Source organism: Liolophura sinensis, chromosome 5, assembly GCF_032854445.1.
Source record: "Liolophura sinensis isolate JHLJ2023 chromosome 5, CUHK_Ljap_v2, whole genome shotgun sequence".
Lineage (NCBI taxonomy): Eukaryota > Metazoa > Mollusca > Polyplacophora > Chitonida > Chitonidae > Liolophura > Liolophura sinensis.
The window spans coordinates 2,841,110-2,913,198 of NC_088299.1; the positions used below are offsets into that span (position 1 = coordinate 2,841,110).

Here is a 72,089-nt window from a genome sequence, read left to right on the forward strand (position 1 = left end):
ATCAAATTGGTCTGAGCATAATATTTTCCTACCTTTTTTATGTTACAATTTTAAAACACATAATACATAAATGTATATGGGTATGTAACAAAGTGTCAGTTTGTTTATCGTTTGTCGTTCTAGATGCTACAGCCAACATGGAAAATGACCCAGTGTTCATTGTAGTGATTTTGGTGCAGTATTGGACCCTTTCAAGTTGTGTCCCAGAAAACAATCCGCACAGGATTTGTATCTCAATACTTCTAACCCTCCAAATCTTTTGAGAGGCACAACTTCCTTCATGACAAAAACAATAAATTTATCTTTTGCTGTAGGAAAACTCTTTGACACACTGATGCTGAAGAAACAAATGCTACTCTGAACCATGTTGCAGCCGTGGTGTTAGCGAGTTTTGTTTGGACACAGAGGTCGTGGGTTCGAGTCAGGAACATTCACTGTGTTGTCGTCATTTATTATAGTGTTAACAAAGAACTTTTTTTTATCTCCACGAAGATTCAGTAAACATAGAGAAGACTAAATCCTAAATGTTTTGATCTTGTGTATATAACCTTCTGAAGTGTTTATACTGTCTTATTGGAATCCGCTATTTGTAATTATTATTACATGATATCGCTGTGAATCATTCCCATGGGGTTTTTGTTGTACCACTTTAATACACACATGGTTTCTGACTGTATCAAATTTATGTCATTCCTCATCATGGAATAAACTCGAATGTTGCGTCAAGTGCAACATTCCAACAAAGCTGGTAGATGCCATCAAACGGGCGTTCCAAACCGATACTCTGTCCAGTTCTTTACGTTTCTTTATATTCACATTAATTACTTTGATGCAGTTATATGGGTATGCCTGGTTGTTGTGATCAAAATTAAGTGCATAAACTGTATGGTATATTTTGTACGAAAATCACGAATAATAAGGTTTGCAAGCATGTAAAGCAAAATTCTTCCGTGCCAGATTATTAACTGGCCGAGCCTATTTCTACCACTTGACCAATACTGCAAAAACGCGCACAATTAGGCAGCGTTTAACAGAGAGCTTGTTTGTTACAAACAAGATTCCAGTTCTAGAAGCGTTGTTAACAGCTTATTGCTGTCTTTTCCCTTTTTCATTCATGAACAATGCGAATTAATCACTCTGTACGGATTAATGCATTCTCCAGATTTGTTCAAACCCGCTCAACAATCTGACGAAAATGTTCACCCATACTGCCATGGAATAATATGTTAAACAAAAGATCCTGGCCAATCACCATGGGACAGTTGTTAGAAAGTGTATAAGCTAATACTGATAATAAATGATATTTAATATTTAAAAGTTTTAAAATTAAAACTCACTGACTCAGTTAATAGAGACGTTCTCCAAAGTTGAACAGCAGCAGTTTTAGTTCATATTTAATTTTATGTTACACAATATTTTTAGGCTAAGTACAAAATTGAAGACTGAGATTAAATCTGGCGTTAAATCTCAAATCAAGCTTAAACAACTGGACCCAGATTAGTGAGATTAGTCGTACAAAAGTGTATCACAACTTAGAAAACAGTGTATTTAGTCCAGACTAAAATGTCATTTGGTTTACATTAAGATGGGACTGGTATTAAGACTTCAGCCTGGTGTTTGACTTTGAAAGTGTTGTTGAACAATTGGCTCTGTAAATCATCACTGAGATTCTTAATTCAGTTGGTGTAAAGATGCGAAAGTGATTTCTAATAGGAGACAATAATGATAGAGCCATGCTTACACAGATTGATACCAGACTGAGCAATCATAATCTTACTGCCATGCCATGTACATTGACAAGCTTTTGATTCAACTAAGATTTCAATTTAAACTCCTCTACAGTGGAATATCTTCTTTCATGTAGTTGCAATCATCGTTATAAAGTAAATCGAACAAAGTCTAACAGCGTATTAACTTCTTAAGGTGCAAGCTCTCTCAAGCTGGTATTTTAGCAGGTTTCAAAAACTGTATACCATGCGCACTAAGTGACAGGTCATTTCAAACAAAATCACACATTGGCGGCAATGAACGACAGATTAACGTGTGAGAAATAACAAAACGGCAGATACAACAATCTGACCTCAACACGTTCTTCATCAAAATAATCCTTTCATTCGTTTAATTAAACGCTATATAACAATACGGGTGTAGCTTCCTTCACAAGACGCCATTTGTGTGTGCAATCTTTCACGTGCGATTTTGTTTCCGCTCTGAATGTCGGTGTATCACGTGCGATTTTGTTTCCGCTCTGAATGTCGGTGTATCACGTGCTATTTTGTTTCTCCACTGAATGTCAACGAGTTAGTCACGCGAGTTTTTTCTGTCCTATGAATAAGGACGGTGTATGACGTATGAGATTTTGTCTCTTTTCCAAGACATCGTAAATTCAACCCATCCAGTAAATTATTTAGCCAGTGTTTCGATAAATTACTTGTAGGTCTATATGTACATACCATCCATATTAACGGTTCTAAGTATTTCGCAGTTATTTAACAAACTTGAGACCCTCTTGCTGACAAACGATATTAATTTTCAGGACACAAGTCCTTATGTTAGTACTAAACGATTTTAAAATGAAGGCCTACTTCAGTGAGATCCCGGGATACAAATACTGGCTGATTTTATCTTTTATGCTTGGAATACTAGATCGATCAAGAAATGTATCTCTGCAGATAAATAAGTTTTCCTCTAGTAATGATGGCTATTAACTGAATCTGGGCAAGTACACATATTATCTTGGATAATGACACAATACCCGGCAAGCAGTAAAAAAAAAAACAAACACGGCAGAAACCTACCGTTCTCTCTAAAGGCCTCCAAAAAAGAGCATGCGCAGAGCAAAAACGATTCTTGAATGATCTACCAGATGCGGTCATGGTGCTATATCTACCAACGAATTGCTGATGGAGTCATAACCTGAGCGAAAAACTACCGACCAATAGCGAAACATGCCAGTCATGCCTTGTATTCATTACACTACGTCAAGAGAAGCGAGTTTTTGTCTCATGTAGCATTTAATGGTTTAAATTCCAAGAAAAAGTTTGCATCTCATTTCTCTGGGGAGGTGGTGGGGAGTTTGGAGAAGGGATGGGGTTTATGATCGAAGAGCAAGCGAAGTGAACTAGCGCTAGGCTAAGATTAGTAGTAACGGTTACAATAAAGGCTGTTGAGTCACTCACAGCACTTATGTTCATCGGATCCGTCGTGACAGTCCGTGACGTCATCACACTTTTTGTCGGCGGGAAAGCAGCCCGAACCGTCTTTACATCGGAAGCCGTTACAAAGGGCGGACACTGACAGCGTGGTAGCTGCAGAGTAGATAGTACAATCGGTCAAAACATTACCATTACAGATCTCCATATCACTATACAGGCACTCCGTAAATTCATGCTATGTCCTGTTCACTATATCAGTTAACACGGACGGTTGACGCCAAAGTCATGTCGGGTTCCTGATAACAGTAATTTGCGAGGACAGTTTAAACAGATGTCTCAATTTGCGTTCTGCTATACATTATCACACGATGTAGATTTCAAAGTTCCTGTTTCTGAAGCCGTGTTTCAAGTTAGACGGGAAGAACTGTCACGTGACATTCAGCAGTGTCTTCGACGTGCCTGTGTCTTCAGGAGTCGGGGAAAACTCGAAGGATAGTCAACATTTCCAGGAAACGAATACCATGGATATAACAAGTATTGAAAGGGAGTAGCTTTGGGTAAACGCAAAACATATCGCCAGTGTTGACTTGTGGGTGTATGTGTTCAATTGTTATATTTCCTACGAGGCGGGGGTTCAATCCCGGCCCCTGGATAAGGAATTTGTAAGTTCCCCAGCCCAGGCAGTTTGTGCAGTCTACGGTTCGTTCTTCTTGACATCATGTCACCAATGTGCTGTGTACATCTCTATCTCAAATGTGTGAAAATGCTCTAGTAACTTGCCACTGATCGGTGGTTTACTCCGGGGACTCCGGTTTTTGTCCCAAATGTTTCAACGATGTTGTTTGTGTTTGGCATGGGTGGTGGGGTGGTGGGAAAGGGTTTACCTATAACGTTTTAATTTTATGCTGAATAAAATATAATATATTAACAAACTTCCTTTCTTCATATATCCCACCATAATGCTGACCACTGTCGTATAAGTGCAATACTCATGAGTCAGGAGTGAATCAACAAATCAAATAAATAAATGATTTTTTTCATATACAATATTAAAGTGACACTGTCATCTGCAAATCCTGTTCATGTCAGACAGAGTTGTGCCCCTTTACAGCTTTTAGATTGCGCATATGTATCAGTGCGATCGTTAGTTGGTAACAAAATCAACAAATACACAAGTAATCTTGTGGATTCATAACGAATAAACATTTCACAAATTTTCCACTATAGAGCTACACATCTCAAACTCTTTAGTCATATATGTTACGTCATATACACTAAGCAAATCACCAACACCTTGATCTTGATCGGCATGTCTAACACAATTTTCTTGAAATTAGAAGTTTTTAATAACTGCCATATCGGCGAATGTCACAATAAAAACGGTCAACGTTCGCGACTGGCTTTGAAGTTACTTCCCTTGATCGCACGCTCAGCTGCGAGGTATAAGTAAAATGACGTATACTGTCAAACCACCAGGTGTAGTAACCAAACATAAATTACCAGAGCAGTTTTTAAAACGTCAAGCGCAAACAAAACTGTCGATCATTCAGAATTCCCCGCTCTACATTTAACCCCAATTCACAACATGCAAGTCTGACAATTGAGAAGGTAAGATAACGTTGGATACAAGTTATACACACTCAATCTGAGCAGTGAACCCACACATATTGCTGAGCTAATACACTGTACAGCACAACAGCAACAGTTTAAGAAGCGATCTCAGTTTGGTAACATTGTGCCTACCACAAGTTGGTACGCAGCTGAGGTCTACAATGCTGGAGTATCGCCTCTACTTGTTGCAAGGTGTTGGGGTACTAGCGGTAGGCTTTGGTGGTAGAGAAAGGGATGTGATACCTGGGCAAGCCATCAAGAACCTGGACCGCTTCTGATACCCACTGTACTAGACCTACTTTTGGATTTGTTTTATTATTCTAATTAAGTAGAATTTTCTAACCGATTCCGTCACTTTGCACACACGTTAATCTTGGAGGTTTTGTTTTTCTACATGGTATTAGAAGTAAATCTGAGTAAATCTTTTGCGGTTTTCAAATCTGAGGGTGTCGAAAACTGTTCTTTTTACGCTCTGTGGTACGAGGTACGAAGAGCTAAAACGGGAAGAAAAAAATCCATCTGAATTTTTTTCATATCGTTTCACAGCTTCGTGATTCCATTCCTCTGAATATAAGGGAGGAAACCCTAAAGGAGCAAAGACTGCCCCAATGAAATCCAGCCGGACGCTGAGATACTGTCAATCAAGTGCAAAGACACTCACGTGCACACTGTTGGGCGGGGCTCTCATCGGAGTGATCTCCGCAATGGTCGATGTCGTCCACACACCAGCTCCTCATCGATGCACAGATCATTGTGACACAGAAAGTAGTGCGGTGGGCATTGACCTGAAGAAAAGTATACATTTGCATGAGGTACATTGTGCATGAGGAATAGTATGTAGGAATACTTGATTTTCATGTTTTGTATTGATGCGAAGGGGTTGTGTTTAAAGAACAAAAACTTGTGGTCGGGCTTGTGGTCGCCCGACATGGAACATATCTACCTTGATGTGGTTCACTGTGCATTACATTATATAGTATTCCCAAAAGAGGAGGGGCTATTATTCAAGTTCGTGTTGATTTTTTTGCCAAAAGTTCAAATTTATGTGAATAAAGCCATGGTACAATCTAGAGATACATCAATATTTACCACGAAAGTGTTTTGCATAGCACGCACGTGAATCAGGTCTGGTGCATTTCGAAAGTTTGCTTTCAATTTCTCTTTTTCCACACAGCAGACTGATTAAATTACGACTAAATATTACGTGTAAAGTGAAAAATTGAGATCACTGTTTTCAAACATGCAACGTTTAGGTGCCATTCGCTGTGTTAGAGGTTGACAGGAAGTTCAAGCGAATCAGCAATGTACACATTGTGGGCACGACGCCACAAGACCTATGATGTCAACCAAGGGAGATAATTGTCCCACATTTCAATACTACATAGGCTGTTTGCAATCACCATCCGAAATACATCTAACTGCCAAAATCAGGAACATAACCCACCTAAAACAGGTCGGTTCAAGTGGTACACTTTTTTGTTGTTTTCGTCACCGTTTCTGTATAGTTGTGTTTCTAAAGCGAAGGGTACAATTCACAAGCCAAAATTTCCAGAGGCTTGTTAAAGATTCACCTGATGTCAATTTTCGTCTTAGTACACGCTTCCTTGCTTGATTGATTGAGGTTTAAGGCTTCATTGCTATGGAACATTATTTCTGTTAAGTTACATTTTGCTGTCCTAATAGATGAGATCCTTTGGAGGCCAATTGTTATTTATTACTTAAATAATTAATTCTATTCAAAGTAACTCTCGGATGACATACCAGTTCCTAGAGCAGAGTATTTATTGGATTGGTGTTTTACGCCATACTCAAGGAAGATTTCACTTATACGACAGCGGCCACCATTATGATGGGAGGAAACCGGGCAGAGCCCGGGGGAAACCCACGACCATCCACAGGTTGCTGGAAGACCTACCCACCTACGGTAGGGGAGTAAGCCAACATGAGCTTGAACTCACAGCGACAGCATTGGTGAGAGGCTCCTGGGTCATTACGATGTGTTAGCGCGCTAACCAACTGAACCACGGAGGACCCCGAGGAGAGTATTAGTGTATCTAAGTACACGGTTCAGGTCTTCCTGCAGTCGCCTCTCTACGTCGATTTGTTTATTTGTCAGTGTGTCGGTCGGTTGGTTGTTCGGTGCAGGGGGGGGGGAGGAGGGAGGGAGGCAGATATTTGACGAGGGGCAAGGCATCAACTTTTTACCTCAGCCTGCATACCTCTGTCCGCCTCTCTGTCTGCCGGTCTGTTGGTCTCTCGGTTGGTCTGTCGGTCTGTCAGTCTGTCAGTCTGTCAGTCTGTCGGTCTCTCGGTCTCTCGGTCTGTCGGTGGCTCGGTCGTTCAGTCATTTTGTTGACATCCTATCTTTCAACACGGGACATTCACTAAAGGACGGGTTCGAAGCCAAGAAGACAGTGAAGTCCTATACAGTGGCTGTCGCGTCAGTCTTTGCCATTTTTTATCCTGCTTCCCATTTCCACTGTTGGGAATCACGTTAACACTATAGGCCCCACTTAAGCCCACACACTCGACGGAGACGAACTTAAGCACCGACGAAATACGCTGACGATATTCGCAACATAGTTGCAGACATACTGGGCGGATTTTTAAAGGATGGTGGTCAGTAGTTTATATCATGTGGCCTAATAAAGCACATTACACAAACAAAATGTCACAGATCAACACAATTCCTTGCTACTGGATTGATCATCTCGCTCGTATCGATTGCCGAAATTCGCTGGAGTGGATACACCACGCGAACAGAGTGAAATCCCCTGTGCATTTCTTCGCTAGTATCGGACATGTTTGATGAAAGCGGACACACCAGGGGATATTTAGAAATTCCCAAAATACCCCTGTATGAGCGAAAAAAATCCCGCAACTGTGTTCATGATATTTTCTTTATATCTATCAAAGACTTTTCCAGCGAAAATGCCAATGTCTCACCCACCATTGGTTGCGTTGAAGACTGCGGCGAAGACAAAGACTACTTTATCTGAGGCGTAGAAGGTTCCGGTCAGTCTGGCGTAGAAGCCCTCCCCCTGGGTGAACCATGACACCTCCTGGGTGATGTTACTGGGGTTGTAGGAGGCCAGCAAAGGGGACACGGACGAGGTGCCCTCGTGGATCTCTAACCTGCTATCTTTCTCTTCTTGCATACCTGCAAACAGTGACCACAGAAAACTAAGCCAAAGAGACCGTTGTTATGGTAAGAACATGCGTACAAGTAGCTCCACAAACTATTTTCACCCTCATAGGCCTTGGTTTTAAGAGGAGTGACATGTGGGGTCAGATAGACTAAAACAGTAAACGGAGGCAAGGGTGCCAGGGCCACATAGACTCCAGAATTCTCACACACGTGTTGCAGATGCGTTCAAACCAACTGTAGACCAATGACTTAAAAAGCGTTGTGTAATTAGGTGATAACGCATTAATACCGTAATAAATTTCCGTACATGAAGGGTTTCATTCCGATACCTATGGCTCTGTTCCTGTTTTCCCACAAAATATATTTATGTATTTATTTATTTGATTGGTACACCGTTCTCTTCACCTATATGATTATGGTGGGAGGAAACCGGGCAGAGCCAGGATGTTGCTGGCTGACCTCCACACGTATAGCCTGAAAGGAAGCCATCATAACTGAACTTAAACTCACAGTGACCACATTGGTGAGCAGCTCCTGGGCTATTGAGCCGCGCTGGGACGCTAATAAGTTCAGCCACGGAGACACCGCCCCTCCCACCCCAACTTCCATCCACAAAATATTGGCCGTTACATTGAGATAAAGAAATATACCTCAAACGAGTGTTAACAAACAGCTGAGCAGGGGATAACGTTAAAGTAAACACGCCGACCCACAGCCACCCACACATGCACACGTAACCATGTCCCTGTACATCTCGGCAAAGAAAGGCGGTTATTGGATTGAAAACTTCTCATCTAAAGAAACAGGAGCCGGATAAGTGAGTGAGTGAGTGAGTGAGTGAGTGCGTGCATGAGGTTTAGCGTACATAACAATTTTTCAGTCATAAAACGATGAAGGAATCCTTAGAGTGCATGTAATGTGCCTCCTTGTTGCAGGACGGATTTCCACCTCTCTTTTATCTCGTGCTGCTTCACTAACTAACTAACTAACTAACTAACTAAGCAAGTAAGCCGCTCCGCCCGAGCCATTTTACTGGTCAAACAATCGTTGCAATATCCCCTTCATGCTGAACGCCAAGCCAGGAAGTTACAACTTCCTCTTTTTAGGTCTTAGATGTGACTCAACTCATGATTGACCCTGGATCTACAGCTCCCGAAGCGGAGGGCCGGAAAAGAACAACAGATCTGATTGCAGATTCAAGAATTGCTGGTCCTCTGAGACATACCACGTGACTGTTCAATCGGGTAGGACAGCCTTTATCAGTCACTCCATAAATAAAGTTGTGTTGGTCTTTGTTTTTGTTAATGTGGCCGGTTTATTTAGGACACGACCTGATATCGAAAAGAAGAAAGTCCTACAGCTTTGGAAGGCGTACTCAGTATGTCAACAAGTCCAGCATTTCCAAATACTTTGCGTACATAACGGTGACTTCTGTCAATATATCCTGCCCGTCCCCTTCCTTACCTTTCCCAGGCTCGACCACCCTCAGCTGTAGCACTGCACCGTCCGGATTATTCTCATTGTCAAAACGCTTGATAATCCACAGGCAGTCATAATAGTGAGGGAGGTTGAATGAAGATCCCTGGAATCGAGTTATCCCCCCTCCTTTCATGGCACGCGTCGAACTGCAGTCTGAAATCAGTCGATGTAACTGAGGTGTAAAGTCACCGATATCACACAAAACTATCACCTCACAGTCTCAGGCCAAAATCGTATTGATCCAACAATAAATTTAGGATAATGCAAAAGCATAGACACTCTGAAAAAATGAAGTCCCATATTTCACGTTTGAATATTTGGACAAAATTTTTCTTAGAGATGCTAAATACAATTTTGTTGATATACTGAAATGTCAAATAAGTATCTCGTTTTTCTCAGCATCTAAGCTTTTGCATTGTCTCAATTCATATATGCAAGTTATTGCCTGCGTGTTGTCAGATCACACAGAGTAAAAAAGCAGTATAGGCCTCCGTATCACACAGCGTCAAAAACTGCATAGGCCTTCATGTAGACAGATCACACAGCGTCAAAAACTGCATAGGCCTTCATGTAGACAGATCACACAGCGTCAAAAGCTGTATAGGCCTTCATGTAGACAGATCACACAGCGTCAAAAGCTGTATAGGCCTTCATGTAGACAGATCACACAGCGTCAAAAGCTGTATAGGCATGTAGGCTTAACACGATGACAATCGTTTTCTCAGTGTGTGACGAAAACAAACAAATTTCAAATGGCCTATTTTCAGCAAAAATGATGTATATATTCATTCTTCTTGTTATATTTTCTATCATATAATGCTCTAAAACCGTGCTGGTGACACTTTAATACCACGACAGCACTTTAACGCTTGGTGTTTTCCAGTGCAAACTACAGCATCGAGAGTAAAACCAGAGCAGCGACAGCAGAGTGACAGTTGGTAAATGGCCACACGTATCAAGTGAAACCCGGCTTCTTGTCGGTTTACCTCAGTTTTATAGTAACTGTTCATGCAAATACCTAAAAAGAATCTACTTATACACGCCCCCTAGTGCCAAGACAATTCAAACTTAATCGGGAAAAAAAACAAGCAATGCGGCACTAAGTCTTGTTGAACGTGATAAGTGCGGTTTACGGTAGAGGATTTCACTTGATGTTTTACTAGGTTTATACAGATCACACACACGATATAGTACACATATTTAAAGAATAGGTATGCAATTGCTTTTAGAGATTATACTGGGTACTTAAGCTCTCAGTTTTACTTAAATACGGTACATCAGGAAACATCTTGCTCACAAGAATACGCCAAAGATGTGAATACTTCACACACCCATCGACAACAGCAACAGGGCATACAATGCCAACAGATTATTTCATTACTTCAACATACCAGTGCTTGGTTCCTCTGGCCACTCTGGATCTGAAATGACAAAATCATGAGATGTTACGATTAGATTTATTGTTCTTCAACGTCACACTCAAGGATTTTTCAACTTGCGGATGGTCGTGGGTTTCCTCCGTGTTCTACCCGGTTTCCTTTCATCATTATGCTGGCGGCCATCGTGTAAGTGAAACACTCTTGAGTACGGAGTAAAGCAACAATCAGATACATAAATCAAGAATTTTTCACATATACGATCTCTGTTTTAAGGGTGGAAGAAACCGGAATACCTTTGGTAAATTACCGACGACCTTTCACACACTGACGTACAGATACGCATACGATACTGGTGGTACAAACGATAGGCGGAGGAAAATGCCAAACGAGGGACGACTACGAACAGTGAGTGATATGAAATGCACAATTTCCCTTTCCAGGTCCGGGTACGAATCTGCACCTTATGTGAGCTAATGGTTGAAAGACAATCGTCCTCTACACTGGTACGCCACGACCAGCTGCCAGAGGGAGAAAACGTATACACCGCGGGTAAAACGATTACACCGCGGGTAAAACGATTACACCGCGGGTAAAACGATTACACCGCGGGTAAAACGATTACACCGCGGGTAAAACGATTTTCACTGATAACAGCTGAATTTTTCAATCTTGTCCAAAATACTTTTGTTTTTGCGTTGATTCCCTTTTCCATATGCTTTAAGTTCTTTAACTGTTCCTAATAATAAGCTTTCATTAGGAAAAGCTTGCAGCACTTAAATAAAATCATTAAATAATTTTAAAAGTTTCGAATGGCACCAAATCGTTCATACAATCACAGAGTATGTAGGTTTAAGCATACTGCTGCTTACAATGTCCGGATTGCCCGATCGCTGGTTTAAAAGGAACTGGACATAACAATAGCACAGAGATAACACAGGAGATCGTCACAGCACACACAATGATATTGACAATTGACAGCTCTACGTATTCCAATAACCCTATGTTTCCCCGAAAGCAGATGATCATCTAATATGTGCATATATATTTATTTCCATTTTTTCTCCCATCAACCTCCTACACACTCTCTTTATTTTACGATGTGATATTCACAAGGGATCGATGTTTCCAGACTAAGACGCTTAACCGGTATAGTTATCTTTGTCTCCAGAGGCGAGAAGGCCTGTCGTGTAAAGATGCAGACGGAAAAAACATCCAAAATTGCTTCCAAGCGCACTTGAGGTACATCCATATTTTTGCTTAAGGAAAAGATACAAACAGGCATGGTGTACGATTTGGACATTGACGAAATTGCAGTGTCATTCTTGGCGTCCTTCTGGCATTATAACGACTCTTTTTACTTAACTGGCCTAGTTCAATGGTGATTTGTGTTGAAGGTTATTTTGAAAATTAGTCTTGCCATTATTGACCGCAAAAGTCCATTGCGGTTGAGGATGGGTGCACAAATGTCTGTTCTCACGATACGATTTAGCTGACTTGGCCGATCAGAAACGTAGATGTTTCTTCCACAATTAATCGTGTCAACACGATTCTCGGACGACTTGAAAGACAAACGAAACTTCCAGGCTAAGCCAATGAAGTCAAAGTCGTTGGCGTTCCTCTGTGAATCTAGGCGTCGAAAAAAAAAACTTCATATCACAATCGTCAACCATAATGGACGCTTAAATTTAAACAGTATTTATGCAACTCGTACACATGAGTTCACGGTTTCACGTTTGGAGCGTAAATAAAGCTTCTTCGTGCTAGCTGCTTGACCACTCAATAAGCGAGGTTTGTTGCGTGGGAACTGGCGTAACAAATTCTGGCTCTTTCCGGCAGGATGAGAAATTTTCTACATTCCACCCATACTTGTTTGTATGAAGCGACACAGTAAACTAGTGTAAACGAGTTGAGTCTACGAAACGATGTAGGCCTAAATAAACCCCTGTCCCCGAGTTAAGCGGAATTATTCATTTATTTATTTATTTCATATGTGCTGTACGCCTTACTAGAGAACATTTCATTTATACAACGGCAGCCAGCATTATGGTGGGAGGAAACCGGGCAGAGCCCGGGGGAAACCTACGACCATCCGCAGGTTGCTAAAGACCTTCCCACGTACAATGTGAGGGGATGCCGCTTTTCATTTTTATTCATTATATAAATATTTATTTCAATATATTTATTCTACATGTGTGCAACAGGCGTCTATTTTACATACGTGCAAAGGGAATGAAACATATCTTCAGAACATTTGCACTGAATGCATAATTAGAGAATAAATGTCATTGTAGATTGTGTTTTTTCTTAGTAGAGATGTCTAACTGTTCTACATATCGCCTTCTCACAGCCTCAGTTCAGACTGTTCGGCCTAGACACAGTGTCGACGCGGGTCATTCTCTCAGTATCTGAACAAGGCCCTCGTCACGATTGTATTGTTTACCACTAGATCGGATTTCATTGTACAGAGGAGTATTGGCAAAGCATCACGAGAGGAGGGGATGAGGACACCGTATTGATTCAAACAGCGTTCGATCTCGGCTATGTGCTAATCAATCCACAGACACAGGCCAATAAGACGCTGAGCCTGCATTAAGTGGAAATTTGAAAGAAAAAACGAATACACTAAAAAAAAATAGAGGAAAAAAAGCAGTTATGACAGAGTGATATTTGGCAAATGGTCTCGAATAACCAGTTAAATCCGACCACTTGTCAATTTACCTCAGTCAGGGGTTTCATTCGGACTGTTCTTGTAAATCCTTGAATAGTAGCAGATTAAACGACCCCAAGCACCGTAGTTTAATTTATTTATTTGATTGGTGTTTTACTCCGTACACAAGAATATTTCACTTATACAACTGCGGCCAGTATTGTGGTAGGAGGAAACCGAGCAGTGCCTGGGAGAAACTCACGACCGTTAGCAAGTTACTGGCCACCGCAGCTTAAGGAGAATTAGGTAAAATATATGCAGTCTGTTTAATAATTCATTTTACTGACTTTTTTTATCACAGATGTGTCAGTCACGTGACCTGAGACTGATTTGCGCTTAGGGTGTCAACACAATAACCATAGGAAGCTCACTCATCAAATCACCGTGAGTGTGTCTCATTACAGAAAAGACTTGGTACAAGAAAGAGACAAGCTGATGCGAAGTCTATTACGAGGTGAGACCTGTGGGATGGGACAGGTGGACTGGTGTTGAAGTTAACAGGGCAAATCCCGAGGAGAAATAAAAACAGCGAGATTCATATGTTGGTTAGGTGCTGGTGGACTTTGATGCATGTCTTTTTAACCTTCCGTTTGGTAATTGCAGTTTTAAGTTCATAAGGTCACACAAATAAATAATATATCAAATATCAAGTGACAAACTTGTTTGTCTTCTGTTTACCCGTCACGAACTGTCGTTTGTTGATGTGCCAGTCAACCTAGTTTCACCAATATCACCGCGCCATTGGCTTCCTTTGCAGTTTTTACTCATTTATACTCCATCCATGTTTCCCGAGTACATATGACTTTGCCTTACACATGGTTTGACTTATTATCTTTGTCTGACAGATGGATGCTGGTATTTTCTCACTGCTTGGCTAAGAAACATGCCTATACCTTAAACGTGGTAAACATGCATAACCTCCTGTCACGGTGCAGAATATTTGCGTCGAAACAGACATTCGTTAAGAGCCGTCAAGCAAAAGGGATGTTCCGGGTAAATAATCGCAAAGCCAATTTCCACAACGACGAATAACACAAACCACCAAAGAACTAAGAAAGTACAAAAAGTACGAAATTAGGACGAAATCAATGATTTCACTGATTCAGTGATACTGGAAGGACGCGAGGAATGATCTGGAATGGGTGAAATCGGTATTCAAATTCAACACGATGAATATACATGCTCTAGCCCCGAGATAGAAGACTATCTCGGCGATGCTTATACGCGATGCATATACAACGAAAGGCCTTCTGTTATTGTCCAGTGTGATAGTTTGTTCACTTTAACAGCACATATTCCAATTCACAGCAGCAATTTTGCCGCCTTTTGGAGGATTCGTGCCAACTAAAGAGTACACCGTTGATATGAGAGAAACTGTTGGAGTCTTCTTGATAATAGTAAATAGGTGACGTTTGGGGAGAAAAACCACTGTGTGCTTATAAAATAAGCTTGGTACTCTACAAGCTCCATGTTACCGCACACATCGTATATATAACGGCCCATGCGCAGATTGGCCCCGAACATGATGAAATCCGTGTCAGCCACTCACCTGCTGAGAACCGGAAGGATGCCTTAAAGCCAATGTGTTTACAACACGAGTATAAATTGGTGCCTGTATAAAACTTGATGTATATCTTGTTTGTATTAGACCGGAAAACGGGTCGTGTAAAACGCTCCAATAAAGTTCCACTTCCGTTTTTAACCATTCCGTCGTAAACCTGAAAAAAATAAGACAACGATCGTGATAAAGGCATTACAAACAAGTCGTAAATACATGTCCAAGTCGCACTCTGGTCTTCAAGTGCGACCAAGGGCTACACACTTTAACACAGTATCCCACATCTCCAGTGTCAACCAATCAGTTTCGATTCTGTATCTCCTGTAGCCGCAATCTTATCCTTAAAAACGTTTCATTGTAACAAAAACTCGAAACTTTTTCTTCTGGATTATTTTGTTTTTTTTTTTTGTTTTTAGTATATGGGAACAGTTTTCGCCAGACTTCATACTGCAGATGTCCCTTCTCATTTTGAGCTTTAGAACATATTAGGTAACCTATATAACAATTCCGTGATTCCCACATTTACACAGTTATCATTCAAAGCAGATGTGCGAAAAAATGCATATAAAAATGAGTATAAATAATCAGGTTTAGAGAAACTAACACCCTATGTCATTTGGCTGATTTTTTCTGATGCAATAAGCCTAGAGTCATTATAAATGATTTGAATGGAGTGACAGTTATCTTACACTTCAACAGCGGGTTTGTTTCTTCGTCGTGCTTGTTTTCTTTGTGTTTGTACGTGGCTTTCAATATTGTTTCAATAAAAACATCACAAAAGTCTCAGTGCGGGAAATATATAGTGCTTTCTCACAAAGACACAAAGTATAAGACACCAAGCAAAGCTCACCATTAACATACAGTAGACATTGGCTCTCGGATGACAAGTACTTTAAGGAATTTAACATCACTTCAAAGTTTCTCTTTATATAGCAATATCATAACGATCTCAATGCGGACACATCGCTAGATTACGCCAGAGGCGGGTTCAAGACTGGATGTGGACAAACAATTTGTGAGTGAGTGAGTGCTTGGGGTTTAACGTCGTACTCAACAATTTTTCAGTCATATGACGACGAAGGAATCCTTAGGGTGCATGTACGTGTAATGTGCCTCCTTGTAGCAGCGCGGATTTCCACCGCTCTTTTATATAATGCTGCTTCACTGAGACGACTTACCGAAGGCAAGTAAGCCGCCCCGCCCGAGCCATTATACTGATACGGGTCAACCAGTCGTTGCACTATACCCTTCATGCTGAACGCCAAGCGAGGAAGTTACAACTTCCTCTTTTAAAGTCTTAGGTGTGACTCGATCAAGGATTGATCCTGGATCTACCGGTCCCGAGACAAGCAATTTGTAAATTCACACACTCTATTAAGGGACCTAGATGACAAAAAGCTACTTGCTTAGTCTAAACTTGTGTAGTCTAACTCGCGCAGTCTAAATTATGTATTCTAACTGCGCAGTCTAACTTGTGTAGTCTAAATTGCGTAGTCCAACTTGAGTAGTACAACGTGAAAATGCTTAAGTAAACAGCCATTAAATAGATACAAAAAATAAATCATTAGGGACATGCATGCATCTATAGACACACGAATTGCGGATTCAAAATCGATTCTGGGCAGGGGATTTATAGATTCACACACACTCCCACCCGACACCACGCCTAACTGCTTGTGGGGCCTTTGGTGGCAATATAAGCGGTTGACAAAACTAGTGTGGTCGCTTGCGTAGCTCAACATTCCTCGAAGACCACATATCTTCCCACCACTGTGGCGGGCTTCTCATTAAGAAGCTTAAGCCATGTACTCCGGTTCTGCTTGAATACATGGCGTTTAAACAATAATCATATAAATAAACACAGCGCGACCCGGTTGTGAACCCCAGCCTGTCGATCACAGCGTCAACATATTGATCAAAAAATAACCAATCATTTATGCTTATAACAGGTATGTACATTATCTCACAAAACTGACATCTGTTGTGACGATACCCTAAATGCTGAATAAAGTATGTTGGAAAAGCGGGCTTTCAAAGGGAAACTATACCTTCTGTTCGTCTTTTATGTAGGTCTGGGCCCAGCACTCAGCTTGATCGCTTTGCAAGTGCTAAGTAAATATATGCAGAAATACAGAAACCCTGATGCAGTTTGAAGGCACAAAAAGCATCTATGATCGAGTAGCTTTCTTTGTCCTCTCTAATATTTGTCATATGACCTCGTTCATCTGAGCACACGGCTTCAGTCCAGGCATGTTACGCATTTCAGGTTTTATTTCACTCACATCGAACCCCATGGGCTGGTGATTACTATACTCATCAGCACGACGGAGAGCAATTTCACGTGTGCCGCATTTCTGTTTGATGATCACCGGCTGGCAGGCAATGCCGTCTGTCTGAGGAGTCATAAAAAAATCCATAAACGACAAAAATATGAGCGAACGATGTTTGAGTTCACGATCATATGGCAACAAGGCCACAATATCTGTTATAGACGGTGCCTGAACACGTTCTGGACACATATGAACAAGTTTTTATTGGGTCAGACAGACTGGGCATTCATCTACCACGTGGAAACATTATCAACCAGTGCTGCTGGTATAGTTTGTTTTATAGTGCAGCACTGACATCAGTTCTACGCAAAACTTCTGGATATAGACATACTCAATGCGATTATATATGGACAATAATTTACTCCCCAATGAGAACACGACAATTTTTTAATTCTTGATTGCTCGATATTCACATACCAATCGTAGGTCATAAACGGAAGCTCCAAGCGGATAATCGCAAGACTCATTTAAGTGATAGAATAAAGATCCAAAGTATGTCATAGTTCTTGTGGTCTTGTGGCTGCATTTTTCACAAAGCCCATATGTTTCGAAAGTGTATTAGCTAATACTGGTATTAAGTCATATTTTATATTTAAATTTTTAGCCGCATCCAGCAGTATATTTCCAATTAACACCAACAGTACAGTAAGCATGACTGTGATTATACTAAGAGCAGAAGGCCGCTAAACATGTAAACGTGTTTACTATAATAGACATGTGACATGTTTACATAAGCTATGACATTTACTATTTCTAAACTGTAACAGACAGGTGTTTAAAAAAGAAACAACGTGTAGTGCCTTCGTTAAGACGACAATCCCAACATTTTTACAACAGCTTAGTCAATTAAATGGATGCCCAATTTTTGTCTTCAATTGTTCATTTCTCTTTTCCTACAGCGTGCTAACACAAAATGTATCTGAATTTGTGGCGTCTGCGTGAACAGAAATCTCCCTATATAGGTTCATTACCTTGAAATTTCTTACTATTGAAAGGTGTGGAAAAATTTCGCAAACATGGCTACCAATATAGCAGAGTTTAGCGATAATCCTTTTGGCTTCAAGCCATACTCAACAAATTTTCACTTAATCGATAGTGTTCAGTTTTAAGAAGTGTCCGATAGTAATCCAGCCACCTTGGGCAATTTACTGACAAACTTCCCAACGTGTGACGTAGGATATGCACACCACATTGGCCGACGACATATGGACTTTAACAACCAACGTCAATTGGGGTTTGGTCGACCGTTTATATATGTTGTCACCAAGGCCCAGCAAGAAGTGAGGTCAAGGGAATCTACAAATTCTCTGCCCAGACAGGTTTTGAACTCGTACCTCGTGAGTTTTCACGACTGAAAAGCACACACCATTAACCACCCAACCACGGCCTGCTCAGGACTGATCATATCGTTGAGACGACGATCGATCCTATATCATTCTATACTACTATACATGCACAGGTCTATCTTTGTTTTTTTTAAAAAAAGGCAGGTGAAGAGTCATTTCTTAAGTTTGATAATTTAAATTTTACACCGCACAATTCTGAATATATGTTGCTTAACCATAAGTTATTAGCGCTTGTCTAGACGTATTTACAGTTTATTCAACAAAACCAATATATTATTCCTTTCTATATCATAATGTACTTTTTTCCTTCTATACTGCATTCTAAACAATGCTTACATGAAATTGTGGTCTAAGAATTAGCACAACCTATTTGTTACTGTATTCACCCAAAGAATAGTATGTAAAATCCACTTTTAGAAGAATATGAAGGCATTAAAATGATACTTAAGTTTTTCTTATAACAGGCAATATTGCAGAAGAACAAAGCGTATATCGCTGTAGCTAACAGGTCGGCCTATTTTATACTGCTGCCTCACTGAATCATGACACACGACAATCGGCAAGATGGTGTTATTGTTGAATAACATGGTGGTCATGGGACATGCAGGAGAATGCGGTGTCTCCTTGTAACACGCCGGTCGACATGTCTGCCTCACTGCCTTGTAACACGCCGGTCGACATGTCTGCCTCACTGCCTCACTGGAACGTCGTGTGGAAGACACCAGACATCACGCCAACCTCATTCACAGAATACTGACAATGGGCGGTACAGAACTTACTCTACCCTACCCCAAGAAAGGAATTCCGCAGATTGCTACTTTTAGCTGTGACTAAACAGTTCTATAAGTCGACCTTTCGGTCTGTCACTCGCTGGGAAAAATTTGGCTCATCATATTTTTTTTAACATTAGCTATTGACTTAACAAGAGAGAGGAGTGCCATCCGACAGCAAACAGTATACGTGATATGACGCAGCCATTGCAAAACTGTGCACCTTAAGTCTTATTCTTGACCCTACGAAAATCTGAACATGCTGTAACATCTCATGCACCAACGAGGCGTCTGGGGTCACGTGTGTGTCCCAATAAAATGGTGGTGTGCATTAACTGACTGACAATTGCACTACAACTGTATCTCTGGTTGTAAATTCACGATTGCTCCGACAGGATCTCCAAATTCAGCAGCCGTTCCACAGTGGGAGAATATATATCCGCTGGTCAAGACTGAAAACCAAAAGTCTATTTTTCATGCATAAAAATTCCCCAGAAATGTAAATGCATTTTCGCTTGAAAGAAAATCCCTCTAAGACCATATAAGAGCATGCTGTTTAATAATGTAAAGGATTTTCATCCAGACCCGACCCTGGTGATATCCTGCTATATTTAGACGTCCCTGGGGTGGAATATCAATCCAGACTTGAGGCTTATTCTAAGCCCCCGGTTTTCCAGTTACCCGTCATCTCCACCGAGCCAATCTCTCGTCCAGCCTCGCAACAAACGTGGCCCTGATTAGTCCTCTGCCGGCGGCGGAAGAGGACGACTTTGACAAGGGAAAATTTACCCGTACCGCGGAAGCTTCCGATACAGCTAAAAGATTAAACTCTCTCATGGTTGGAATCTCGGAGAGTTGGGGGGGGGGTGTGCTAGTCTGTGGACAGGCTCATTATCCGCTAAGGGCCAAGGGACAGACAAGAGAGAAGGTGATCGTCGTTCGACACAGCAAGCTGACGAAACCATCTGACTCAGCCAAGCAGCGTCTAATGGTGATTCAGCTGTACCACGCCGTGTTCTTCAATAACAACAACGAGATTTTTAAACGTACACACGCAGGAGTTTCCGCAGCGACACAGATTAGTTTCTCTCCTGGAATGAGTGAATAACTAAATGACAATGTCTTTACGCAACCTAGGCAGTATTTCCACATATATGTTACAATACTTATATACAGTATTGGACGTCATTATATGAAATGCAGCCATATTAATGTTCGAGCCCTGATTTCCCAAAGTGACGATAACCTTTTAACATACGCCAATCTATACGATGAATGAATGCAATATTATGTATGCAGTAAAATAAAAACATTATCTATGTGACCGAAACGTGCTTAAATAGTGACAGAAACAGACACTATGGCGGAGAAACGAAATAGTCATTTGTATACCGGACGTCAACTAAAGTACGAAATTAGGTCGGGATCATGCAAAGAGAAGCAGTCAACAGATTCCATTGATGTTGTAAAAGCGCAAGGTATGTTTTAGGCGAATGAGTGAAACCAGTATTCAAATCGTGTGCCATGTTAGTATATAAGTGGTCGATAGTAAAATGTGTATCTCAGTTGCGTTTTGATGGCAACTGTTCATATATCGAATCTGACGATCCAATCCAGCACGATGATTATACAGCCTCGAGCTATGCACTTATGGCAGAAATACGTTGGGTTACAATACAGGGATTGAAAGCTGAGTACCACCGCTTTGTACAATCACTCGACCACGGCCGTCTCCCATTCAAGCTCTGAAGAGTTTAGGAAATATTTCGAAACGATAGCCAACGTCTCCTACTTAGAGGAATTCAGGTCCACGGTATGCAATCTAATGCTCCTTTCCAGCGTCACAGTTGGTCATCTTCAATCATCCCTGTTTTATGTTAGAAGCCAAAGAATGCTATTTGTCAAGGAACAATAGATCAACTCAAAGTTTTTCATCGCCTTTTTTATTTATTTGTTTATAATAATCGAGCACTTACCGGAGTAAACCATAAACCATTGAAAAGTTATTGTCAAACTAAACTGTATAACGGTCAGATACGCACACCTTATTTACTGCGCAAAGGACCGCTTTAACCAAGGCGTCATAAGAGGTAACAGCGAAGGAACCTACAAAATGAATCCTGTCAAGGGTCAGGTTTGAACTCGTACCTTTTGTGTCATAGTGTCATACTGTCATACATTTTGTGGGAAAACGACAAATGGCACAATCCTCAAACTTCAGTAGGTTTTAGGAAAGGATCTGAAGTTGTGTTTTTTAGCTTTGGAAACTTCTTGCAGCCATAATGGATTTCATGCCCAACCCCCAAAAATATTCTCCAGAATGACTGATGCGATTAAGATGAACTTTAAACTGGTCTGGATCGACAGGAAATCTAACACATATAACAAGCCTTCCCTGGACCATATTTGGAAAGAAAACACAATATGTATGCAAATCAAGGTTTGACTTATACAGCGGTGATGATGTCATGTGAAAACGACAAATTTAATCTGAAGATTCTAAACATTTTATCGGACGTAGTTTGACGCCCTGGTTACGAATCCGGTCTTATTTTTGTCTTGTGAAGTATACTGTTGTCGGAAATTAAGATAAATCTGCGGAAAAAACGCAGTGACACGTGACAGAAAACTGTTACAACTGTAAATCGCTCTGTGATAAGAGCAATATACGTACTATATGTGTGCTGAAAATCGTTGAACTCTGTTGAAAAACAAACGAGATGAACACCAACAAATACTGTCCAAAGGCTGATTTACTACATTTGGCACATCTATATATACATGTTAGATAGTGTACATACAATGCACTGGTGGGTACGCAAAATGTGCGTTTTCTGATTAAGTTGGATACATATCAGCGCATGGGCACCATTCAAGTAATCAGAGGTGACACAACATAGGCCGATAATACCGGCTTAACCCCGGCATAGCTGCTTTAGCAGCTATATTTATAGCATCATACTGTGTCATATTCATCAGAATAGCACATCAGTCAAATACAATCCTTATAATGAGTTAATGCAAATATGTGTGCTATAATTAACGGAATAATGTACCACAATAACAGAATACACAGGCTTTCTGTTAAATTTAACAGATTATACTTTTCAGAGTAAAACGTAGCTGTTGCTCTCATCAAAAGACTTACCATGACTTTACTTTGTGGTGCCACTTCCCAGTCGTCAAACACAAGCCTAATTCCACCGCTTTTCTTCGTGTTTTCCAAGTAGTAGGTGTAGACATCTCCAGTAAGAGCGTACCCGTGAGGGAAGTTAGGTGACGTTAGCACTCCACCAGGGTAAGACTTGGACTCTGGGGATCCGCGATAAATCTTCCATTTCTCTGTCGGAATAATATTTATTTATTTATGTGATTGGTGTTTTAAGCCGTACTCATAAATATTTCACTTAATACGACGGCGGCCAGCATTATGGTGGGAGGAAACCGTGCAGATCCCGGAGAGAAACCATGACCATTAGCATGTTGCTGGCAGACCTTCCCACTATTGTCTCCGCACAAAATCATCATGAACTGGACTTGAACTAACAGCGATCGCAATGTTGAGATGATCAGTTGGTATTATGCTGCGATAGCACGCTAACCACGGGGCCACAATGGCGCCTCTTTTGGAAAAAGAAACAGATATTATTGCTTAGCCTGTTTAATTAATATTTATAACTATTGAGGGCATTGGTTAGCTCACTTAGCTGAAACGTTCTTCTCTTGGCAGAAGATAGGCCCTTGGCCATGAGACTGCAATCTCAGATTTACTAGGGACACCCAGGTTTCTTTCACCTGAATGCCATCAGAATGAAACATTCTTGATTTGATTTATTTGATCGGTGTTTTACGCCGTACTCAAGAATATTTCACTTATACGACGGTGGCCAGCATTATGGTGGGAGGAAACCGGGGGAAACCCACGACCATCCGCAGGTTGCTGGAAGACCTTCACACGTACGGCCGGAGAGGAAGCCAGCATGTGAAACATTCTTGAGTTGGTGGTACAAATATCTAACATCCTTTTTTGATATATTCTTGAAATTAATTAAAAGCATATTACGACTGGCTTTATGCGAACCATGACAATGTTGTTAGACGTCAACGATGTTACAAAATTCTTGTCACGAGTAGGAAAGTTCATCAGTTTCTTAGCGAAGGCCGGTGGTTTACGTGAATCTATTGTAATACTACGATCAATGAATCCATCAAATCACTAAGGTGTTGTATAAGTGTGTGTGTAGAGATAGCATACATCTAATGTGGTATTTTATAAGTAAAATATAATTAAAGACGTACAGCATAGAGAGTAAAACTAGAGCAGCGATGACAGCGTGACAGCTGGCAAGTGGTGAAATACGGCCTTTTGTCAATTCTAGTTTATTCCAACTGCTCCTGTAACTGCATATATAGCAGCAATTTACACGCCCTTTTGTATAAGACGGATCGGAATCTCGAGACCACGTGATCCCCTTAGTAACAAACGGCGTGGGTGAAGAAAACGGTCCTCCCATCGTTACTACATAGGAAAATGCCTATTTCTGAATCGCTGTCAACGATCTTGTATCCGTTGAATTTATATAATTTTCAGCTTTCCAGATAGTCTGAGTAAATCTGCAGAGCTTTCGTGACGTTATTTTGTACAACTAGGCCTTACTGGTCGCTAGCGAAGTGGCAAAAAGTGACCTTTTCCCCAATGCTTTAACATTGGGCGGCCATTTTGTTTTTGACACGAAAGGGTGGTCACGTGACCTCGAACGCGTTTTACAGAATAGCAAAATGGCTTAAGCAGAGCTAAGTAAAAAACACACAGGGATATGAATTGCAATATATTAGACGTCACTGGCCTGGAATTACTCAAAATGCTGTGTTGTCCCGATAAAATTTGAAAACACAAAAGTTCCAAATGACTTACCTACTACCCGATAAAGCAGCCTGAACGATTTGCCGTTAGAGGACGTCTTGCCGGACATACAATGGGTGAGTTTAACTTCCCGTGAGAGAGAGGTAAAAGTGCGACTCTGGTCACGTGACAGAAAGTATCTCCGACTATGATCACTGTAAGGCGGATTAGCATCTTCTAGAAGCAGGTAATCACACCTGAAAACGGTATGATATTTACACAAACGAGCTTCTGACTGGTGCATTATATTCCGGTCCATCTTGTGTTGATTGGTTCAAAATCTTCGCTATGAGACAAAGTCTGCAAATACTACGCTTGTATATTATATTAATCCGAGATTTCTCTGACGTTAGGTTTGGCAAATTTTTATTCCGCCAAGGTCCACGTTGTGCTTGCGACAAGTTGGCAGATCAAAAGTCAAGGAACATGTTTTACTGCAAGCTGAAGTTCGCTGAGATGTATTTGACAGGTAGTTTTAGTCTCAAACGCCTGGACAAACTTCTTCGGCAACTACATCAGCTTTTTAAATGGGACCACCCTTGAGCAAACCAAATTGTACCAAACATATCGTCAGCCCTCGGATTAATTTTTCATCAAGATCACGCTCTTTAAACAAATTCAAGATAATTATATAATAATATACATGTGCGTAGTTTATTATCTGTTTACGTCGATTTAAACATTATTGCGATCGTGTTGTGACAGTGTCAGATTATAGCTGGCAAATTCAGGGCTGTATATGACATGATAGCCGTGACGAAGACACCAGACAGGACGTTCTATCCAGTCACATCATGCTGATACCAAGCAGACTAGAAGTCGGTTCCATGAGGCGTACTTAGTGCTAAGTATCCCTTAGCTAAGTGCACTTTATATCTCTACAACAAACGTTGCCATGGTAGTTAAGGGCTTACTTAACTTAGTGCGCTTCATGAAACCGTTCCCAGATCTCGTATTTACCAACCAATTTAAGATTTAAGTTATTAATTGCAAGCGCTTTAAAAGCTAAATTCAGAACAGGAAAGAACTTAGTTGGTGGTTGGTACATTTATTTGCAATAAAGAGTCAGTTACAAATTTTAAACTTCCTAGAACCTGAATATTTTAACCGTAGTTTGAATTTTGACGTTTGATAAATATGAGCCCAAGGGCGACTTCCCACAGCCATTTGTGACAGAAGTCAAAATTTAAAACCGAATTTTTAGTTTTTGGTATGGTATGGAAATTTTGGCACGTTAATTTTAAAATAACATCTATATGAGATGGTCAAACTTTTGGTCTCTGGGATCTAAAAATAAGCTCTAAAATCATATACCAAAATTTAACTTACAGTGATGGCTTTGTGAAATGGGCCACAGAATTTAGCCTATGCTGCACGGACTTCAATCTAACTAAAGGGTAAAGATAGCCGACTTCACATCTCACACCTGACCAGATTGCTGATCAGGCCTTTCCACGTACGACCATGGGCGAAATCAGCATGAAATGGACTTGAACTCACAGCGAGTGTATTGGTAAGAGGATGTTGGGACATCATGCTGCGCTAGCTCGCTAACTACTGAACCACGGACGTCCCATTCCGCTCCAGAGCTGAAAGGTATTACTGTTTCAAAGATATAGCAGCGTAATTGCCATCCTATCAAAACTTGTTGAACTGATTGGGTGGATTCTTTTCATTTTTTTCTTTGATGAAAGAAGTCATTGCAGTCACCTGTCATATCTGGACACGAATAGTTTTGCAATTTAATACAGAAATCAGCGCGCTAGCTTTGGGCAGACTAAACATCGTAAACAACCTTATGATATTGATATTGTGTCTTTACAACACAGAGCCACCAAGATATGTTTTATCTTTGTATTTATCAATGTATTTAAACATTACCTATATGGCCGTTTGTTTTTGTCCAAACTCATGATTTCCGAAGGATTAGATTAGACGACTCTTAGGATGTCTCTTTGCACACATGAACATAATGTCTGAATTAAACAGAAGTCATCTAAGTTAACTGCAAGCCACGTCAAATTATATCTTTTAACATATAACTAAACAACAAGGTAAATGTTGCGTAACCGTTTACGCGAGATCAGACACCGACTATCACACTGTCGTCACTGCTTTACGGGTGTTGTGTGATCTGATGTCAATTATCACACTGTCCTTATCCACTGTTTTTAGGGTTTTGTGTGACCAGATATGAGTTATCACACTGTCGTTACTGCTTTACGGGTTTTGTGTGTCTAGACATCAGTTATCACAATGTCGTTGCTGCTATGCGAGTTTTGTGTGTCTAGGTATCAGTTATCACACTGTCGTTATCCACTGTTTTTAGGGTTTTGTGTGACCAGATATGAGTTATCAAACTGTCGTTACTACTATACGAATGTTGTGTGACCAGATATCAACTATCACACTGTCACAGGCTCTTGGATCATCGTGCTGCGCAAGCACGCTAACCACTAGGCCAAGGAATCCCACTTGTGCTCCAGAGGTGGAATCTTTAATTGTTTCAAAGTAATCAAGATCACATCAAGGCACTTACCCGGGGCTATGGATGGAAGAAACATCGTAAACTACCTCACCATACTGACACAGTGTCTTTATAAACACAGAGTGACCGGGGTGTGTTTTATCTTCGTGTATGTGAAACTGAAATATAAATCCTTCACAGTATAAGAAATGAAATTGAATCGTTTCAGTGTCAATCACATGATCTCGTTGCCAGATATTTTCCAAGCTCATGATTTCCGAAGAATTAACTTCCTAGCGCTTTTTGCGCCCATAAGCATAATGTCTGAATAAAATGTAAGTTGTCTAAGTCTAGTGTAGGCCGTGTCCATTGATATCTGGTCAACTAAAGAACAAGCTGAATACTGTCTCACCGTTTAAGCCTGATTAGACACCAACTATCACGCAGGGTTTCAACTATTACACTAACGCCACTGTTCTACAGGATTTGTTTGATCAGATATCAGCTATTACACTGTTGTCGATGCTTTACAAGTTAGGTGGGACCAGCTACCAATTATCACACTGTTGTCCCGCTTTGCTGGTTTGTGGGATCCGATATCAATTATCACGCTGGTGTCATCGCTTCACGGGGTTTGTGGGACCCGATATCAGTTATCACGCTGTTGTCACCGCTTTACAGGTTTTGTGTGATCAGATATCAACTACCACACTGTTGTCGCTGTCTTACGGGTTTTGCGTGACCCGACATCAGTTATCACGCTGTCGTCGCTGCTTTGCCGGGTTTACGTGACCCAACATCAGTAAGCGCAATGTCGTCACTGCTTTGTGTTTATTGAAGAGGTCTGTACTAAGTTCTTTTATGTCTGCATAAAGGCCCTTATGCCATACTTCTCTTTAGGATGTCTGCACAAAGATATTCTAATGCCATTCACGATGTCTGCGATCTTTTATATTGGATTGTGTACTTTAAAAAGGGCTCCATGTCCAATTTATTTACAATAACTACACTGAGATCTTTCCATTTGGATGGCCTGCATAAAAGGCCTTCATGTCCTATTTATTTACAATGGCTACACTGAGATCTTTCCATTTGGACGGCCTACATAAAAGGCCTTCATGTCCCATTTATTTACAATGGCTACACTGAGATCTTTCTGAACTGTCTGCATAAAAGGCCTAATCGTCCGTTACTTTTGAATCATAATCTGATTGGTTGGGGTCTGTAACGCTCGTCATTTTCAAACTGTATCTAATACCGCTTAACCTGGGGCTAGGGTCCTTAAAGGTAGCCACGCTAATTACATCAGCATGATGCCTTTATGAACAGTTGCAATTAAAGCGCGACTGAGATACTTGTTTAGCTGTTATTTGACATGGAACTCATTCACGGACTACGAATTTGAACTTTGATATGGAATTCATGCCTGGAATATTCATTGTCTTCCCGGCATCATTGAAAACTGATGACCGCTTCTCTCTTGTGTGTTACCGGCTTTATTTCTTATTTGTTTAATTTCTTACATACCTTTGTCTTCGGGAGTTAGTGTTAAACGTTGTTGTGGAAATAGATCTGCGATTATCGACTTGGAACGCCCTTTACGGACTACGAATGGTATAGGAATGTCGGACTTGACGCTTATATTCATGTCCTATTTATTTACAATGGCTACACTGAGATCTTTCCATCTGAACTGCCTGCATAAAAGGCCTTCGTGTCCTATTTATTTACAATGGCTACACTGAGATCTTTCCATCTGAACTGCCTGCATAAAAGGCCTTCATGTCCTATTTATTTACAATGGCTACACTGAGATCTTTCCATCTGAACTGCCTGCATAAAAGGCCCTTATGTCCTATTTATTTACAATGGCCACACTGAGATCTTTCCATCTGAACTGCCTGCATAAAAGGCCTTCATGTCCTATTTATTTACAATGGCTACACTGAGATCTTTCCATTTGGGCTGTCTGCATAAAAGGCCTCCATGTCCAATTAATTTACAATAGCTACACTGAGATCTTTCCATCTGAACTGCCTGCATAAAAGGCCTCCATGTTCAATTTATTTACAATGGCTACACTGAGATCTTTCCATTTGGACGCCTACATAAAAGGCCTCCATGTTCAATTTATTTACAATGGCTACACTGAGATCTTTCCATTTGGACGCCTACATAAAAGGCCTTCATGTCCTATTTATTTACAATGGCTACACTGAGATCTTTCCATTTGGGCTGTCTGCATAAAAGGCCTCCATGTCCAATTTATTTACAATGGCTACACTGAGATCTTTCCATTTGGGCTGCCTGCATAAAAGGCCTTCATGTCCTATTTATTTACAATGGCTACACTGAGATCTTTCCATTTGGGCTGTCTGTATAAAAGGCCTCCATGTCCAATTAATTTACAATAGCTACACTGAGATCTTTCCATCTGAACTGCCTGCATAAAAGGCCTCCATGTTCAATTTATTTACAATGGCTACACTGAGATCTTTCCATTTGGACGCCTACATAAAAGGCCTTCATGTCCTATTTATTTACAATGGCTACACTGAGATCTTTCCATTTGGGCTGTCTGCATAAAAGGCCTCCATGTCCAATTTATTTACAATGGCTACACTGAGATCTTTCCAGTTGGGCTGCCTGCATAAAAGGCCTCCATGTCCAATTTATTTACAATGGCTACACTGAGATCTTTCCATTTGGGCGGCCTACATAAAAGGCCTTCATGTCAAATATATGTAGAATGGCTAAAATGAGATCTTTCTGTTTGAACTGCCTGCATAAAAGGCCTTCATGTCCGATTTATTTTTATTGGCTACACTGAGATATTTCTATCTGGACAGCCTGCATAAAAGGCCTCCATGTCCTATATATTTACAATGGCTACACTGAGATCTTTCCATTTGGGCTGTCAGCATAAAAGGCCTTCATGTCCCACGTATGTAGAATGGCTACAACGAGATCTTTCTGTTTGAACTGCTTGCGTAAAAGGCCTTCATATCCTATTTATTTACAATGGCTACACTGAGATCTTTCCATTTGGGCTGTCTGCATAAAAGGCCTTCATGTCAAATATATGTAGAATGGCTACAATGAGATCTTTCTGTTTGAACTGCCTGCATAAAAGGCCTTCATGTCTGATTTATTTTTATTCGCTACACTGATATCTTTCTATCTGGACAGTCTGCATAAAAGGCCTCCATGTCCAATTTATTTGCAATGGCTACACTGAGATCTTTCCATTTGGACGGCCTACATAAAAGGCCTTCATGCCCCATACATGTAGAATGGCTGCACCTGTCTGCATTCATTCATTTAAGGGAGGTCTGCACAAATGAACAAAATGAACGAATGAATGAGTGAATGCATGAATGAATGTGATTTAACGTCAATTGAGCAATATACTAGCCATCAAGACCGTGGCGAGAATACGTATTTGTACAAGAAGATGTCCATGTTTTTTTTCTACTGAAGCATCATTCTCTACATTCTTTCATCTTAGCAGCCCTGTAATCTTGATATCGATGAGGGTTGTCAACGAATCACCCTGAGGTCTTTTACAATCACATAACACAAATCAACGCATCAGTGTAAGATGGCGTGCTTCGCACTGCCAATCTTACCCATCTCTTACCCTACTCCCCTCCCCTCCTTACTCCATACCCCCTCAGGACATGTTCTAGAAGAATCAGCCGGCACCAGAGCCCGCAGGTGCCGGACAGGTCATTTCGCACCCGTTAGTCTTCCCTAGTCCATTATGACAGCTCGTTAATATGGATTTATCCTGAGTGACTGGCCGCAGGCCTAGCGGACTGATCGAGCCCTGCCCGCCTGCATCTTGTGACCTTTCCAGCGTATTTTTGGACGTCTTGTGACAGCCCAGATTCCGCCGTTTTCGATCTCGGTACAATCTAACACTAACCAGACAGTGCGTGAGCCGAATATAGCATTGGTATAGAAACAGCACACACTCACCACAAGAGGGCGTTTGTATACATTCCTAATTAAAGAAAACCCGTTTTCCAAATACTACGGCAACAAAAATACAAGTTATACAATGACAATCTTAGATAAATATCTGTATGGTAGACTTGAATCAGTACATGCAGCTTCCCTGAAATGGTACTGTCGAGCCAGATCTTCCACACAGCAATTAGTCTAACAGTATGCAAAACACGCCGAAAAAACTTCCTTCATGTCCGATGTGTCGTCAGGAATTCCCCACTGGCCTACAATGGAGTAACTTCCATCATGTCCTTATCCTCTCGAACTGACCAACCAACCCCAAACCTACCCCACCTATCCCCTCCCCCCCCCTCTACTCCCTCAGTCTATGAGACGTATCTTCCCTTATGTCTATACCGGCGTTACTTCCGTCACATGTCCATGGCGATAAAATTTCTCTTATGTCTGTACTATATTTTACGATTTCCCTTTAGTCTGTATTGACGTAATTTCCGTCATGCCTATGCCGTCATTATTGCCCTTAAGTTACACTGACGTAATTTCCGTCATGTCTATGCCGTCTCTATTACCTTTAAGTCTGTACTGGCGTAATTTTCGTCATGTCTATGCCGATACGATTTCGCTTAAAATCTGTACGGTCATAATTTCCGTTATGTATATGCCGATATTTTCCCTTAAGGCTTTGCTGGCGTAATTCCGCCATGTCTATGCCGTTACGATTTCACTTGAAGTCTGTGCGGGCGTAAATTCCGCCCTGTCTCTGCCAATACTTTCGCTTAAGGCTATACTGGCGTAACTTCCGTCATGTCTATGTCGACACGATTACCCTTTCGTTTGTATGGACGTAACTTCCCTCATGTCTATGCCGACACGATCACCCTTAAGTCCGTACTGGCGTAATTTCCGCCACATCTATGCCGTCACGATTGCTATTAAGTCTACATTGGCGTAACTCCCGCCATATCTATGCCGTGACGATTGCCCCTACGTCTATACTGGTGTATCTCCCGTCATGTCTATGTCGTCATCATTTCACTCCGGTCGATATCGGTATAACCGTCAGCCCGTTAAGACTTCATATGACGAAATGGTCTTGAATAATTCATTCGATGTGGCAGAGAAGAAATTGGGCTTCACCCAAGACCTGGTTTGTGCACCGTGCACTGATGCAATGCCAAGACTCTGCGAAAATATCCAGGGATTTACGGTTACGGCGAAATTCTGCCTAGAAGTCCTCATAAATTTCAGATGCTTTACGGGCTACCCAGTTACCGGCTCCGTTAAACACATGGACCCCGTGTGCCCTTAAAGAACAACGGTGTCTTCGCACCCGTCCGTCTGATTGCTCTTGAATAACCACAGAGTCTGGTTGGAACGCGCACCATGGTGTGATTGGTCAATTGTTCATTCTCTCCAGAAGACGTGGGGTCGGGCTGTGGAATTGGTACGCAGCCAGATTATGAGCTCCTGTCATCATGCCACACGGTTCACAAATGTGGTATGAGCACAACAGCCATTTTGAAGAATGGCTGCGTCGTTTTCCATTCACAAATGGCTTTATAAAGGCAACAAATGTAGCTTAATACCTTAAGCGTTATTCAAACAGCACATACATTATTTATCACATATCATTCATCAGGCAGCATTTCTCTAGATAATCACTGTCTACGGTCAAATTACATAAATCATTCACAGGTTAACCACCACAATCTTGTCTGGTTCTACCATCGATCAGAAAGCTCTGTGAATCCAGGAAACTCAGAATAGTTCATCACCATCAAGGCTAATTAAACTGCACGAATGACTATCATAACTTCATGGACTGTGTATTTATCAAGCGTCTTAAAGCTCAAGTCAAAAATTATAACACAGGTGCCATGAGAATCTTCTGCTCTAGGAATTTTAAAAATTGTACACTGATTCTTTACTGCTGGAGAATGTATTAGCCACAATTTATTTTTGCCCTGTTCTTATACTGCTTTCAAACACTTGTAATTTATCTTTAAGTTGCTTCATAAATTTATACTTATTTTTATTGACTGATGTTCTACGAACGCCTTATAGGCAAGTTTATTTGACTGGAGGGTCGGTCTCTAGTTTACGCTAAATTATAGCTCGAATCCACAAGGCCTTTTCTGACTTGAGTCAAAATTTGAAATACGTTAACTTATAAGAGCTTATTTTTCGTCCAGAGAAATTTAACTTTTGGCCAAGTCATCAGTGTTATCTTTAGACGCATGTGTCAAAATTTCAACTTTGAGTCCTAAGAACCATAAGCATTGTGATGAGGTTTAAGTTTTAAATTTAAGTCATGGATTTAACCGAAATTCCAGGAAAACAGTTTAACACAAGCCAACTTGAAATGTTATTTAAACCCTATCTCTAATTCACAAGACTTAAAATAGGAGGCACTGCACAAGTGTGATGTTACGCCAAATATATCAAAACCTGAGCGCCACTGACCACAAGCTTTTAGGTTTTGACTTTAGTACAAAAATTTTTTTAAAAAGTGAAATCAGCCCCTGATTTACCTTGAGCCGCTAATGACCGCTTCATAGTTTGATCCCAATTCTCCCGACTTTTGGAATCAAACCTGGGTCGGGTCATACCAAAATGGTACCTGTTGCAGACTCGCTTGACCCTCAGCACTGAGAGACTAGAGCAAGGAAACAGCACTGGTTGGCCCTGTGTCAATATAATGTGACTGGACGGGATGGTGTTTTCGGCAAGATACTACAGTGGCGGAAACACCCTGGGGACATGAGCTCGCCCTGCCACAAGAAGACATAATATATGTACACACACCTATGACTGAAGAATTCTTTAGTACGCAAGTAAACCCAAGCATACATACATACATACCATGACCCGATAACGTGACTTACCCTGGTACACAAGGATTATCTTCGGATAAAGGCACAGAACTTGGATCCGTGGTGCAATCCGGGAATTTAATTACCGCCAGACTGAATCTAATTTGACAAGAGGGACAGGCGCTTAGGACGATTTGACAGTTGTCCCCCTGATACACGTGCACAGAGTAGGTATGGGGGTAGCCGGATGACGTGATGTTACCCTCATCTCCATTCTCCAGGGTCTCTTTGTGATCCAGCTTACCACGGGTACACACAAGGTGTCTGGAGTCTAGCGAACAGACAGAAAATTGACAATTAGTCTGGGCTAAAGAAACTGAAGTGATATTGGACTAGCCACGTGAAACCTGTGGCAGATCCCACACAACCATTTCTGATCAATTTTGTCCAAATTTGAAATATTATTTCAGAGCTTATTTCGGGTCGTAGAAATTAAAATTTGCACCACTTCCTCAGTGTCAAATGATTCGAAATATTAACTTTAAGTGCCAAAAACTAAACGTTGTTGTGACATTTTTAATTTTCAAAGTAGGTAGAAATAGCCTTGGCGTTTGTAAACGAGGACAGCGTACACTTTACATATATGGAAAAGATTATTCGAAAACATTTTCTCGAAAGTTGAAACGTTAAAGGCAAAGAAAACACTGAAATATAGTATTTATCAGATGAAAGACCATAAAACACTGTCCAGGAAAACAGTTTGATTTATTTTTTCTAGAATTTTTCTAACCGACTAAAATACATTTACAACATAGGACTGTACAGTGGTATGTTGAGATCCAGAGCTTTCAGTGACGTCACAGCAATATTTTTGACTTGAAATAGTTCGTTTCAAGGTCCAATTCTTGAATGCATTGAGGATGAATCATCTAATATGTACATGTACTTCACGCTAATGTGTTCTTTGCCTTTAAGGTTATAGAACCGAGCCAAACCTTCGATGTTACATGGCGCAGAGCCTAAGCCTCGGAGTAGAACTCCACTGTTCATAACACAAAAAGTTCAAAATGGTAAAGAGCAAATATAAAACTTTTAGTCTTGAACTACACGCTGTAGAATCTGCATCCCGTTTGACAAAACGATTTCGATCTCCAAAATTAACTCTTAAATAAATGCATCAGTCGACAAAATTCTGACCGCTGATTTTGCGCTGACGTGTTACCATTTCAGCCAAGTTTTAGCATCCAACTTCACATACTCTCTTTTGTAACGAAGATAGATGTTTTGGACTTTGGCCCAAAGTGGTGTTGTGAAACAGGCCTTACTTTGAATCTTACAACAAAGCAATGGCAACATAGAGGCCTACAGCTTGTAGCAGTTAGCTCGTCATATAGAACTCAAAATAGAGGTATTGCGTAATAAGTTAACTTTTGGTATGCCCTCTGTATTGTGGGATTTCAAGTAAACAAAGGTGTGGTTTTACAGCATGAGAGTATTACGCACACAAATGTTTCTCTCTCAGAATTCAACTCGTGTTTCATTTATAATCTGCTGCCATTTTGGGAGCGCAGACTGCTCTTGACGTCATATTGATTCTTTCCATGCAAAGATTTTAATATTCATTTTAATACATGTTTTCCTTGTCGTATTATTCTTAACAGGGGGTGAAACTTACAAGTAAAATATTGCCTTCCACTGCTGTAATTCTTCAACCTTTTTGGCATGTTTACACCATGTTTATTTATGCATATTATGAGGGCATTATTCAGATTGCTAAAATTATACTTCTTTGAAGCCCTGAAATGGGCCAAGCCAACTAATGTAGTTTTGTCTCCAAAATCAAATTGTAAAGGTGCATAATTTGCACTGAACGTTTCTATTTTATATGCGAAAAGGTTGAAGAATCAGTGTATTTACGTGTGAATTTCGAATGCTGCAATTGACTTCTTCGTTTGTCGAAAATTTAACATCTGACACATTTTACATTTGCATACAGTTTGCTTCTCATCCACACTTCTTCCCAGAATGCACTGCAGATTCACCCCACTTCAATCCCGTCATACTACGAGGTCATTGAGAACATTTATCGTGGATAAAACTTTTAATCTGACAAAGACAGTTTTGGTACAGAGCTTATTCCATAAATGGTCGTCAGTTTTATGTAATTCCCGAGTTTCCGAATTTGTGGCACAGAAAAGATGTAGATATAACTTAACATGCAATAACTAGCTAATGAAATGATAAATGAATGAAGACTTAAAGGTGGAGAAAACACAAAAATGACATAAAGTTCACATGAAAGAGTGCGAACATTTATTTCTAAATGTGGTCTTCAATATTTTTTCCGATTTTTCCTTATGGAGAAAAAGACACATGAAAATAAATTTTTGTATGGTGGGTATTTGGAATCAACTTTTGGTATTTATAGTTTAATAATGTCAGAAATGAGGATGTAACACAGGTTTAATAAATATTTTTGTACCAGAATTTGTTCTTTTCAGCTAACAAATGTTTTTTTTTATCAATTTGGATCATATTTATACTTTTAACATGTTCATAAATATTATCATAATTTAGGGTAAATGCATATTTTTCGATATAAACAACAAATTTACATTCAAATAAATTTATTAGACAAGCATCACATCCTTATTTAGAACATTATTATGCAACAACGATAAATACCAAACGTTGGTCCCAAATACCCACCATACAAAAATATTTTCAAATACCCTTTTCTCTTGAATAAAAAAACCGAAAAAATTATTAAAGATCACTTTTACAAATAAGTTTTGACGCTTTTTCATCTGATTTTGGCATCATTTTTATGTTTTCTTCTCGTTCAACAAAAAATCGAAACAGTAAAATGACACGTATCGTAGATTTCCTACTTGTACATTAAAGGTCTACTAAAGGAAGTGATTCGGTGACAAACGCCTACCATCTGACGAGATAAAAGAGTTGATTACACTTGATAATATTTGAAAATGTTCCCACCAAGCTTACTCTTCTTTTCGTAGCAGATTTGTCTGCGCCATTTTTTAAAAACCATTTTCCACTTATGTGTTAAACTAAACAAACCATGATGAGCAGCAGCAGCTAAAACGTGTTTCTGATCGAGCAGATTTTATTTTAAATCAAACAATTTTTAATTTTGTTTTGCCTTTTTCACTCTTTTGAGGAGGGAAGCGGAGCAAACGCATTTATCTTACCTGAACTTGCTGGTCGGGGAAAATGACCCAGGCTAACAAAAAGCAGCAATGGCAAAACTGTAACAAAAAAAAGAAAACACATTGTGAATTGATCAGTTCCTCTGTGACTCATACAAATGAATTACACTGACGTGACGTTCTCTGCACAGACTCGGTGCAGCGCTAACCCCGAGAGGCTTGTGCTGGTGGCCAACTCACTGGCAACTCTTGGCGGTTCCAATGAGCTGTTCCTTACAAGGCGTCTATAAAACGTGGTATATACTACAGACATGGTTCAATACAACTTCGTTCTCTCTCCATTCTGACTCCATACTGAGCAAACACCCCGGTACCCTGCAGCCGACTGACTTTGGCAATATCCCCGCTACAGGAGGGGACTAACGGGCTGTTGTCAGAGGTAATCAGTTGAAGGAAAACCATACATAGCATTTCATAGACAGACTTGGGGCGCCAAGTAATTCTTCGTTACGATATTAAGCCAGATCAAGTCAGGCTCCAGTAGGAATCTTAACAGCTCTTTACGTTTGCCGGAGGAAAAGGGAGAGAAAAAAAGGGAGAAAAAAGACAGAATTTCAGTAAATTGCTGTAGGGGGCGATCCTTCCAGGATAATTCTAGTCCATTACTTATACGTGGAGCCGTGTTTAATTACTATCAAGGAGCGTGCGAGTCAGTTAGGTTTCATGTCTTTATTTATCTGCTTGGAGATAATGGCTGTGTTAATCAACTTGATTGCACGCCTTTTGTCCAGGCAAACCATTCGACATAAATTGGTATATCGATTAGTTCCATATGTATCATTGTCTCGCTGATTGATGTATATACAAAATGAATTTAATGGATCTGATTGACCTCTTGATTGGTGGAAGTGCCGATGAACAGACTCATTGAGGTAGATGAGCTTTTCCCACTCTGAAAAAGGACACTTCTGAAAAGTAAACTGCTATTCAGAATTCTTTTCAGAACTAGTTTATTTGTACACGCTTAAACCTCCAATACCCTGAAAGCGTTTATGTAGGTATGCTGAATTCCTATGCAAACCGTATTCATGTAGTAGCGCTTAACATTAATTCTACGGTAATGATGAAGGTACTTCCTTCAGCCCATCTCATCCCCTAACGGAGTATATTATCTGTCTACCCAGACATCCGCATTCAGCTCAATATTTCAGACGGTTTGGTAGAAAGGGGAGTCGGGAGTGGGGAGGGAAGGGTGGAACTGGTTGGACATTAATATTTGTAGAGAACGAAATCAAGCGAATTCTCCTTTATTTAATTAATCGTGGCAGCAGCCAGGATAACGTAATCAGAGAGCAGTGGTTGGAGCGAACGCAAATGGAGCCCTAATTAAATTATTTTTATTCTTCTCAGCATAGAAACTCCAAAATTGTATTTTCCAGGATGTTCCTCACTCCTTGCCATAACGCCCCGGATGTGGTGGGGACATGGCGATAAACGGCTCTGCTTTCGGAGTGACTTAGAGCCCTATACATACACCCCCAACCAGTCGATAATTCCCCTACACTCACGCCTGATCGCTCCACAACCGTGTCTACATCATTGTCCCGCTACAAAACACCATAAAAACAAGTGAACCGCGGTTTCCTCATTACAAAAATCGCATGAAGCGACGCTATTATCTGGTAAATCTATACAACGACAATGACACAGAATAAATGGAAACAAACACGTGTCGCCAAAAGATAAGCTGCATTCTGGTCACCAAGGAAACTCAGTTAAAATCCTACATGTGGAATTTTTTTTTCTCTTAATTTACCAATAAAATAAATGACCGACAAACTATGAAGAACACTGAATCCCAAATACTAGTATCTTTGGAAATAAAGGCATTTGAGCTATTATTATGATATACATAAAATTTCGCCCACAACTAAATTGCACACGTTGTCTGGTTCTGTATGAGGGTTTTGCAGGCTTTAGAGAATTGTGTGAAAGGTAGAATAATATCCTATTGGAAACATGCAAGTTTCAGCACCAATTGTTTTATGACAATTATTTGCCTCGAAAAGAGCACTTTTTGAGCGAAATTGTGGGTGTTTTATGGTAGGGTAATATCCGTTTTCTGACAAATTTCGATCGATTTTTTAGGCGATATATGTAATACTAAACCATATACATAGACACTTGAGTTCTGAAAAATATTATAATTTTGTCAAGTCCGTTGAAACTAAACTTTAATAAAATGCTTATTGTGCATGGTTCACAACTTGACCTAATGAGTTTATTTTATTGGTAACATAAAGGATTTGCATATTTGGACGTTTGGTGGTTTTCATTACAGATGGAAGCTCTCTATATCAGCTGTCCACTTACAGATTAGAACATTCATTCAAAATAAAGAGAGTATTAGCGTCCAAGAGCTGTGAAATGAGTCTATTGTTCTTCTTCTATTTTTATTTTTCTTGTCTGGTACAATTCATTTGTCTTCTCCACCCACAAAGGGCCTATCGGTTATTCTGTCTGTAATGGCGGAGCCGATGCCACCTCATTATGACATGGTTTTAAAGTGAATGCATTACACCAGAACGTCATATTATGATATACTTTAAGATTCAAGACATTATCTACAATTTTTTTTTTGCAACTAAGTCTGTACCATTTCTATTTGTTCGGTTAGCGTGAGCATAAAAATCTTCATTATTTCTACCACTGCCGTATATGGCAACAAATTCAGACAACATGTAAAGGCAACATATCGTAGGAAATGTTTTGGTCCTTACATTATGTAGTTGTATCTCAAACGTACAAATACGGCAAGGACACATAAAATACATTTACAATCTGTCAACTTTTTTTCTCTCGATCTTTTCAGGATTATATCCAAATGTTTATCACATATAGCAAACGTAATTAACCGCTCATTCCACAATTTAACAGATAACTTCTTCAACGGACCATGAAAAACTTTGTATAATAAGTTTGTTGGCATTCACGCAATTAGGAAGATCAACTACTGGGCAGTAACCCAAGGAATCAAGCAGTGCTACAGATAATTTTCAGGTAGTGCGGTACTCCCTGGTTTTCCAAGAGAGGGAGTACTGGGGTAAGCCTACCGCAGTACACATTTTTTAAAAATACTCAACACTTCCCTATTTTTCAGGCAATACACCTGAAAAGTGCGACGTAGAATGACTGAAGGGGGGTGGGGAAATCGAAAGACATACATTTGCATACATGTATAGGCCTCCATAGACCTACCGCTAAGAGATTCTTGTAGTTATATATAGGACTACAAGTATCTATATATACATATCCATTGCCAAGAATTACAACTTGTCATAACATTCTAGAATAAATTAATTTTTTTCAGCTCTTCCTCAAGAGGAATGAATCTGAATGACGCTCATGGGCATACATTTATTTATTACACCTACTGGGTTTATTCCAATAACTCACTCACTGACAACTTTACCTTTTCATATTGTTTTGATAGCAGGGGTTGCAGTTTATGGTAACTTTCCTAGTGCGACTGGTAATTATTTTTTACCTGTCGAAACATTTCTGTATACACGAACAGCTGGGATTAAAACATGATACCCTTGTTACGCTAAATCCAAATGTAGGCCTACTTTAGAAGACAAAAATTTATTATTTGTGCTTTATTTATTGGCAGTATATAGTATAAATCTAAAGTGTTCCTGAACACTAGCTCTTCTTGTGATCGTTGTATTTCATTGCATTCACTTCTCTACTCAGAGATCACCGATACATGTACACGTTTGATACTGGACCCTCGAAGACACTTTAACATAGCACAAATAACTGACAATCGGTGTAGGATTTAAAAAATACATTGGTAGCGATATTACGATGACTTAATGTAGAGCAGTAGAAGAACTTGCTGTACAGTAACCCAATTGACCCTTTTTTAGCCCTTGCTACATATTCTTTATGGCAAACACTTGAGAATGTCACAAATACAAATATCACAGTACCCATTCTCCACGAATGCGGGTAGTGGTGCATGGGTCTTTGCTGTAACCTTCAGTTTTTGAGAACTAACTCGTCGTGGAGAGCGTCACGCACGTGAACTACTATGGAGATCTACTTTTGATTTCGACAGGACTGTTTGCTTTAAAATTTAGGCGTACACACAAATCATCATGCGTACGTTCTGTTTTAAATTTAGAAGTGTATCATCTAACTTTTAAGCGCATTTACGCCTGCACGCCCCTTATCTGCAGCACTGGGGTCAAGGTCAAATGGCATACCCCCCACGCCGTCTGATAACTTCCAGTTTCTTTATTTTCACCATTTTGGTGACTAACAAAGCACTTGATTGCCGTAAGGAAGGCTTAACTTTTATTAGCAACTGTTAAATATATGAACGTAGGCTACCTTACATGGTGTTAATATTTTCGCTACATACGCTATCATAGGCAATCAAGGTATCAATTGGTATGTGACAAAACGGCAAGAGAAGCGCATTCGATAACCTTTCGTGACACGGCATGCTTGCGTGAAACTACGTCCGGCAATTTCTTTACAATTTTTGGTGCCTTTATAATGGGCATCTGACGATTCTCACCAACAGACCCATAATAAAAAATCTCGGGGCTACGATAGTATATTCATCGTGTTGAATTAGATCGCCACATTGAACATGTAAACAGTTGCAATCAAAGAGCAATTGAAACACACTTTTTTTTATTGTTAACAGCTTATATTCTTTCACGGTACCTCGATAGCACAGTTGGTAGAACGTAACTTCCTCACTTGGCGTTCAGTATGAAGGGATAGTGCATCGACTGGTTGACCCGTTTCAGTATAATGGCTCGGGCTTTATTGCCTTCGGCGTCTCAGTGAAGCAGCACTAAATAAAAGAGCGGTGGAAATCCGTCCTGCAACAAGGAGGCCCATTCGTCTTATGACTGAAAGATTGCTAAGTACGACGTTAAACCCCAAGCACTCACTCACTCACTGTATCACGGTACACGGTTTGAACAGTGATTTCACTCAGTCACCTAGAACATACGTCTTTCCTGCATCATTTAAAACTGTTAACTGCTTCTTTTTGCATGACTGCGTCCTATTTTCGTATTTAATATACTTTCTTATTTCTTTAGTAGTTTGTTTTAAACGTCGTTTTGAGAACGACGAGTCTATGACGAGTCTAGCCTCCTGAAAATGCCAATAAACATTAACATATAATGTAGTCAACTCTTGTAAAAAAAAAACAGAGAGCTTCATAACGCGATGGTACAATTACTGTTCACTCTTACAGTACAGAGAGCATAATCAGACAAGCTACGACAGTGCCACAACTGGAAAAAGGTCACAGGCAACCGGTGAAACCGGCTTCTTGTCAGTTTACCTCAGTTAAGGTTTTATTCTAACTGTTCAAGTAAATGCCTAAATAGTAGCAAATTACACGCCGCCTCACGCCATGGCTTATTAAAGCAGAATTAGGTAAAAAAAATGCAGTGATGTCAATTGCTATTTATTACACGTCACCCGTCTAGAAATACCCAAAATGCTTTGTTGTCATCACATTCAACTTACAGTAACATTAAAACGATGCAAATGGTATAAGATGTAACGTTATAAATGTACTGTGATAAGTGTAATATGATAAGATGTAATATGGCAAAATGTTACTGTAACTTACAGAACAGTTCGAAAAGAGGCGGTCGTATACCTGTAAGAGTAAGAGTTCTACTCTTTGAGCCTCGTTCACAAGATGTATGTTTTGTCAAAACACCTTGCTGCTTGCGGCTAGACGAATGAAAATAGGGTTTAAGATACGCTAAAAACTGCACTGGGATCGTGCATGATGGGAAAATGGCCTTATGTTGTGCGTGATATATAGACCCTTATGGATAAGTGTTTTTCGTGTTTTCGACGCCCATGGTACGTATTGTATACCCCCAGCCTGTGGCTGATGTCACATCTAGCAGCTGTGGGTATGGGGAATCTTTCGCGATGGTTTATTTATACCAATGAACAGGAAAGTAAACGGTAGCTATGTCATGAGAGACGGAAAAAACGGCATAGCGGAGATGCCGACACGAGCTAATGAACTTAAGGGGTATTCTAGTCGCGTTGGATTGCAAAAGAATATTACTAGTGTACGGAGAAATTGGTTTGTTTAAAAAAAATAGCTCTAACTATGGAAGGGTTGGTCGACCTCTAGGTTAATTAGTGTAGACCAATATGTATTCGTTACAGCCGTGGTCGCGGTATGTCCACGGGCCAGCTGGCTTGAGGAACCGGACGTAAACATAATATGTCTTGCGGATAACCTTGCGAAGTACCTCGGCCCCAGCCCAATAATATGAAGCCACCTATAATGTTAAATTTAAGTGTGTCAGTTAAATCGACGGAAATTAAATCAGCCAGGAGAGCTGTCATTCATCTTGGTGGTGTTTCTGAGACTGGAGATGCTACTTAGACGATGTGGAGATGATTTTGATCCAACCCCATACAGAGAGATTTGGTTGGTGACTGTTTCTTATCATGCCACGCCGAGTAAATCGACTACATGGTAAATGGTGACGAAAACACGTCGATCGATTAAGGGAGAGGGGAGGAGAAAGGACTGGGCCAACACAGCGATTTAGGTGACAAGCTACCAGTATACATGTTCTTAAACCCCCAACGTTACTGCCAGGTTGAAGGAGGGGGTGGGGCGGCGATGGGGAAGAGGGGCGCCAGTACTCAATGGGCCCTGTGTAACGTTTGGCGCGCGCACGGATATATTTGCAGTTTGCTTTGGTACATTCGCATCATAGTTGCCGAAGACCTCTGCCATCAGCAAAGAGAGCGAACTATTTTTAACCGATCTCAGAGAATCGTGGGAACCTAGGCGTGCTATTTTCAACCGGTGAGGTTGGGTAGACCGATCGAGTTTAGAGGGCTGCCGAGGTAGAATTCATCGCTGTCAAAACATGATTCCGGACCAACTCATCTCTCACTTTCATCAGAAGTCCTGTATACCTAAAAACCCATTTTTTGTGGTTTTGTCTTTGCAGTGTTTTTCTGGTTCATTACTACTTAACTTGTTTTAAGCTCTTAATTGCAATTAGCGTAAACCATCATTAACAACCTATCGCAAAATGGTGGGAGTACATTTGTGTGTCTTTTTAGTACGTCAACTGCTTATTTGCAGCGATTGTGCTCCTAGCGTATTCTAATCTCCACCTCGCCAGACCGCCCTGGAAGGTGGTAGATCCAGGGTCAGTCCTGGACAGGGTCACACCTAAGACATTAAAGGAGGAGGTGGTAACTTCCTCGCTTGGCGTTCAGCATTAAGGGAATAGTGCAACGATTGGTTGACCCGTGTCAGTATAATGGCTGGGGCGGGGCGGCTTACTTGCCTTCGGTAAGTCGTCTCAATGAAGCAGCACTAGATAAAAGAGCGGTGGAAATCCGTCCTGCAACAAGGAGGCACATTACATGCACTCTAAGGATTCCTTCGTAGTCATATGCCTAAAAAATTGTTGAATACGACGTTAAACCCCAAGCGCTCACGCACTCACTCACCTTTCCAGAAAAGGAGTGACGGCTAATATTTTAAATTATCCCGCAATTAATTTTCCTGTAATGAACCAAACAAACATCCAAGTTCGTCTTATCGAAACCTTTAAGAAGACTGTAATGAATACATTTTCATAACTTAATATGGATAAACTGTTGTTTTTCTCGACAATTGATCATTATAACGACTTGCCAGAACAACAAAAAAGTAAATACATAAACAAACAAAAAAAGTAAATAAACAAATAAGCAAATAAATAATACAAAACTAGGAGGAGGATCTACAAAATCCCACACCATGAAAGGCGCCGTTTGAAACGGCACTTCCTGTTGCCTGTAACTAAGCGTCTTATTCTGGGGTCTCCATGGCCTATTGATCAGCACAATGCCAGAAGCCTCTCACCAAAGCGGTCGCCATGAGTTCAAGTCCCGCTCACTCTGCCTTCCTCTCCGACCGTACCTGGAAAGGTCGGATGGTCGCGGGTTAAACCCGGACTCTGCTTGATTTCCCCTCACTGTGATCCTGGAATATTGTTGAGTAGGGTGCAGAACACCAATCTAATAAAATAAATAAATTAAGCGTCTTATCCATGCACAAATCCATGGGCCACCTCCTGTGTTATTTGGGTGTCAATATTGATGAGATTTTCTACACGTTTTGGTGGTACTAGCTTTCAAGCCTTTCACATTTAAGACCATATTCTTTTTCATAATAGTTGCTTAGCGTTCCTTCTGTTCATTGTTAAAAGAAAAATTAATGATAAGACTTCCACACAAGTTGTCAATCGCCCTTTTGATGGAGGACGGCTTCAATCCAAACGTTCCACGAGTATATCATTTTTCCGGGCGATGCCGAGTGCTGCCGAGTGCCGCCGACTAGAAATGAAAATGGCGCTCAGTGAAGTTTGGCTTGCTGTCAGTGGGCCAGGTACATTTGGTCTGATTGTGACTTTATGGTCTTCATTATTCACGAGTATTCAGGTGATATGAAGTCAGAATTACAGTAAGATCAAAGGTGGACATGTTTTTGATTTATTTATTTGTTTGATTTTTGTTTTACGCCGTACTGAAGAATATTTCACTAATACGACGGTGCCCAGCGTTATAGTGGGAGGAAACCGGGCACAGCCCAGGGGAAACCCACGACCATCCACAGGTTGCTGACAGACCATCCCACGTACGGCCGGGAGAGGAAGCCAACATGAGACACGTTTGTAGCGTACAGCTTTGAAAACCTGAATTACAGGTTAACAAATGGAAGAGTACAGATTTGTACAAAGAATGAAACAGACAGGTCTATATCACGCGCCGATCGTTTTCTCATACTCAGATGAGTAATCCTAATATAGGATAATACGCATACAGTGTGCGACCTATGTACACACACTCAAAAAATTAATCTGTTTATTTTAACAGAAAGTCTGTTAATGCTATAGTGATGCTAGAATGTATTCTGCTAATATAGCACAATATTCTGTCGTACTGAACATAACATCGTGTATTATAAAAGAATCTTTATGCTGAATTACTACAATATGTGTTTTATATTTAGCAGATCAATCTGCTGCAACAACAGAATGCATTCCAGCATCATCAGACAACAGATTTTCTGGTAAAATTAACAGACTAATTTTTTTGAGTGCATACTCACCTAGGACATGTCAACATTATTATAATGTAATGCATTTCAATGCTTCTCTGTACATATTCACACGGACAGGAATACGCGGAATACGGGAAACAGACCCTTTATTACGCTATAATATACTTCTAGTCGTTTTGATGATTATGTTGAATATGACTAACGGTGCGCTGTCGCACACCAGGTTATAAAAGCTAAAATAATCATAGCTACCAGATTGAATTAGCCGAAATAGCAGATATAGAGCCGTGTTGGTATCCGGTAAAATAGAGCCAGGCCGGGCCAAACCGAAAGACGAGTGATTCATACACAGCCACGTCCGGCAGAGTTTATTAGAATCAATAAGCTACATAACCTAGCTCTCTATATAAATCATACATGAAAGAAATGAGAAGGAATCGGAGAGACTATACTGGCGGGGAAATGCCAGCATTTGGCATGTAAGCCTATACACAGCGTTACAAAGCAGCAAGATCTATAATATACAGCGTTTTCGTCACGCAAATTAGTTTCTTTCCCTCCAAGTCCCGTTAGACAGTGATTCCACATGATATCTCAGAGCAATGAATTTACTCCATGGGCGGCTTACGGGGTAACTAGTAAATGAATACAACCCTGTATCCCAAGATACTTGTCCCACTGTAGGAGTACCTCTGCAGTGTTTGTATATTTATTTATTTGATTGGTATTTTACACCGCACACAAGAGTTTATTTATTTATTTATTTATTGGTGTTTTACGCCGAATATTTTATTAAAATAAAAATTAGTTTTTTAACAGAAAGCCTGTTGTGTGATTGATGATGTAATGTATTATGTTATTACAACATAAAACTGTACATGTTATATTCAACAGAATTTTCTGTTAACCTAATAGAACCTTTATTTATTTATTTGATTTGTTTTACGCTGTACTCGAGAATATTTCACTTATACGGCGGTCGCCAGCAGTGTGGTGGGAAGAAACCGGGCAGGTCCAGAGGGGGAAACATACGACAATCATTGGCGAGAGGCTAGCGCTGGCGTGCTACCAGCTCGGCCAAGGAGAACCCAATAGGATCTTTATGTTGAATTAATAGAATGTGTGTGTTAGATTTCACAGAATAATCTGCTGCAATAGCAGAATACATTCTAGCATCACTCAGACAACGGATTTTCTATTAAATTTAAGGGATTATTTTTTTTAAGAGAATATGTATATATATACGACGGCGGCCAGTATCATGGTGGGAGAAACCCACGACCATCCACAGGTTGTTGACAAGACCTTTCCATGTCCGATCTGAGAATGCTTAAATCATAACGGTGAACATGTCCTGGCTAGAGAAATTTAGGCATAAGCTCAGTGTTGTTCATATCTGATGACGTGGAATAGCTATCGCATGCACTGAGAAAAAGAAAATGATGAAACAACACTTGTGTACAATAGGCCTAAAGCAACACTTCATGATATCAACATGTCTGAGGTGTGAAATTTATGTAACGCGACATCACGCTTTAGAGAGAGATGTGCATGTTTTCAGACGGACTCGGTCTTATCATTTTGAGGAAAATTTCACGTTGAAAAGCGAGATTTTGCATTACATGAACTGTATCCCATACATATGTAATCAAATCTGAGCACAATTTTAGGTTTCTGCTTTGTAGTCCTAGTGGTAAAATGAGTACCTAGTCCTAGTGGTAAAATGACTACGTCGTCCTAGTGGTAAAATGACTACGTAGTCCTAGCCATACAATGACCGAAGTCCTAGTGGTAAAATGATTACTGATCCCAGTCGTAAAATGATTACCTGGTCCCGGTCGTAAAATGATTACCTGGTCCCAGTCGTAAAAGGTCTCGTTAGGGGAAACCTAAAAGGCATCATTCATTCAAGTAGGAGGCCACAGTTGTATGGTATACTTTATGTGCAGCTTATATGGTCTGGCTTTCTCTTTAGCAAGTAAGATCAGTATAACCCTGGCTGTGCATTTCCTTTGTCGGTTTTTACGGTCCATAATGCATCATGGTGTATGAAGGTGTTCTGTCCTCGGTGTAAGGATTTAATTGGAAAAGCACCATTTTACCACTCGCTTACACTCTATCCAACCACAGACCGCTAAGAATTCCGACAATAACTTATGGTTCTTGGACTGTATAGTCACTTTGATCACCTTTACTTAGTTGTTCCTAGGGATAACAAGTCTAGCTAGTCCGGGAGGATGGGAGGGTTACGGTCTGGTTTTCCCCGGATATTTACGGTCTAACTGTTTCTGGAAGGATACGGTCTAGTTGTTCGTAGGGATAATGGTATACATGTCATTGATCCCGGAGGTTTACAGCATAGCCATTAACGGGTTTATTGCCCAGTTTCCCTAGGAGCTAGGTTTACTCTCTACCTGTTTTTGGGCTATATGATGAAAACCCTTTCTAGGAGATTACGGATACGGTCCACTTGTTCCTTGGAGGTTACAAATTGTTTGGAAGGTATTGTCTAGCTGCTCCTAGGAGGGCTCTGTCTAGCTCTTTCTAGAAAGGTACTGTCTAGCTGCTTCTAGGAGAGTGGTCTTGCTCTTTCTAGAAAGGTACTGTCTAGCTGCTTCTCGGAAGGTACTGTATAGCTGTTTCCAGGAGGGTACTGAGTAGCTGTTTCTAGTTGCTGACTAGCTGTTTCTACAGGGTTACGGTTTAACTTTCCCTCCTGCACCACGGCCAAAATATTGGACTTAACATCATAACAGTTATATATAACATTTCAGCTTAAGAGCGTGAACTTTATTGTTAAGTAATTTTGTGTCCAGTTTTTGTCGCTGGCGAGGCGATAATTATGCCTCTAAAACATCAAAGATATTCTGCGTTTTTTTACCCGAGGCTTGTGAAAATGAAAATTACAATAATCACTGTGAATTATCCAACACACAGCACTTAATATGCATATTTCATCACCTCTTATAAACTAAACCACCAAACATAATGACACTACTGAGAGGGAAAGAATTTAACTTTGTCAAGAATAACTAACGAACATAGTCGTAATTTAGTTCAAATCCGATGTTTCAGCCTATATAAATGTTTGTGACGTCTGAAATTCCCTGGTCATGCATTAACAACCTGCCGTTCTGATATACAACAATTCGGATATGATGCTGTGAAGCAGCAGGGGAATGTACAGTATCATGGAAGGTACATTTACAAATGAAGTTCTCAATTCCATGGTCACTATAATGAAGATCTTATTCACTGAACATTGTGTATAATATTCATGCATAATTTTATAATGTACACATCAACCTGTTGGTGTGTACATCAACGACAGTATGTTGTGTACTTTTCGCTAAACAACGCAATGCCACAACCACGCTGCATAATGGTTATGAAACATTTAGACCTGTATCCACAATATTAATGACATTCATCAATCTGAAACATTATCAATTTTTTATTTATATAATATACGATGGGGTGGAATTGAACCGATGCAGAATATTGCTTCATTATAATTGTCGCCTTTGAACGATAGCACAACAGTTTCATTATTTTATCGACCATTGAACAGGCTATATAGAGAATTACACTTTGCCAAAGCCCTGCACTGTAAGATCAACATCCCCATTGCGTACAAACACAAATGCGGATGTTATGTGTTTAAACATTAACTTTCATGGACTAAGCTTAATCAGTGGATATAACACATTTGATATTACATACATTCTTCTACTTCCACATAAATGTAATTATTTTCGGCTATAACTATTTTTAAGAAATTGTGGTGCTTATTTCATAAATGAAACTAGTGTTTGTAAATTCGGCTTTGGGTATAGGCTATGCTGTTTAACCAGTCGACGGCATGAACTGGGATTTAAAAAAACTACGCTTCCGATAGCATATTTCTGGACTATTCATTGAGATGGCAATTAAAATATTAAAATATTTACCGTCTCAAAAGCAAATCTCAAATATCATTGTTAATGAAATAACATTTTCTCGCATTGTTTCTCTATTTAATTAAGGAATGCATCATATACATAAAAGCAATAACTTACAAGTTTATACCGATGAGATGGACATCCAATTAAATTATTTACCGTAATACAGGAAGACGAGATCATATCTTACTGGTTTTAAAAGCCTATGAATTTGCGATATCTCTTAAATGAATCAACATAACGAAAACACCATACATGTCGGTTTAAATAAATAAATTATTCGCCGATAAATTGCCGATATCTACTAAACCAACTAATGAACAGGAAACATAACGAACTGGACTGAACTACACTGAACCGCTGTTGACTACTTCTGCTTCCATGTAAATGTGATATGTTAATATTATACATGACCCAACTCAAAGATTCTCATTGCAATTCCGTTAATGAAGCTGGTCTTTGGAATTTGACTTTGGTAATTGTTTTACTGGGTGATGGCCTGAACAGTGAATAGGCACTTCTCATCCTGTAACATCTTTATAACCTGCTCAGTGTTGGGCAAATTCGAATCCAAACTACTGAGTTGGTAATGATTAACAGTTATAGTTTCCAGCGACGAATTTTCTCGCGTTTGCTCTTTGATTACATACGAGAAGTACATCATATATATATATATATATATATAATATATATATATATATATATATATATATATATATTATATATATATGATATACATACACACATTCTTTAAACCTGGGTGTATATATATATATATATATATATATATATATATATATATATATATATATATATATATATATATATATATATATATATATATATTCAGGTTTAAAAAACCATCAATTTCCGATATCTTTTAAACCAATCGAACAAAGAAAACATCGTGTACTTCAACCGCTAAATTGGCGATATTTCTTAAACCAACTGATACATGGAAAACATATCATTTACAAGCCACAACTAATATGCTTATGTCAATAAAATGGCGATATCTCTTAAATGCTTTATTAATTTTTGTGGGATTAGAGTGGATGGTATTGAACGGTGTGTATAATGGTCTTCACGCGATTCTCTTCGACTGGAGAATAAGCTTGTATATTGATTTATGAGAAGGCGGGTTACAGAGCTGACGAGGAAGATTACGTCTGCTATTCTGGACTTATTGGGATTATATGTATGACTCCAAACAAAACAAGAAGAATACATAATTACCCATTAATTCCAGGAAATTTTCTTCAAAATATACTTCACATCCATTAATATTTTTTTCTGCACCAAAATTATAACCAACCAGGCATGCCGCTACTGTCATAATACTGATACATTGGCCCTATGCTTTTGTTATCTCCGTCAAACTATGTTTTTGTCGGTGTCTGTCTGTCAGCAAATTTACACAAACAGTTAAACACGGGACTGAATGAAAGTTAATGCACATGTTCGTCTTGAGCTAAGGATCAATGAATTAAATATTAATGGGAATCTGGATGGGAATCCGAACACAGGAATGCTTGAAGCGATTTTTTGCCATTGACAGATAGGGCAGAAATACGGTCTTGTCAATGGAATTTTACGCTCGAGAAGGGCATTCAACTGTAAGCGCAATTGAGGCGCAAAACGTATAAGCAAATGAAAGTTTGTTTTCTCAGCATTTCAAGATAACAACCATAAAACTTCATTACATATTTATAATCATAGACATAATCAATATTGATTTACAGTCGCTTTATCAAGCTCAATTTATTTATTTATTTGATTGGTATTTTACGCCGTACTCGAGAATATTTCAATTATACGACGGCGGCCAGCATTGTGGTGAGAGGAAACCGGGCAGAGCAAACCTAATTTACAATAAAGGCCCACCGAAGCTGATGTTAAATTCGCATGATTTTTCACCAGCTGTACATCACGGTGATTCGTTGGTGAAAAATGGAATGATTCTGTACACGTGATTTACTCTATAGCATTCTATATATGACTAATACCTTCTAGCAAATACAAACGATCTATACGCGTGATTTACCGTATAGCATTCTATATGACTAATACCTTCTAGCAAATACAAACGATCTATGTTACTGTAAGTAGAGCCCACCATTCTGTATAAGTAAACTTCATTGAATAATTTAACATCTCAAGCAATAGTCTTTTCTTACTTCGATCCATCATACGTGTACGCGGACGTCAATTAATTCGTAAAGCTATACATCCATGGGTTTATCATTTATCAGTCGAGCATATATACCTGCATGTCATTAGGACCAATAATTGAGAGAGAAAAAAACATTTTGTATGTTTTTTTCTCATCTATTTAATAAACACGTTAGAACAAATTATATATAGACTATATCTCAGGCCGTATAAATCACCATGTGCTAATCGTGAGTAATCTTACCTAGCTCGTGTGGGTGCAGCCGGAAGTTGCCCATTTCTCAGCCCGGGTGTTGCTACGGATGTAAGTGGGCGTTCAATACCAAGACGTCTAGTTCTTCTCTTTCGATGTCATGCACGCGTATACCGCCACCAGCTCACTGTGAAGTCAGGGATCCTGGGCACTATGTAAGTGGATAATAATACAGAATCATCTCGCAAACTGGTACGGTAAATGAGGCACAGCTTAACCTACAACTCCCGCCTGCTCGCTCACCCGCTGGAGTCGTCGTCCTCGAGGGTTGCTGCTAATGCTAATGCTGCTCCTAACCCCTCTCTGCACCTCCGCCCGCCTGCCTGCCTGCCTGCCTGCCTCGGTTGTCTTGATGGACAGAAGAAGCGAGATGCAGCTGAGGGCGGCGGGGGCGGGCTTGCTGCTGTGCTGCTGTGCTGCTGTGCTGCTGAGGCTTGTACGGATGCTGGGTGCTGAGTCAGGGAGTGAGGCTATACACCCGTGGGCAGGGCAGCCTATACCGAGAAGGAAACCGTTAGTTATCAGTATACCCCGTGAATCCTATAGAATATAGGCCTATTCCTCCTTGTTCCCATCAAGCCCACCGATCTTCTCTTATTGATTATCAGAGGCCGACTGATGCGGCGATTATGACTCTACCCCGCTCGCTACCCCACGTGACGAGCCCCTGACACATGTCCCCGGCCAGACGGATAAAACGTCGGGTGATTTGACCCCTAATCACTAGACATGTGCATCACCCAGAAAAATGTCGAACGCCGGCGCGCGTCAAAACGGGTACCGCTTCGCTTGTAGCGCGTTTGCCGTTAACAGATCAAGGTAGGCCTACATACGACTCCCTAGGTGGAATCCTCGTCTGTTTTCTATCCCGTCCTCACGTCTGCCCTCACAACCCAGGAGAATCTTAGAATCGCACCCCGCCTGTCCGTGGTACCGTCTGAGGCCACGCAGCCGTGTGTAGAAATGACAGCCCGGTCATGCAAACGATAGCTGACCACCAGGCCTAGGGCCATGCTCTCAGAATTGATAACTGCGACCTCGGATGTGGACCTGTCACTTAAAAGCGAAGCCTTCTGAAAACAAAAATGAAGTAGTATCTGTAGAATTTCCCTAGGTGAAAGCTGATCCAACAACTGGTATTTGACAAGGCGTGTGTGTGTATGTCTTCAGCAGCAATCCGCTTATTCAAACCCGCAGAGCAACCTATCGAGAGAGATTGCATGGCGTCAAGTAGAACGTAAACCTTCTTAAGGGTCGCTGGGTTTGAAATGAAGGAGGCAGAAACCAGTGTTATATAACAAAGCAACTATATAGATGAACCGATGGGAGAGTGAATGAGAGCCCCCGGGGGTGGGCGGGTTAAAATTCCTGAGTGGCCGCAGTGAGAATGACTACTGAACGGAATAATCCGCCTGAGTGACAAAGAAAGGACTGAAGAACAGACAGACAGACACAAGCATCCGAAGTTCACCTCTGTTTTCAAATTACCCGTGAAACAATATATTTATTTATTCATTTATTGACTGATTGATTGATTGGTGGATTTGGTGCCTTTCACATTTATGGTATGGGCAGAAGAAAACTGGGTAAACCAACCACCATTTGCAAAGTACTGACGAACTTTCCAAAGTGTGAGGTACAGATATACACATATTGGTAGGTCCACGAAGCTATAAGCTATATTTATTCATTTATTTATTTATTTGATTAGTTTTTTACGCCTTGCTCAAGAATATTTCACTTATACGACGGCGGTCAGCATTATGGTGGGAGATAACCGGCCAGAGTCCGATTGGACGATCATCGGGAGAAAACCGGGCAGAGGAACGGACGACCTTCCGCTGGCAGATCGCTATAAGCTATAAACCAATCATGAATTGACAAGAGTACAACAAAAGCGTTAGCTAATCACAACGCAGTAATGACATCTAGGCACGTAATCTGATTGGTTGACTCATTCTGTTAGACAACATGTACTCGAAGTCCATGGATGGAGACGTTCAATTTAAGACTAACGGAAACCGAAGCATATATAAGCAAGACCGTGGGTTCTCTACAAACCCGGGTATCTAGATATGTACATTCTGTCCGCTCTCACCACGTTAGTGTGGTCGATTGTGTTGTAAAGCTTTTGTTGAAGACCGCTTGTTTTCCAACAATTTGTATGCTGCTCATGTCCGCACTTCACTTGTGGGGAAAATCTTGAATGTGGTGTCAAACAACGATCAGATAAATAAATCAAATTAAACAAATATATAAATGCGTCCATTATTTTTTTCGGGGGGGGGGTGTTGTGGTAGACGTTTTCGCTTAGGTAAAAACATGGTAGGAAGGCTAAAGATGTGTTTTTCTTAAACGCTAATAAATAAAGCACTAACCATCAGACAATCGTGTTTTACCGCCCAATTTCCTCCGCCAGTCGTTCCATTATCCACGAAAAACACACAAAACAAAACTAACTCGGTGCCGTAGACATTACACATCCGGGTATAATTTATCGGACACATCAAGGCCTAAGGACATAGTAATTAATGTGCGCCAATATGAATGCAGACATGGCTGGACCAAGTTATGACGTCACCACTATCTCTTATATCTGCAATTCGTAGCAGTTAAAACAAAGAGTCGTCATCAGATGGCGCATAACCCTAGACACTCAGACAACTCAGTGGATTCCACCCACCACTGGGTTTCCTCCCCCATATTGCTGGCCGCCGCGTAAAAAAGTAGCAATCAAATCCACCTACCACTGTTTACGACCATGACAATTAGGTCTACAGTATGATAATGGTGGTAATCTTTGATGGAAATGATTATAGGATAATCAGGGTAATGATTTATGTATTTGACTGGTGATTGGTTCCGCAGTACTCAAGATAATTTCTCTTACAGTACGGCGGTCAGTATTAAGGTTGAAGAAAACCGGGCAAAAACCGGACAGACACCGGGGGGAACCGTCATCAACTATTCGCAGGTCAGGGTAATGTGTGGAAGAAATGATTCTGTGACAAACTTGGTGATTTATGGAGTGAAGAATTGCAATATGTGCATGCTGATGGAAGTAATCATTTACACAAACCTTACTGATGTAAATTTGCAACCGAAAAATCGAGGAGGAGGTGGGGTGAAGGAGTAGCTATAGACGTACAAACTCGCAATCTCATTGGCTGGGAGTCTCAAATATAATCCTGTAGTGCTCGCTGAAATAACGAATTGCATTTATTTGTTTATACGATTTGCGTTTAGGACTACACTCAAGACGAATTGTAATCTTGTATAATTTAATCGCATAATCAAGAGAACCTCCGTGCTGTATTATCAGTTCGGTGCAGTGATTTGCCGTTATTTGTGCTGGATTGTCAGTATCGTGCCATTATTGATGCTGTATTATCAGTACTGCGTCATTATCGGTGCTGTATTATCAGTCCTGCGCCGTTATTGGTGTTGTATTATCAGTCCGATGCCGTTATTAATGCTGTATTATCACTCCTGTGCCGTTATTGGTGCTGTATTATCAGTCCGATGCCGTTATTGATGCTGTATTATCAGTCCTGTTCCGTTACTGATGCCGTATTGCCAGTCCTGTGCCGTTATTGATGCTGTATTATCAGCCCTGCACCGTTATTGATCCTGTATTATCAGTCCTTTGCTGTTCTTGATGCTGTATTATCAGTCCTGTGGCGTTATTGATGCCGTATTATTAGTCCCACAGCGTTATTGGTGCTGTATTATCTTGCGCCGTTGTTGATGTTGTATTATCAGTCCTGTGTCGTTATTGGTGATGCATTATCAGTCCTTTGCTGTTATGGGTGGTGTCTCCATGATACGCACACATCCTGTTATCTCACTCGTCCTCAGTCTATTTTCTTCACTTGATACTTGACTTGATTCACAATAATGGACGCATTTATATATTTGTTTGCTACGGGAGCAATACTTCCTATAGACGAAGCGCTAAAAAAAAACAAAGCTGACAAACAACGTTAATAAGAAAGGAGACCCAGAGACGCTTGACCAGAGATATTTCAGTGGTGACAGACCTGACAATAGTGTTCCACATAGGGTGTTAACATGACAGCTACATCAGTATTCATAATGTATTATTTCATAGCAGTGCCACTAACGGTCCCATGATTGGCACCAAAAGCAATGGATACTGTGTCACAGTTAAATTACTATCTCTAAATAGGCTCACAATAATTCCTTCCAATCTCTTGCACCGAGTTCACGGTGTTCTCCCAAACCCAGATGTAGATCTGTACACCCTTAGCCCTCTACAGCATCATACTTCTTGATTCTAATCTTTAAAAGTCACACGGAATCCACTTTACTGGAAATGTCAGCCTGAAAATAAAGAAAGGTAGGGTAGAAGAGATGAGGTCACCGTAAGAAACGTCGGTCTTAACCATGAAGGGAATGTCAGTCACAAGCTTGGTATTACATAACGTATGCCCCTACAGAAAATCTTTGAATCTCTTTGAAACGTTGGTGGCAACTATGTTTCCTGAGATAGCCACATAACTAATGGCAAGAAAGCAATGCCTTGCAAGAGACGATTGTCTACGTATTCCATGACGACCGCTTCTGTGGCTTCATGATTAGATCCTCAACCGCCAAAACAAAGAGACCGGTGATCAAACCCCGTCCGGTTCATATCAAAGACTTTACAAATGGCTTGTTGCTGCCTCGTTTGGCCCTCAGCACAAGGAAACAGGACTGAATGGCCCGGTATCAGTTTAATGTGACTGGATGGGGTGTCATGTCATCAGTCTTCGGCATAATATTTCAATGGCGGCAGCACTTGGGCGACGTGGACTCGCCCTGCCACAAAAAGACACAATATATGTACACACACCTAATGACTCCTCGTCGTCACATGACTGAAAAATTGTTAAGTGCGACCTGAAACCCAAAGCATATATACATACATAGGTGTTCAAAGTGTAGGAAACAAGCTATTACATTTCACGAAAGTTAATTTGTTGTTTATTTATTTACTTACTTGTTGCTATTTTTTTTGTAACGCAAAGAATGATTTACATATACACCGACGTACAGTTTTATGCGTGGAGGAAATCGGAATGTCAGGGGTAAACCACCAACCTTTTGCAAGTTGCTGACGGACTTTCTCATATGTATGTGATGTGCAGATATGCACGTGAGTACACGTGAGCACGTAGCTACATAGCAACACGCGATCTCATCGGGTGGGCTTCTCGGGTGGAAGTCTTTGGAGCACGCTGTATAACGGATCGCATTTATTTGTTTATAGCATTTGCATTTAGCACCACACTCAAGACGAATTGCTTTAAATGAAGTCATGTATATATGATGGCCTGACGGTCTGGTTTATAGGTTGAGGAAATCCCGCAGGGCTCGGACACGACCACCGTCCTTCGGCGGATAACTGGCAAGCCTTTAAAACGATTTAAAGCCGCATTAAATTGAGTTAACGATATGCATCTATCAAATATAAAACATATTCAAGAAGTGCTTCACTTGATCCGATACGTTGTCTTCCGGGGTGATACTGCGGGTAGGCGAAGCGTTAAAAAATATCCGAAGCTGGCATGCAACGTTCATAAAAACATGAAACCCGTTGTGACTTCACTGGAGATATTCCAATGGCGTCAGGACTGTTAATTAAACTGACAGTTAAGGTCCATAGACTCGTTGCATGACAGCTACATCGGTATTTATAGATACCCATAATATATTATATACCGGTCGATGATCTATCACTGCCACGAACTGCCACGAGGACTGTGTCACAGTTTACTTGCTATCTCTAAACAGCTTCGTCACAATTCCTTCCAATCGCTTGCACCGAGTTCCCCGTGTTCTCCCAAACCCAGATGTAGATCTGTTCGACCTCAAGCCCTGCACAGCATCCTACTTATTGATTCTAATCTTTAAAAGTCACACGGAATCCGCTTAGGTAGAAATCTCCATCTGAAAATAGAGAAAAGTAGCGCAGAAGAAATGAGGTCACCGTAAGAACACCGGTCTTATGGGGAATGCCATCCACAGGTTTGGGACAACATAACGTATACATATGTATCATCCTCCCACGGAAAAGCTGGAACACTCTCTTTGGAACGTTGGTGGCAACATGTTCCCTGAGATGGGCAGCAGAACTGTTGGCAAGAAAGCAACGGCTTGCAAGAGACTATCGTTCACGTGTTCCACAGGTAAGAAGCGGCTAATCATTCCACGACAGTTGAATTGTTATTTTTTTATTTATTTCGTTGTTATTCAACGCCATAGTCAAGATTTTTTTTACATATACGACGGTGATCACTTTTATGCGTGGAGGACTCGGAATATTAGGTGTAAGCCATCAACGTTTTGCAAGTTGCTGACGAACTTTTCCAGCTGCATGTGATGTACATGCCACATACATCTATCGGTGAAAGACAAATGATCCTCAACTGCGCAAGCCTCCCAACAAGCCTGACCAAGTTTTTATTGTCACCATGGCCCCATGAACAGTAAGAGAGAGAAAGAATTAAATGGTTATACAAGTTGCTGGAGAACGAACGTTATGCATTAGACGTATCATAACACAAAACACTCGTTATCTGCAGCGTAGCATATTCAAACAGAAAACTCCAAACCGCATAAAGGCATGAAAATTTATGAATCATATGACGCCAAGACTTCCAAGAAGTTCTGTATACCTCGAGTTAAAGAATAACCACAAAGGAAACCGACCCAAAAAAAAAAATAAATAAGAAAATGCGAACAGAAAAGAAACGCTGAAATATAAGGAACTTTTCTTTTGCTAGTATAACAAGAACAGTTTGCGAAAATATAACTTCTTGAAACAGCTCATTTTGAGACATGGAGATAGGGACTGATGGAACCAGGATAGACGCCATGCAGAGCTGTGTTTGGATGTTGGACAATTTGTTGAAAACCCATGAAAGGTCTACATGATGATGCCGACACATAGTCCTAAGACAGACAATGCGTCAAAGTATTTCCAAATTAGCATCCAGACAATACTCTTACAGGATTCAGGTGGTGAAAAGATATATACTACTCCAAGAAGGAGAGGATATTGTATTTTGTGTTGATATTTCACGAAAATACGACATCTGATTGTATAATACATGTAAACGAACAACAAATACAGTTAGGCTGATCATGACCTGTCATGATAACCGTCTCTGTATATAGGCCTATAGTAAAACAGTTCACAAGATAACATGGACAGACAGACTTACAAAGGTATGAACGGACAGACGCACGGATGGACAGACGGGTAAAAATGATAATTATGATAATGTTTTATGGAAATGAATTTATGATAACTATTTATTTATCTGACTGGTGATTGATTATGCCGTACTCAAGAATATTTCCCTTACACTACTAAAAGTGGTAAGAGCGAAGGTTGGAGGATATGAGGCAGAACCCGGGGGAAACCCTCGTGGGGGAGGTTTGTATGATAATTAGAGTAATGTATGATGGAAATGATTGTATGGTAATCAGGGTACTGATTTTTTTTTTAATTTCAAGAGGGATGGATTTCCCTTCTACTGCTAAAAGCGCTCATTAAAATACGGTTGGAGAAAACCGGACAAAATCCGGAGGAAACTCAAGTCTACCATCAGGAGATCAGTGAAATCTGTGGAAGAAAAGTTTCTGTGATAAGCTTGGTGATTTATGGATTAAAGGATTGTATGATAATGAGGGTAATGTGCATGTATGGTGAAAGCAATCATTTACACAAACCTAAATGGAGTACACCCACAGCCGAGACAAGTGGGGAGGGGTGGGTTGAGGAGGGGTGGTAATGGCTACATCCAAACACGCAACTCCATTTGGAAATCTCTACAGCCTGCTGATATAGCGCATTGCATTTATTTATTTATAGGTCTGCCAGCAAGCTGCGGATGGTCGTGGGTTTCCCCGGGATCTGCCCGGTTTCCACCCACCATAATGCTGGCCGCCGTCGTATAAGTAAAATATTCCTGAGTACGGCGTAAAACACCAATCAAATAAATAAATAAATAAATTATTATACCACCACACTCAAGAAACATTTTATGCCTTTAATTTATGCATATAATGGCGGTTTGGTTTATGGGTTGAGGAAATCCCACAGAGCCTGGACACAACTATCATCCTTCGGCGGTTAATTTACAAGCATTTTGCGTGATTTAAAGACATATTAGACCGAGATAACTACATACATGCATCAAACCTGAGACCTGATACAATCAGACAGAAACCCAGTGCAGCTGCTCCCCAGTTTATGCTGACAAATTGCTAAATAGTTCGCTAGATTGTCAATGAGACCATATTGGTAAAACTGGCCGAGTCTATTGCCGTCAAAGTGCTGCCGCTAGGGAAGCATAATGCCGAAGACACCAGACATGACACCCTTCCCAGCCACATAATAATGACACCGGGCCAACCAGTCATGTTTGCTCTATACTCTCCATACTATGCGCCAAGCGAGGCACAACAAGGTCAATATTCAAAGTTTTTAGTATAACCCAAGTCTGATATAAGGCTGATTCTAGAGGTTACGGGAGGAAGGGGAAAGAATTGTTATATTCTTTTGGAGTCATTGTTATGTCAGATATTATAAATTTCTTTGTTCCTTTTCATTAACCTCTCAGTTTTCACATTATACCGCTTCAACCCAGTTGGTATATAGATCAAGTATATGTATACGCATGAAGCCTACTAGGGGCCCTCCGTGGCTCAGTTGGTTAGCCCGCTGGCTCAGCGTAATGGCCCATCAAATGCATCAAAGCCTCTCGCCAATGCGGTTGCTGTGAGATCAAGTCCAGCTTATGTTGGTTCATCTACGGGCGAACGTGGGAAGGTCTGTCACCAACCTGCGGATGGTCTTGAGTTTCCCCTGGCCGTGCTCTGCGCAGATTCCTTAAACTATAATGCTGACCGCCGTCGTATAAGTGAAATATTCCTGAGTATGCGGCGTATTATCAGTTTTTTGCCGTTATTGGTGCTGTATTATCATTGCTGTGAAGTTATTGGCGCTGTATTATCAGTGCTTTGCCGTTATAACGCTGTATTATCAGTGCTGTGAAGTTACTGATGCTGTATTACCACTGCTTTGCCGTTATAGGTGCTATCTCGAGGACACACACACATCCCCTTATCTCACTTGTCCACAGTCTAGTTGGTGCTTCACTTGACTCCGATACAACACTGTCTTACGGAATGATACTGAGGGTAGATGAGGCGTAAAAAATACCCAAAGTTGCCATGCAACGTTAATAAAAAATGAAACCCATTGTGGCTTCACTGGAGATATTCCAGTGGTGGCAGGCATGTTAATTAAACTGACAGTCAAGGTCCACAAACTCGTTGCATGACAGCTACATCGGTATTTATAGATACCTTTAATATATTAGTTCATAGCAGTCGATGGCCTGTCCCGGCCATGAACGGCCGGCGATCTGTACGAAAAGCAATCGGGACTGTGTAACAGTTTAATTGGTATCTCGCTTTTACAGAGTTCCCCGCGCTCTCTCAAACCCAGATATAGATCCGTTCGACTCCAAGCCCTGTACAGAATCCTACTTATTGATTCTAATGTTTGAAAGTCACAAAGAATCCGATTTGCTGCAAATGTCAGCCTGAAAATAGAGAAAGGTAGCGCAGAAGAAATGAGGTCACCGTAAGAACACCGGTCTTATGGGGAATGCCATCCACAGGTTTGGGACAACATAACGTATACACATATATTATGCTCCTACACAAAACTTGTATTACTCTATTTGGAACGCTGGTGGCAACATGTTCCCTGAGATATATCTATATATCACAACATATCTGACGGCAAGAAAACAACGCCTTGCAAGAGACGATTGTTCGGGTAGACAGCAGCTAATCATTCCACGATAGTTGAATTGTTATTTTTTTTATTTATTTCATTGTTATTTAACGCCATAGTCAAGATTTTTTACATATACGACAGTGGTCACCTTTATGCGTGGACGAAATCAGAATGCCAGGCGTAAACCACCAACCTTTTGCAAGCTGCTGACGGACTTTCCCACCTGTGTGTGGTGTACAGATACGCATGCCACATACATGCATATTTGTGAATGGCAAGTGGTCGTCAATTGCGCACACCGCCCAACCAACGAGGTCGATACTTTAATGTGACCAAGGCCCCACGAACAGTGAGGGAGGGAGAACTTTAAATTAAATGGTTATACAACCATACGTTAACCTTTCACGACCACAGCCGTTGCCAAAGGAATCGTATGCATTAGACGCATCATGGCCACAAAACAGTCGCTACCGTAAAGACAACATATTCAAACAGAAAACTTCAAACCGCCTATGATGAAAATTTATGACTCACACGACCCTAAAATTCAAAGAATTTCTATATTGCTCGCATTATGGCATAAACACAAAAGAAACCGACCAAGGCAAAGAAAATGAGAACAGAAAAGAAACACTAGAATAAAAGGAACTTTTCTTTTGCTAGTATAACAGTTTGCAGAAATACAGAAATAAAACTTCAATAACTTCATGAAACAGTTCATTCTGAGACATGAGTTACGAACTGATGGAGCCAGAATAGCCGCCGTGCAGGGCTGTGTTTGATCAATCGAAAGTCTTCATAATGATGCCGACACATAGTCCTAAGACAGACAATGCATCAAAGTATTTCCAAGTTATAACCCGTACAACACTGTGACACGATTCTGATGGTGAAATAATGTGAACTTCTCAAAGAAGAAGGGGTTGTTCCAGTTTTTGTTGATATTTCACGACTGATGGTATAAAAAAAATGAAGAAATAACAAATACACTGAGGCAGATCACGACGTGCTCTGATAATCGTCTCAGCACAATGAGCTAGTATAGAGTAACGGTGTTTTGAGTCACATGCGCAGAAATCTCGTTGGAAGCATTTAGAAAATTTGCACTCAAATTTGTTTTCGTATATACGATTGGTTAAATCAAGACTAGCACTTATCCGTATATGTCGTCTCCTTCATAGCGTGTCTCAGTGATAAAAAAATTTGTCGATATAAACTTTGATAAAAGATATAAACACTTACACCTACAAAGCCTTGCTATATTGGATAGGGGCCGTTGAAAGTCAGGGCCCGAGTCTAATATAGCAAGTCGTTATAGATGCTTAGTGTCTACTAAGATGCTGAATATAAATAGCTATGGTTCAGCTATACAAAATATTCCCCTGAGGATTTCACAGTATACATGTATACGCCTATAGTAAAACAGAAAACGGCATAGATGTGTGTTTGATTTCGAATATTTCTCGAAATTCTCGGCATTCCACTTTCGCTTTTGAGTATATGGTGTTAAACACCATTGAAACGTTCAAGATAAACACAGACTCGGTAAACGTGCATGACCATATCACCCGGTGGGGCTTGGTAAACGTGCATGATCACATCATCGGGTAAACGTGCATGATCACATCATCGGGTGGAACTTGGTAAACATGCATGATCACATCATCGCGTGGAGCTTGGTAAACATGCATGATCACATCATCGCGTGGGGCTTGATAAACGTGCATGATGACATTATTGGGTGGGACTTGGTAAACACGAATGATCACATCATCGCGTGGGGCTTGGTAAACGTGCATGATCACATCATCGGGTGGCACTTGGTAAACGTGCATGATCACATCATTGGGTGACTCCCTGCTGCGCACTACATCGGCTTGGTAAACGTGCATGATCACATCATTGGGTGGGGCTTGGTAAACGTGCATGATCACATCATTGGGTGGAACTTGGTAAACATGCATGATGACCTCATCGCGTGGGGCTTGGTAAACGTGCATGATCACATCATCGGGTGGAACTTGGTAAACATGCATGATCACATCATCGGGTGGGGCATAGTAAACGTGCATGATGACATTATTGGGTGGGACTTGGTAAACGTGCCTGATCACATCATCGGGTGGGGCTTGGTAAACGTGCATGATCACATCATTGGGTGCAACTTGGTAAATGTGCATGATCACATCATCGGGTGGGGCTTGGTAAACGTGCATGATCACATCATTGGGTGCAACTTGGTAAACATGCATGATCACATCATCGGGTGGAACTTGGTAAACGTGCATGATCACATCATCGCGTGGGGCTTGGTAAACGTGCATGATCACATCATCGGGTGAGACTTGGTAAACATGCATGATGACATCATCGAGTAGGACTTGGTAAACATGCATGATGACATCATCGGGTGGGGCTTGGTAAACGTGCATGATCACATCATCGGGTGGGGCTTGATAAACATGCATGATCACATCGTCATTGGGTGGAACTTGGTAAACATGCATCGGGTGGGGCATAGTAAACCTGCATGATCACATCATCGGGTGGAACTTGGTAAACATGAATGATCACAACATCGTGTGGGGCTTGGTAAACGTGCATGATCACATCATCGGGTGGGACTTGATAAACATGCATGATCACATCATCGCGTGGGGCTTGGTAAACGTGCATGATCACATCATTGGGTGCAACTTGGTAAACGTGCATGATCACATCATCGGGTGGGGCTTGGTAAACATGCATGATCACATCATCGGGTGGGGCTTGGTAAACATGAATGATCACATCATTGGGTGGAACTTGGTAAACATGCATGATCACATCATCGGGTGGAACTTGGTAAACGTGCATGATCACATCATCGCGTGGGGCTTGGTAAACGTGCATGATCACATCATCGGGTGAGACTTGGTAAACATGCATGATCACATCATCGGGTAGGACTTGGTAAACATGCATGATCACATCATCGGGTGGGGCTTGGTAAACGTGCATGATGACATCATCGGGTGGGGCTTGATAAACATGCATGATCACATCGTCATTGGGTGGAACTTGGTAAACATACATCGGGTGGGGCATAGTAAACCTGCATGATCACATCATCGGGTGGAACTTGGTAAACATGAATGATCACATCATCGGGTGGAACTTGGTAAACATGAATGATCACATCATCGGGTGGGGCTTGGTAAACGTGCATGATCACATCATCGGGTGGGGCTTGATAAACATGCATGATCACATCATCGCGTGGGGCTTGGTAAACGTGCATGATCACATCATTGGGTGCAACTTGGTAAACGTGCATGATCATATCATCGGGTGGGGCTTGGTAAACATGCATGATCACATCATCGGGTGGGGCTTGGTAAACATGAATGATCACATCATTGGGTGGAACTTGGAAAACATGCATGATCACATCATCGGATGGGGCATAGTAAACGTGCATGATCACATCATTGGGTGGGGCATAGTAAACGTGCACGATCACATCATTGGGTGGCACTTGGTAAACATGCATGATCACATCATCGGTGGAACTTGGTAAACATGAATGATCACATCATCGGGTGGAACTTGGTAAACATGAATGATCACATCATCGGGTGGGGCTTGGTAAACGTGCATGATGACATTATTGGGTTGCACTTGGTAAACGTGCATGATCACATCATCGGGTGGGGCTTGGTAAACGTGCATGATCACATCATTGTCTGGGGCTTGGTAAACGTGCATGATCACATCATTGGGTGCAACTTGGTAAACGTGCATGATCATATCATCGGGTGGGGCCTGGTAAGCATGCATGATCACATCATCGGGTGGAACTTGGTAAACATGAATGATCACATCATTGGGTGGAACTTGGTAAACATGCATGATCACATCATCGGGTGGGGCATAGTAAACGTGCATGATCACATCATTGGGTTGCACTTGGTAAACGTGCATGATCACATCATCGGGTGGAACTTGGTAAACATGAATGATCACATCATCGGGTGGGGCTTGGTAAACGTGCATGATGACATTATTGGGAGGCACTTGGTAAACGTGCATGATCACATCATCGCGTGGGGCTTGGTAAACGTGCATGATCACATCATTGGGTGGCACTTGGTAAACATGAATGATCACATCATCGGGTGGGAATTGGTAAACATGCATGATCACATCGTCATTGGGTGGAACTTGGTAAACATGCATCGGGTGGGGCATAGTAAACCTGCATGATCACATCATCGGGTGGAACTTGGTAAACATGAATGATCACATCATCGGGTGGAACTTGGTAAACATGAATGATCACAACATCGTGTGGGGCTTGGTAAACGTGCATGATCACATCATCGGGTGGGACTTGATAAACATGCATGATCACATCATCGCGTGGGGCTTGGTTAACGTGCATGATCACATCATTGGGTGCAACTTGGTAAACGTGCATGATCACATCAGCGGGTGGGGCTTGGTAAACATGCATGATCACATCATCGGGTAGGACTTGGTAAACATGCATGATCACATCATCGGGTGGGGCTTGGTAAACGTGCATGATGACATCATCGGGTGGGGCTTGATAAACATGCATGATCACATCGTCATTGGGTGGAACTTGGTAAACATACATCGGGTGGGGCATAGTAAACCTGCATGATCACATCATCGGGTGGAACTTGGTAAACATGAATGATCACATCATCGGGTGGAACTTGGTAAACATGAATGATCACATCATCGGGTGGGGCTTGGTAAATGTGCATGATCACATCATCGCGTGGGGCTTGATAAACATGCATGATCACATCATCGCGTGGGGCTTGGTAAACGTGCATGATCACATCATTGGGTGCAACTTGGTAAACGTGCATGATCACATCATCGGGTGGGGCTTGGTAAACGTGCATGATCACATCATTGGGTGCAACTTGGTAAATGTGCATGATCACATCATCGGGTGGGGCTTGGTAAACGTGCATGATCACATCATTGGGTGGGGCTTGGTAAACATGCATGATCACATCATCGGGTGGAACTTGGTAAACGTGCATGATCACATCATCGCGTGGGGCTTGGTAAACGTGCATGATCACATCATCGGGTGAGACTTGGTAAACATGCATGATGACATCATCGGGTAGGACTTGGTAAACATGCATGATCACATCATCGGGTGGGGCTTGGTAACCGTGCATGATGACATCATCGGGTGGGGCTTGATAAACATGCATGATCACATCGTCATTGGGTGGAACTTGGTAAACATGCACCGGGTGGGGCATAGTATACCTGCATGATCACATCATCGGGTGGAACTTGGTAAACATGAATGATCACATCATCGGGTGGAACTTGGTAAACATGAATGATCACAACATCGTGTGGGGCTTGGTAAACGTGCATGATTACATCATCGGGTGGGATTTGATAAACATGCATGATCACATCATCGCGTGGGGCTTGGTAAACGTGCATGATCACATCATTGGGTGCAACTTGGTAAACGTGCATGATCACATCATCGGGTGGGGCTTGGTAAACATGCATGATCACATCATCGGGTGGGGCTTGGTAAACATGAATGATCACATCATTGGGTGGAACTTGGTAAACATGCATGATCACATCATCGGGTGGAACTTGGTAAACGTGCATGATCACATCATCGCGTGGGGCTTGGTAAACGTGCATGATCACATCATCGGGTGAGACTTGGTAAACATGCATGATCACATCATCGGGTAGGACTTGGTAAACATGCATGATCACATCATCGGGTGGGGCTTGGTAAACGTGCATGATGACATCATCGGGTGGGGCTTGATAAACATGCATGATCACATCGTCATTGGGTGGAACTTGGTAAACATACATCGGGTGGGGCATAGTAAACCTGCATGATCACATCATCGGGTGGAACTTGGTAAACATGAATGATCACATCATCGGGTGGAACTTGGTAAACATGAATGATCACATCATCGGGTGGGGCTTGGTAAACGTGCATGATCACATCATCGGGTGGGGCTTGATAAACATGCATGATCACATCATCGCGTGGGGCTTGGTAAACGTGCATGATCACATCATTGGGTGCAACTTGGTAAACGTGCATGATCACATCATCGGGTGGGGCTTGGTAAACATGCATGATCACATCATCGGGTGGGGCTTGGTAAACATGAATGATCACATCATTGGGTGGAACTTGGTAAACATGCATGATCACATCATCGGGTGGAACTTGGTAAACGTGCATGATCACATCATCGCGTGGGGCTTGGTAAATGTGCATGATCACATCATCGGGTGAGACTTGGTAAACATGCATGATCACATCATCGGGTAGGACTTGGTAAACATGCATGATCACATCATCGGGTGGGGCTTGGTAAACGTGCATGATCACATCATTGGGTGGGGCTTGATAAACATGCATGATCACATCGTCATTGGGTGGAACTTGGTAAACATACATCGGGTGGGGCATAGTAAACCTGCATGATCACATCATCGGGTGGAACTTGGTAAACATGAATGATCACATCATCGGGTGGAACTTGGTAAACATGAATGATCACATCATCGGGTGGGGCTTGGTAAACGTGCATGATCACATCATCGGGTGGGGCTTGATAAACATGCATGATCACATCATCGCGTGGGGCTTGGTAAACGTGCATGATCACATCATTGGGTGCAACTTGGTAAACATGCATGATCACATCATCGGGTGGGGCTTGGTAAACATGCATGATCACATCATCGGGTGGGGCTTGGTAAACATGAATGATCACATCATTGGGTGGAACTTGGTAAACATGAATGATCACATCATCGGATGGGGCATAGTAAACGTGCATGATCACATCATTGGGTGGGGCATAGTAAACGTGCATGATCACATCATTGGGTGGCACTTGGTAAACATGCATGATCACATCATCGGGTGGAACTTGGTAAACATGAATGATCACATCATCGGGTGGAACTTGGTAAACATGAATGATCACATCATCGGGTGGGGCTTGGTAAACGTGCATGATGACATTATTGGGTTGCACTTGGTAAACGTGCATGATCACATCATCGGGTGGGGCTTGGTAAACGTGCATGATCACATCATTGCCTGGGGCTTGGTAAACGTGCATGATCACATCATTGGGTGCAACTTGGTAAACGTGCATGATCATATCATCGGGTGGGGCCTGGTAAGCATGCATGATCACATCATCGGGTGGAACTTGGTAAACATGAATGATCACATCATTGGGTGGAACTTGGTAAACATGCATGATCACATCATCGGGTGGGGCTTGGTAAACGTGCATGATCACATCATTGGGTTGCACTTGGTAAACGTGCATGATCACATCATCGGGTGGACTTGGTAAACATGAATGATCACATCATCGGGTGGAACTTGGTAAACATGAATGATCACATCATCGCGTGGGGCTTGGTAAACGTGCATGATGACATTATTGGGAGGCACTTGGTAAACGTGCATGATCACATCATCGCGTGGGGCTTGGTAAACGTGCATGATCACATCATTGGGTGGCACTTGGTAAACATGAATGATCACATCATCGGGTGGGAATTGGTAAACATGCATGATCACATCATCGGGTGGGGCTTGGTAAGCATGCATGATCACATCATCGGGTGGACTTGGTAAACATGCATGATGACATCATCGGGTGGACTTGGTAAACATGCATGATGACATCATCGCGTGGGGCTTGGTAAACATGCATGATCACATCATTGGGTTGCACTTGGTAAACATGCATGATCACAACATCGGGTGGGGCTTGGTAAACGTGCATGATTACATCATTGGGTTGCACTTGGTAAACGTGCATGATCACAACATCGGGTGGGGCTTGGTAAACGTGCATGATCACATCATTGGGTTGCACTTGGTAAACGTGCATGATCACAACATCGGGTGGGGCTTGGTAAACGTGCATGATCACATCATTGGGTTGCACTTGGTAAACGTGCATGATCACAACATCGGGTGGGGCTTGGTAAACGTGCATGATCACATCATTGGGTTGCACTTGGTAAACGTGCATGATCACAACACCGGGTGGGGCTTGGTAAACGTGCATGATCACATCATTGGGTTGCACTTGGTAAACGTGCATGATCACAACACCGGGTGGGGCTTGGTAAACGTGCATGATCACATCATTGGGTTGCACTTGGTAAACGTGCATGATCACAACATCGGGTGGGGCTTGGTAAACATGCATGATTACATCATCGGGTGGGGGCATAGTAAACGTGCATGATCACATCATTGGGTGGCACTTGGTAAACATGCATGATCACATCATCGGGAGGAATGCCGAGAATTTCGAGAAATATCTGAAATCAAATAAACATCAATGACCTTTTCCTACAATGCTCTGATCAAGCAGTAATGGCGCTCATAGAACACAGTGTTCGCATAAGCCAAGTTTAAACATATGGAGTTACATGGTCAGGTACAATGTAGGTTTACGGTGGGGATTCAAAAACCACGATTGTGGCCATCTTAGCGAAATGTTGCCGGTGGAGATTTCGGTTTAACATATTCCCTACATCTTCCAGCTCTTCCTTGTCAACATACCGATTATGGCCTATGCATGATTACATTAAAGGAAAAAAAAAAACGAAACAACAAAAATGAAGCAAGGGTCATCGAATGTACTACTGAAAACTATTTAAAAATATATCTACCGATTTTTGATAGATTTCGTTTTCGTTGAGAAAACTAATCTATTCACATCATACGATGGGTTTTAGAGGCCAGATTTAGGCATAATGATATAAGGCCATTTCACCCCAAACCGCATTTTTATAATATTATTGATACAGTAACTAAACCTCTACAATATTTAATCTGACGTCACACACACGAGGGTTAAACATGATGTAATGAAAAAGTTATTATACTGCACATACATACATGGTCAATCACGGCCGATTTTCCACGATTAAAACCCAAGAAATTGTTTACACTCACATCTAAACTGACCTATCGACTCTTTCACTTATACGACGGCGGCCTGCATTATGGTGGGTGAAAACCGGGCAGAGCCTGGTGAAAACCCACGACCATCCGCAGGTTGATGGCAGACCTTCAAACGCAAAGCCGGAGAGGAAGCCAGGGTGAACTGGACTTGAACTAGATCACAATGACCACATTGGTTAGAGGCTCCTGGGTCATTACGCCGCACTGGCCAGCTAACCCCCCCTCGGCCACGGAGGCCGCCAAATGACACTTGAGTACGAGTCAAGTGCTCAAGATCTTGTTCTAAAGCTTAATGTCGCCCTATCGTTTGAATTCGGGTTAATCGTTCTAGATCAAGAGATTTGGACGTATCGCCGAGGTGCGATGCTCACACGTAGCTCATTCATATAGCAAATGAAATTCAGACTCGCGTTTGATAAATTGGTGTTTTACGCTGCTTTCAAAAATATTTTGCTTGTGTACAATGGCGCTCAGATTAATGAGTGCAAAATACAGGGCAATAGTCCAAGCAATGCGAAATCCCGCTTCTCAATGTGAATTTCTTCGTAATGACAGGACTGACACTTAATTCATTTAGAAATATGATTGGTATTTTACGCTGTACTCAAGAATATTTCACTTATACGACGGCGGCCTGCATTATGGTGGGTGAAAACCGGGCAGAGCCTGGTGAAAACCCACGACCATCCGCAGGTTGATGGCAGACCTTCAAACGCAAAGCCGGAGAGGAAGCCAGGGTGAACTGGACTTGAACTAGATCACAATGACCACATTGGTTAGAGGCTCCTGGGTCATTACGCCGCACTGGCCAGCTAACCCCCCCTCGGCCACGGAGGCCGCCAAATGACACTTGAGTACGAGTCAAGTGCTCAAGATCTTGTTCTAAAGCTTAATGTCGCCTTCAATGAATTTCAAT

General features: G+C 41.1%; 4 protein-coding genes across 4 annotated transcripts; all 4 read right to left on the reverse strand.

Annotated features, from left to right (window-relative positions):
* Positions 1-4,538: 4,538 nt before the first annotated feature.
* On the reverse strand, positions 4,539-52,509 carry LOC135465951 (neuropilin and tolloid-like protein 1). The gene is given in 12 exon segments (XM_064743334.1): positions 4,539-4,588; positions 5,428-5,485; positions 5,487-5,551; positions 7,717-7,926; positions 9,379-9,546; positions 10,785-10,814; positions 15,029-15,197; positions 22,632-22,825; positions 24,399-24,583; positions 33,711-33,969; positions 36,851-36,907; positions 52,305-52,509. Coding segments are annotated over 12 exon segments (1,479 nt in total). The 5' UTR covers positions 52,339-52,509.
* Positions 52,510-63,728: 11,219 nt separating this feature from the next.
* On the reverse strand, positions 63,729-64,349 carry LOC135465952 (uncharacterized). Its single transcript, XM_064743335.1, has one exon. The coding sequence runs from the start codon at positions 64,347-64,349 to the stop codon at positions 63,729-63,731; it is 621 nt and encodes a 206-aa protein (XP_064599405.1).
* Positions 64,350-65,667: 1,318 nt separating this feature from the next.
* LOC135465953 (uncharacterized) lies at positions 65,668-66,312 on the reverse strand. The gene has a single exon (XM_064743336.1). The coding sequence runs from the start codon at positions 66,310-66,312 to the stop codon at positions 65,668-65,670; it is 645 nt and encodes a 214-aa protein (XP_064599406.1).
* A 434-nt stretch (positions 66,313-66,746) lies between these two features.
* On the reverse strand, positions 66,747-67,124 carry LOC135465954 (uncharacterized). The gene has a single exon (XM_064743337.1). It carries the CDS (start codon positions 67,122-67,124, stop codon positions 66,747-66,749), a length of 378 nt encoding a protein of 125 aa, XP_064599407.1.
* Between the last annotated feature and the right edge of the window lie 4,965 nt (positions 67,125-72,089).

Bases quoted from the DNA above. Each gene is read 5' to 3' on its own strand.
- LOC135465952 (XM_064743335.1), bottom strand. From the start codon at position 64,349: ATGCACGTTTACCAAGCCCCACCCGATGATGTGATCATGCACATTTAC.
- LOC135465953 (XM_064743336.1), bottom strand. From the start codon at position 66,312: ATGCATGTTTACCAATTCCCACCCGATGATGTGATCATTCATGTTTAC.
- LOC135465954 (XM_064743337.1), bottom strand. From the start codon at position 67,124: ATGCACGTTTACCAAGCCCCACCCGATGATGTGATCATGCACATTTAC.